Source organism: Pholcus phalangioides, unplaced genomic scaffold (assembly GCF_987345545.1).
Source record: "Pholcus phalangioides strain wild (caught in Gottingen) unplaced genomic scaffold, Ppha-v1.0 ptg000009l_1, whole genome shotgun sequence".
NCBI classification, from domain to species: domain Eukaryota; kingdom Metazoa; phylum Arthropoda; class Arachnida; order Araneae; family Pholcidae; genus Pholcus; species Pholcus phalangioides.
In genome coordinates, this window is record NW_028301602.1 from 20,559,919 (window position 1) to 20,632,007 (window position 72,089).

The 72,089-nt window shown below is 38.1% G+C and overlaps 2 protein-coding genes across 2 annotated transcripts in view; both read left to right on the forward strand.

Moving 5' to 3' along the window:
- The first annotated feature begins 12,017 nt into the window (after positions 1–12,017).
- LOC149082213 (putative RNA/DNA demethylase ALKBH6) lies at positions 12,018–22,765 on the forward strand. The gene is made up of 6 exons (XM_089236869.1): positions 12,018–12,089; positions 13,610–13,739; positions 14,652–14,698; positions 16,452–16,556; positions 21,460–21,576; positions 22,425–22,765. The coding sequence occupies exons 1-6, from the start codon at positions 12,045–12,047 to the stop codon at positions 22,698–22,700; spliced, it is 720 nt and encodes a 239-aa protein (XP_089092995.1). The 5' UTR covers positions 12,018–12,044; the 3' UTR covers positions 22,701–22,765.
- Positions 22,766–63,889: 41,124 nt separating this feature from the next.
- The window catches only part of LOC149082214 (uncharacterized), a 10,794-nt gene continuing 2,594 nt past the window's right edge, over positions 63,890–72,089 (forward strand). The window contains exons 1-3 of the mRNA XM_089235728.1: positions 63,890–64,212; positions 67,779–67,872; positions 69,067–69,185. Of these exons, the coding sequence (XP_089091854.1) occupies positions 64,056–64,212; positions 67,779–67,872; positions 69,067–69,185 (370 nt within the window). The 5' untranslated portion in view covers positions 63,890–64,055. The remainder of the gene's footprint in view (positions 64,213–67,778; positions 67,873–69,066; positions 69,186–72,089) is intronic.

Genomic DNA, 72,089 nt, shown 5'->3' on the forward strand with positions numbered 1-72,089 from the left:
GCAGGACAACTTTCTAATTGAAAGTCACAGCACAGGGGGGACCATATAAAAACTTAGATTTTTTATTTTGTAACACTATTTCCAGTCTCAAAACTGCTACAGGGTAATTTTTAACGGCTGTTGAGCATTTTTTTAAATCGGAATCATATCTCTACGATGGATGGTTAATGAGATAAAGGACACATACAGGACACCCTATATAATGCCTGCCAGCAGTTTATATCAAAATATTTTAAAAATATTTTTAGTACACGGTCGAACAGACACTTTAATACAGCTAAACGCAGAAAACTTCATAGTATTTGCAAATTTAAAAATTCGAACATGTGTTTTTTTTAAAAATTTGAGTACACCAACCCCCCCTCCCCCTTAAAAACAGTTCCTTTTCTTCAGAGCTTCATAAAGTTTGAAATGACCAGCTGATTCATGGGCTGAATAAGAGAAGCAGTATTTGACGCCGGGAACTTTACTCTGATGAAATATAATTCTTCAACCAAATTCTGTCGGAAAAACAAAATTGTGATCTCAGACTTTTGAAATATGCTTCCTTCAGATCGTTTTGCGTGTTCGTAAACCGAAACTGGTTCGCAAACCAAGGGTCCAAGGGTTGATTGTATATTTGTTGACTAACCGAGTACTATATCTTTGACCAGGAAGAACCCAACTAATTTTTGCTTTGCCTAGGGCCCAATGAAGTCAAAATCGGAAGCTGGATACGGGTGATCTGCGTTTTTGCTTACATCGAATTATTTTTCACATTATCTGTAAATCTATGTAGTACAAAAGTAAATAATGCTTTGTCGACGCAACATTAATTGATGCAGTTGAGCCTAACCGATACTTTAACAACGTTTAAAATCATCATTTAGGTTCAGCAGTTGCTATTGCAATCGCTTTTTTTGCAAATTGCAAAAATTCATATTCTTTTTAATATTTTCTAATTTGAAGATGTATTTATGAAGGTAACAGATATATAATATATAAATATGTGTTATATATTTTTATATTCAATTAATATTCTGAATTGAAAGATAGAATAGATTTAAAAGATAGAAGGTAGATATGTCAGCATGAGTAAGCATGGCCACTTTATTCCGCGCGGCCAGAAGAAGCATAATATAACCCAGGGATTCTTAACCTTTCTCAGCTGCAACCCAAAATCAACAACAGAATTTGCTTCGTGACTCATGGGATCGTTTGTTTTTCGAAATTAGTGAAACCAGTGACCCAATAAGTGAATTGATAACAGGACTGTAAATGGGGTTTTACGACTCATCTTGGAAGCTCCTGCCAATCGTGTTCGGTTCGTGATCCATAACTCAAGAATCTCTGGCTGCAAATCGATTTGAACTACCCATATCTTGGAAAGTTTTTTACCCAAGTTTGGGTTGCGGCCCATAGGTTAAGAACCCCTGATATAACTTGTGTAACAACCATCTCCTTTATTCCTCCGCAATATTTCTGACTACCAAGAGCTATATCTTAAAGTCCTGGTTGGAATGCGCCGCCAAACCTTGGTATTTTGGAAAATATAGGGTGACCATGGGCGGAGATACGGGGGGGGGGGGGCAGCGTGAGGGGGGCGGAAAAAATCGTAGTTAAATAATTTTATTAAAAACAAAATACCATAATTTAATGTTTGTAATCCGCAGATGCATATTTTATGTCCGCAGTGGCGTATAATCACACGTAAAAACAATAAAAAAATAAAATAATTTAATGTTAAAAAAATAAAAAAATATGAAATGAAATGATAAAAAATGAAATAATTTTTTTATTCGCATCAACGCGCCATCTATATGTATTAAAAATATATTTGTTAGAAATTATTTTGGAAAATATTTATTCATATTCCAACCACCGGTGAAAAAACTGCAGAAAAGATGCAGAGGTATTTAATTCGTATTAAAAAGTTTAAATGTTTTTAACGTGTAATACGCGAATTATACCCAGGAAAATACCGTTTATTTATATTTTAAGACGAAACAATAGAACTCCATATAAACGGTGAAAAATAAGGAATTATACTAAGAATCATTAACGTACGCAAAGGGGGGTTTGGGGTTCAAACCCCGCCCCTTGAGCCAAGATTATAGTGCTATTTTGCAGGAAAAAACATAACCCCCCCCCCCCCAGAAGGAAAAAAAATCTGAAACCCCCCTCGAGAAAATTCTGCGTACGTCTATGCTGGGAGCTAATTGTTTCATCAAGAATAGAAGTATAAGAAGCAATACTAGAATGCCAATCATATTTGCCTTTGCTCAATAGCTGGCTAATAACCATGGTGCCCCGCCCCCCCCCCCCCAGCGTCAAAGATGGAGTCGACTGATCTAATGTATATATGAATTGACATCATCTTGCTCTCCCCCCCCCCAGTCTTCCAAGTCTCTCTCCGTCTATGAGGGTGACCATATCAACCGTATTTTATGGAACATGGATTTTTTTAATAAGCGCTTCTGAAAATACTTCTTTTCCAATTTTATCAAACTCATTTGATTAAAAATAATTCGGTAGCATTAAGCTGATATCAAATCCATTTGAAGAATTATATTAATGACTTAAACTTTTTTTTCGAAGGTTCATGCTTTTCTTAGGAGCCGTCCCGGTTTCGTTAATACGTAAAGCTAACTGACCATTATTTTCAGTGAGAGTTTCGAAAAATTCATTTTGGCGTAAGCAAACTGCATTTCACTCAGATAATATCACACAATTTCTGCTGCCGATAAAAACATCTTACAAGGTCATTTAACACCTTATCAGGAAACTCCTCACACTTCATGCCACAATTTCGTCATGAATCTGATATGTTGCATGTCTCAAAGCTTTATCTGCATCAATGTTGCCCAAACTTTTAGATATCACGGTCTCTCTGCAGCGAAGATTAATTCATTCACAGCAGCCCCCCCCCCCATAAAATCCATTAAGGCTCCCGCATAGGGGATGGTGGCTGACGGGGCTCTAACGTAAGGGTCGAGGATGAATCCTATTAATTTCTTTTCCTTTACATTGTAAATTTAATCTTGAAGGGGCCTGTGAGAAATCTTTGCCGCTGAGACCTTGAAAGATCCCGGCTCCAGGATGTGGAGGACGTTTTGGGAAAACTCCATTTTCCAAACGACAATTTAGAATCGACTCCCTGAAGACTTGGTGTATTCACCGGCATAGCGGGCGAAAATCACTAAAATCCGGATAAAATGTCACCTTTTGTCACGAATTAGATTTTCTTCCGATTTTTAGCAGGTAAAGTAAGGGAGATGGGAAAATGTATTCCATTGAGAAATCAGCTTTACAAAATATCTGGGCTTGCCATTGCTAAAATAAGAAGTTTTAAGAAGACGAAATATCTCGTCGATGCCAATGAGCGGTTTAAGCCGCTTTTGTGGAAATGGTGTAAAAACTCCTGCAAGTTACATACATACATGAATGGATTCGTCTAATCATCGGGATACACAGGTGCATAGATAATTGCTTCTCTCAATGAACTGAATATTCTAATGTGTCAACACATTTTTTCATATTTTCGAAGTGATCTTTTTATCAAACTTTCCGACGTTGGGAAGTATAAATCAAATCAACGAAAACTGGTGCAGATTTCAGTTTTAAATTGGGTTTGATGGATGTTTTAGAGAGAGGACAAAACGAAACGTCTCCACTGTAAACAGAAGTTTTCGTATTCAAGAAAGATCAGTCCCCGCTCCCTCAAGCATCACTTCAGAGCACACAGTTTCCAGTAGAAAACGTAACCTCCTGCATGAAGATCGAAAATAATTTAGAAATCAGTGACTAAACTCAATAACTGATATTTTTTTTTAAAAAACGACAAAAATTCTAGCGAAGGATTTGAAAAATATGTTCAGCATATTAAATTGCTTCAAGCTGGTAGCGTTAATTCTTAACCTATTCCTATATTTTTTTCACATTTAGGGGACATGGAATGAATAAAAATATTTTTTATAGCATCAATTAGTATTATGTAGTTATAACTATACAGTGATACCTCGGCTAATGAAGATAATTCGTTCCGGAATCACATTCGGAAGCCGAAATCTTCGTTAGCTGAAATGAGATTTCCTATAGGTTTCAACGGGAAATCGTTTGATTCGTTCCAGTTAATGCTAAAATTTTAAGATGGGTTTTATAAAACACTCAAGACAAGTATCACCTTAAAAAAAACTGACCGCTGACTGAAACTGACCAACAGCACAATTGGATATACAGTACACTGTAATGAGAATTTATAAGTAGAATGAGACTGAAGGTCTTTAGACGATCCATTTATAATTTGATTAGTTCATTTCTGTGTTTCATCGTTTCATCATACATTCAGATGGAAATACAAGTTCTTAGAAAGTCCAGACCGTTCAGTGGATGCCAAGAGCATTGCACAGAAAGAACAGAAATATCTCCAGAGACCATTCAGAGTTTGATCTCAATAATCTTACCGTGTGCAATTAAAGCATTCAGGTCTAGGCATCTGTTTTCAATGCATTTTTTATTCATCTTTATTATACTTATTAGCTTAATGTTTTATTTTCATGAAATTGTTCAATACCGTTATCAATGAGAAGTCGATGTACATCTCGAAAGTGATCCCGAAGTGGACATAAATTAATTGAACTCGAGTGACAGTGATTTTGATGTAAACATTTTTACGTAAAATTTCATCCCACAAAGCGGCTGCGTTGGGTTAGAACGTGCATCCATATCAACAAAACTGTTCGGTTTGTTAGCCGAATTCGTATTCGTTAGCCGAGGCAGAAAAATTGCTGCAAAAAATCTTCGTTAGCCAAATGACTTGTAAGCCGAGGTATATTACTGTACTATTTTTTTTTTTTTATAAATGGTTAGCATTTGAAAGTTTTCGCTTAATCAGTCAATTAATCGATTAAAAAATGTCTGATTGGCCAGTTAAACGTTTCAATCGATTCCCCCAGCCCTAGTAAAAACTTTGAAGACCGGACACACACCCGCTTCCCATCTCAGACAGATATCGAAGCGTATGAACTGACGGCAATCCCTTTTAAAGGAAGAGCGCGATGAAAAAATATGTTGAAACATCGAAAAAAAATTGCTTCAAAAAGCCCTACGTAATTCAACACGCTCCACCGTTAGAATAAAAAGTTCGTAAAATATTTATTAACATGAAAAAATGCAGAAAGGCTTGCATGCATATTTCCATTTTCTACTTTTCATTATCATACACAACATAACGTTAACGTAGTGTATCCATTGATGAAAATACCTTTTGTTTTTCATTCATTTTGCTTGTACGCATTTATAAGATTTTTTTTTCTTTTTTTGAGATAGATCGAGTTCTGTATGGAATTTATAATATTTTCCAGGGCTGTAATGCAAATAGCACTCTCTGTATCTCTATTTCTCTCGAAAGATAACTGGTATTTCGTTTCTTAAAAAAAAAAACAGGATCTTTACAAATGCAAGAATCCTTCAAAGACATCGGTCGATACCTTTCGACATAATTCGGAATTCGACGATGTTCCAGGACGCAGGTGTTGCGAAATAAGAGCGAGGGCTCTCATTGGCTTTTCCGAAAGACATTCAACGAATCATTCTTGAAGAAAGCGTTCTTTCGTGACCCAGTTTCACGTTCAGATTCCGTGTTTGTTTTTAAATGATACGATCAAACAAAGAACAGGAAATCCGAGTAGAAAGGGAACTCCGGGGTTTGTTTTTGAATAATAAGTTTTAAAAAAAAAACATAAATCTGGAGCGTTTTGTGATCGATTAGTGTTATCAGTCGGAAAAAAACTTATTTTGTTTACCATTATTTTGTATTTGAATATAATTGATGAATGTGTGTTGCAGGTAGCTTTTCTAAGCATACATGAAATTTACATGACAGTTTTAGTTACTTCCTATATCCTCATCATGGGCATCTAATATTCTAAAATATTTGAAAATAAACGAAGAATCGTTCTGCCTGCCAATAAACTTTGTTTCGTAAATTAAAAATTGAAAAATTTAACTTTCTTTTTCTTTCTTTTCTTGCTAGAAATGCAAATAGTTGTTCATGTTAGAAATGGCAACATTTATGAACTTAAGATATTTTTGCAAGTATTGTTTCAGAAAACAAAAATTCTTAGAACACTTTTATACGAAACACTTATAATACGAATTATTATAATTCTAGAGCCATAAAATTGCTAATTATCCTCAAAATATTTTGTGTCGGTATTTGGATTAAATGAATAAATTATCTTATCTTGTGTTTATAGGTTGTCGTAAACCCACGGCAGTCTGAGTAACGATTCCTTTGTGGAAACAAGCTAAGCAATCTCTATTTCACACGCCATTATTTTAGTGATTCCTGACATTAAGGAGCACTCGGTATTAATGCATTTATATCTTTTTTTTTTAAATAGTAATCGATGAAGAAGTGGGACATTTTGGTTGGAAATTCCAGCTTGAATAGTTTCGCCTTATTAAAATAATAGCGGGTTTCCCCCCCCCCTTGGAAGAATTCCCGACAGAATCACCCTGTATACATTAACTGGAAAATTTATCTTCTTTTTTCTAAAATAGAAAACATTTTCTAACAGATACTCTTGGATAAAAAAATGTCATTTCCCAATAGATTTCGCAATTTATGGCACGTTGGTGGCACATATTTCTCTTTCTCTCTCTCCGATCTTAAAACTTGAGTAATCTAAAGATAAAAGAAAATAAATTTCTTTAGGAAAAAAAGGTAAAATAATTCATAATAACAATATTTTCATTTTATTTACTCCGGCTCTTTTTTTTCATTTTAAAAAATGGTTAAAAAACCAGTCGAATGTTTTGAATTAATCTTTGTTTAAAAATAAAAGAAAACTAAAATCTTAAAACAAATAACCTTTCAAAAAAAAGGGAAAATCAAACAAGAAAGAAATTTCGAGATTCCAAGAAAATTCCCAAATGGTTCTCTGTATACATATACGTATAGCATGTGCATAGGATTTATTTTTTTATTTCAGTTGAGTTTATTTTGCTATCACCTGTGAATTATGGCATTAAATTTACTGTTAGCATAAAAACAATTTGCATATTCATAATGAAAGTAGAAGTATAGGAAATATTTCATGAACTCCTAGCATTAAAAATTCTTTACGCGTTTGATGTACCGTGTGAGATCTAACCCTACTTCTTTTGTTATTTTGAATACAATAGCAATATATATATTCTAGTTTTATTCGGCGATATTTTCTGATTTTAATGTGCGTTAAGGAGAAACAGCTTGAAGAGGGAAAAGTTGGATAATGTTATTACCAAGATCCACGTATTTGATGTTGAGATGAATTTCTTTTATTTTGTAAAAACGCAAGAATTTTTTTAATTTTTTTTTTTTTTTTGTCTATTTTTTACGTTAAAAGCCTTTCTTCACAGACTTACAGATGCAATTGATTCGTTAATCATGTATACCAGCGGTCGCCAACTCTTCGATCGTGAAACCATTTTATTCTGATGATTTTTCTGTTAAAAAATATCGCGATAAAAATAGATTACACCTGAAGCGATCTCAGATAAGTGAAAAAGTCATTAAGTAGATCGTCAGTTGAATTGATTTGCTGACACCCCTTCCCCCTGATGCACACTATGTGCAGTTTGTGCACGTGCTGCACGCGCACGAAGTTTAACCATGATAGGGTAAGAAAGGACGTGGCTCCCACACAAGGGCGGGGTTGACATTACTCCAGCCCTTTGGCCGGGGACAATTAAAATCATTTTTTGTTTTATCATGCTATACAATCAGTATAGAAGTGCCTGTAGAAAGTCTGGCCTGAAAGCCCACCAAAGATTCCAGCCTAGGCTCCCCGGTTCCAAGGCGTAGAGACCATGGGTAAGGAATTACAGTGCATTCTGCAACTGTTGTGGTCCACGAAGATGGGACAGGTGATCTTTTGGTAGATGGAAAAATTTACTTACAATTTAATTAAAACGTATTCACTTTCACGCGGACCCTGGTTCGAGCCCTACCGTCGCCATAGTGGTGGTCGGCTGAAGTTGGTTTTCCTGTGGTTCCCAACTTCGAGGCGCGAATGCGAGCCGATCTCCCCATTAAAAAGTCCTACCACAGAGAGAAACAGACCTACAACAATACAATTATTCAATCATTACACTTCACTCATAGTTAGAGAAATTGATGGCAGATGGAAGCATTACACAGAAACTAATTTCGCGTCAAGTTCGCTTCAAATACACGCACATTCCAACATGTACCAACTCGTTAGAAGTTCCGCAAAGGAATATGAACGAAGTGCATGTGTGGTTCAGTAGTCCTCGGATTCAGGAAATTTGAAAAACGCTGAGGTAGGTGACCTTATTGATATACAAAAAGCCATAGGCCTATTCTTTTCTTATCAAATTACATAATTGATCCCAAATTGCAGTGAAACTTCGTTACAACTATACTCGATATAACGATAAACCCTCCTACACCGATATTTCTCCAATATTTTTCCAAATCTTGTTTGGAATTGCCTTAGTCTAATGCTTTTCTCCTCTCAGCATAACGATATCCTTTACATTAAATCCCTCCATAGCGATGTTTTTCAATAAATTTTGCAAGCACTGCACCAATATTTTTTTATATCTCGTTCAAAATCGTCTTCAATTCAGTTAACTTGGTCACTTGTTTTCGCTTCCTCTCGATATCTTCTAATAGAATCGATATTTTGCTGCACCTGATCACCGAAAAGTGTTGATAAAATTGCTGATCTTGCTTCTTTCTGTGTAAGACATAAAAGTACAATGCGGTAAACAACTTTACAGGGGGCATTGCATCTAAATGAATTTTATTGATCATCTGATCACTTATAATCTTTTCGCAATGGATATATAAATACTTAAAACTCAATTTCTTCTGGTACTAACAACGCTGATGATGTCTCGCAGAAACACTCGATATGGCAAACCAGGAAGCCATTTGAAGGACCACACAGATTTAGTATTTCACACAACAGCTAAGTATACACGAATTGACTCGTGATTCACCAATACACGCTAAACAGAAAGTCTCTGGCATATACGGCTTCCTCTAACATACAAGAGATCTCGCATTCAACTATTTACCTTAACTGCTCCTTAATTCGGCTTTGGCGGCGCTTTTATGAAGCTAAAAGAAAATGGGGGGGGCGGTTTTTTGTAGCCCAGGTCGATAAGATACTGGCCTAAAGTACCAAAGGATGTTTAGAGGTGTCACGAGTGCGATAACCGGTTCGTCCTTGTCACAAAACATTCCTGACACAGGGGTGCAACAAAAACAGCGACATGACCGCAGAAAAAATTGCTACTCCCGGGAATCCCCCATCGACAGGTTAGCGCACCAACCTCTCGATGAGTATGAAAAGCAAGCCTGCCGTTCGGGATCGGCAATAAATTGTATTCCCGGTCTAATTAGTCCTCGTGTGCAGAAAATGGCCGTGGTGCGACAAAAATAATCAAAGAATCGAGCAAAAGAAAATTCGAAAAAGTTCTCTACCATTCTTATCAGATTCCATAAATTTATCTAGCGCCATGATGTCGCCAAATCATTGGAGCTGTCGCCAAACTTGGCTACGAATTTTTTTGCCAAGTTTGGCGAGATTTACAGATAATACGTTAATTTCATTTTTATGTAAGATAATTACTATTTGCACATGGTAAATGATGAATAAGACTATTTCCCTAAATTTCGTAACAATATTTTGGTAGCATATGATAATAATGTTGCCTTTCGATATAACGATAATCCCTTTACAACGACATTTTTTCTTGGTTCGCAGAGTATCGAGGTTTCACTGTATTTCAAAAAATGTGCAAACAAATCTAGCCAATATCGTACTTTTGTCAGTAGTTGGACCACTTTTGGAGAGTCTTAAAAAGTATCACCTTCAATTATGCACTTATTTGTATGAATGTTTTACTCGTTACACCTACATATCTCACCTATTGAATTATGTGTCCGAAAGAAATCTATGTCTGATAGGAGGGGAGGGAGAATTTTTTTCATGCAGCACAATCTTGTACCCCTGTGGGTTATAACGTTGGACCACCCTTTCTTCTGCCTTTAAAATGCATTATAAACTCGATCTGGCACATTTTCGTCACTGCTTTTATCGTTTCTACGTATCTGCTTTAATAAAAACCCTCCAAATATTGTCGTCGTCCCCCTATTTTTCATTATTTTTACGTTTTTTATTAATCGAACAATGAAAAATGATAGAAAACAATGAAAACAAGTTTAACTAAAATTCTCTTATTAAGGAACTGTTGGTAGGTTTGATACTCATCTACCTTTAACAATTTTAAAGGTAAATCAAAAGAGCCCCCCTCCCTTATGATGAACACTCACGGCTTCATGTCATCTAGGTACATGCTATTGCGTTTATGTTTTGGTGGACTTATTTCCCTTACAATTTGATTTTCGCGATGCCAGACGATGGTCAGCAGGGTCTGGTGATGTCCAATACTTTTCTTTCTTCACCTTCCAACGACCGGTAGGAAAAGTCACAAATGGTTTCATAATACGAATAACTAATATGTTTGCCCTTTTTTTTCCGTATAACTACCTTCCAATATAACGTAAATTTTCGACGAGACGATGGGGTCGTTATAACGAGTGCAGACTGTATAAACTTTTTCTGGTTTTTACTGGCACGTCCCACAAAGTTTCAAATCCCCTAACCATTTTTTCCCAATTAGAAAGCGGAATCTGAGCGTGTTTTTTTTTTAGTGTAATGGCTGAATATTTGTTCCGTTTTAGGTCCGTTGCTCTCTTGAATTTTTAACAGGGTGATCAGCTGGCATTTGCGGTTCGAAGTTTGGGAACCACAAAAAACAAATTTCAGCTGGCCACCACCATACCGTTGGGGAGGGATGTTTAAACCCGGACCTTTTCGAGGCAAGTCCATCATTTTCACGACACTATGGCAAATTGCCCAGACAACAGTGCTAAAAAGTCTAGGTTTGCTACTCCAGCGTTGGGAGTTTCTGAACTCGAGTAATCATGTAGAGAGAAACGATGTCAGTCTCCGCTGTTCATACGAAGTACGAAAGCCTGGATAATCAAGTGGAGTTCGACATGTAGTTCGGAAAGAAAATTCGCATTCCTCTGTGGGGAATCGAACCACCAATTACCAGTGCCGTCTTAATGCATGGGCCCATCCGGGCACGGTCCTGGGGCCTCAAGAGAAAAGGGGGCCTCAGAAAAATGAGAAGCAGTTGAATTTTTTGAATGTTTGATGAGTAGGGCCTCGAAAAAATCACTGGGCCCGGGAGCCCATAATGCTCTTAAGATGGTCCTGCCAATCACTCACTGTCCGGGCGAGTGTTCTAACCATTTCAACTACAGAGGACAGACATTTTCATTCCTTAGAGCACATGTATGATTGCCGAACGGGACTGCTCATGGACAGCCTCCTAGCTCAGCTAATAGTTCTTACGACGTTAGCCCCCCAGATGTCGACATATAGAGAGAAACGATGTCACTCTCCACTGTTCGTACGAAGTATGAAAGCCTGGATAACGAAGCGGAGATTGGTGGTTCAATTCCCCACAGAGGAATGTGAATTCTCTTTCCGAACTACATCTTGATCTCCGCTTGGTTATCCAGGCTTTCGTACTCATCATGTGTTCGATATTTTTTTTTTCTTGTAAAATGCATTTTAATTCACCGCGATTTATAGTTGCACTTTATTTGCCGCCCATTGAGAATTTTTCAACAACACGACATTGGCAGTCCACCTCTCAAATGGCGCTTACTTTGGCGACAATTTCCAGTGGTCCGTAGTTTCTTATAAAAATATGGTCAGACTCAGCATAATGAACATTTTAATATAAAAGAATTTGGAAAATTGGAAACTGTGATTGAATAATATTCTAACTAGGTTTCTTCAAGGAAACAACATTAAATAAACATCAAACCATAAAAAAGAATCCATACCATTTTCTTTTGTCGGGACGCATGGTCAGCTTATAGATTCATCTCTTTTCATTTTGCATCTGTAACGGTCCTTACTTATCTGGGAATTTAATTCAGTCAAAGACGTACTAATCAAAACGAAAACATGGATTCCCATTTTGGTGAACTTGAAGGATTTCGGATAAAATCAGTAAGCCCACATTTATTTCAAACGTGGCTCCTACATCCCTTAGCGGAACCCACGAGCCAGTCCCATTATACTAATTTATCTATTCGATTTATAATGTTTGAATATGAGCAGTGGCGTGTATACACACGGCCGCAACTGGGATGGGGGGGGGGGAAGGTTGCAGGTGCCCCGGGGCTGGATGGGGGAGGGGGCCGCAAATTTCACTCTTTAACCTCTCCTTCAGCATTATTAGGGGGCACCAAAAGGCGTGCTGGCCCCGGCTGACTAAGCATCTAGTTGCGGTCCAGTGTATACAGACGGACTTATAGTGGGTTATAAACCCAGGGCGGCATGCTCATAGGCGGAGATAGACTTGGAGGTCTGGTGGGGCACGATGATGATGATGTCAACGCATATATACATTAGATCAGTCAACTTTACCTTTGACGCTGGTGGGGGGAGGGGCACCCCCCGTATCTCCACCCATGGTCAGAGGGCTCCAGAAATAGTTCCCATATGGGTAGAGATAATTTCTCGAGCCTCGCCTGTCCATGGGGTACAAAAGCACAAGTCCACATCTACCTATAGAGCGAGGGATTATGTCAGTGAGTGACCTAAGCAGGAAAGGACCAGGTCAGTGAATTACTAAATGAGTGACCCAGAGAATGACAGATCAACCAAATGAGCTATCAAAAGAGTTCCCTCTTGAGTTTGTATGCACACGAGTAACGAAGCAAGTTACTTAGGCAGCAAGAGACCAGGTCAGTAAGATATCAAACAAGTGACCTAGAGAGCACAGGATCATATCAGTGAGTGACCAAAAGAGTGATCTAGTGAGTTTGTAAGCATGTGAGTGACCAGAAACGTGACCTAGTGAACAAGGGACCAGGTCAGTGAGGGACGGAACGATGGATTTAGACAGCGTGCAAGCATGTCAACGAACCAACAGGGTGACAGAGATGTATTATTATCTCAAGTGGCCTAGTAAATTCAAGGAATGAGTAGGTTAATAAAAGTAGATTAGAATGGGGAAAAGGCAACAAAATTTGAGTAATCCAAGCATGGCCCCCATATAGGAGGGGGCTGACAGGGCCCGGGACGATTATCATCATTTTTTTGCTTTTTAAATTAGCTACAGAAGGGGCATATTAAAAGTCTGACCGAGGGGCCCACAAAAGATCCCAGCTTAGGGGCCCCGCTACAGGATGTGGGGGCCATGAATCCAGGTGCCATGACTAGGATGTTTGCAGCCCAGGGCAAACATGATTTTGTGTCTCGACATCATTAAAATTTGACAATTTTGTAACTGTTCTTTATTCCCACTTAAAACTGTTACCCCCTTAAACTTTGCCGCCCAGTACAGTTTGCTCCCCCTCTCTTGTTCCTGCCCTGTTGTAACCCACAGGTAGCAAGATATATATAAGGTAGATTCCTGGATTCCCAGGCCGAAGTCCTATGCTATCATTCTCGTGTCATGCATAGCTAACAATGCAACTAAACTAATTTATTTTATTTTTTCCCATATCTTTTATGTGATGAAGCTTCCGGATACTGCCTATTACATTCCAGATTTCATAACCAAGGAGGATGAGAGCTATCTCCTTCAACAGATCTATGCTGCCCCAAAACCTAAATGGAAAGATCTATCCAATAGACGCCTACAAAACTGGGGTAAGTTGAGTTTCAAATGGTAAATATGGCTTGTTTTTTGGTTTTTTTTGCAGGAACAAACACCAAATGGCATTACCTCTGGTGGTTCTGTAATAATTTGGCTGTTATAGTTAGGGTTGGCACTGTAGACTATAGCTGATCATCATGAAGACCCCGAAAGAAGAATATGCCGAAATGTGTGACGTACGTTGCAGAACAACCAGTGCTGTTGCAGAACAATCTGGAAGAATTTTAAGAAAAGTGTAGAAAAACGCTATTATGTATAAGTATATGCAAATTTTTACTGCAGAACATTAAGTCAGCTGAGGGCTCGTTGCAGAACAACACAAAACATTCTGCTTTGGGGATGAAGACATTGTCCCTTTATTCAAATTAACTTTCTTGCCACTACATCCTAGTTGCTGATCGTGCTACTGATGTAAATCTCAACCCTTGATTTTATGGATTTTATTAATAGACCCTAAATACTAATGTTTAATTGTTAATTGTTTAATAAATAGTTGTTAACCCTTCAAGTAAGGAGTCACACCCACTACTACTAAACCGCATGCATGCACCTCATCCATATTCCTTTGCAGAACTTTTAACAAATTAGTGCATGTTCGAATGTGTGTGTACGTGTTTTGAATCTTACATGGAGTTTGTTTCTGTGTAATTAATGCTCATTATGTGGCATGTGCTGCCATAAAGTTTTCTAAATAAGTGTAATTATTGATTAATTGTATGGTTGTAGGCTTGTTGCTCTCTGTAGCAAGACTTTTTAATGTGGAGATTGGCTCGCTTTTGCACCTTAAAGTTGGGAAGAGTCACACCCTCTAGGCACAACATGAACCCATAATTTGTGAGAACTTACAAAATACATTATAGTGTCCTCTTTTTTTTGTTTGCCTCACTATATTCTTTATATTTCAGGTGGCCTTCCTCATCCCAAAGGTATGATACAGGAGCCATTGCCAGAAGTAAGTCACATATTACTTACCTTCTCGTGTAACAATTTTTTGTTACTTGAATTTTCCTTTCTTTTTTATTTGTATTTCTCCTGTTCCTTTTTTTCGTCAATTTTATGGGGGCAGCAGATTTCTACTTTTTTTTTTTTGCTAGAGCAGGAGAGACACTCTCGAAAAAAAGTCTTCAGACTAAACTTTACTGCAGATTGATGTTGCAGACAAGAAATTCGGTTTTTTTTTTTTTAAATTTTTATATCCCTACTAACTTATGATCAAACCTTCCTTCCTTCTGGTTGCCTGAATTCCAGGAGAAAGACATTTTTACATGTTATGCAACAGCAACATTGATAAGATTAAAAAAACTATGCATGTTGAAAACATGCTTCTCCGATGTAATTGACATCTCTAAACTAAAACATGAAGTAAAGTGGAAGTAATTTTCAATTACATAGGGTCCCACAGTTGACTGACGGTTTTCGAAATGGGGTAGCAAGAAAATGGTGACGGTTATTAAAGTTGTTCTTGCGGAATATGAATGTGTGAAATCAGGAGTTTTTCAAATGTGTCATTCATGTTACAAGGAGTTATATAGTTATTGGAAATTTAAAAAAATTTAACTTTTTATATGGACACCCTGTGCCCAAAAACCTAATTATAAAGTTGTTGCCCTGTCTTGATGTGAACAAAAAAAATTTCCACCTTTTTAAGTGCAACATTCGCAGAGATATCTGCATTCTGGTTTTATATTGGTTTGCCTATTTTGTTGCCAATCAGTTGCCAAATTTTTGTTGTCCCCCCCCCCCCATGTGAGGAGGCCCCAAGACTTAGGAGGAACTGTATGTACTGTGGCGTGCGAGGAACTGTATGTATGTACATACCTTCATTTTGTCTGTTTGCAAATTATTTCATTTCCCTTAAATTTGCGAAATTGAGTGAGGTTTTTTTAATGGCTATACTAGGAGTGTTCTTTCGCCGTATTGTCCCATAAACTCGTAGTATGGTTATAATGATTTATATATTTTGATGCCTCAGAGATCAATATTAACTGGTGGACACTTGCGTCAGGCCTGATAGGCATGGTAGTTTTAAAAAGTCCATAAAAAAATCTCTATAGTAAAACTTATCATCCCAGGGTAGGTGAGCTAAATGTCACCCTGAATTGTGCATCACCTAGTCCTGATGTGAGTATCCGTATTTCATGTTATATGTTTGGATTGTTGCTTGCGCAGTCTAAATAGCTCATAATTCATCTTATGAACAAGAATTAAAAGGTTTAAACACGTTACTGTGAGAAGTATTTTCAACTGTAAACACAGATTAGTGATCACAATTTGTCATTTGAGGTTGAAATGGAATCTGCTCAAAATGATACTGATTTGTTTCTGTTAATTTATTTTTTCCTTAATTTTGTGAACATCAAAGCATTGATTTCTGTTTTTATAACCTCTGCATTCATTTACATTTAAAATAAAAAGTGATTCTCTGTGTACAGCTCAAGAAAAATTAAATAAAACTCTGAGACCCGTCGAGAGTTCTAGTGATGTTAGTGCAAATGCTCAAGGTTTGAAAAAAAACCTATGTACCGAGAGATAAATATATAGATGCTTAGAATTATATTGTAATTTCAATGTATGCTTAGTGACTGAAAATGCTGTAGAATCTTGAAAATAACTATAGAATCTCTCAAATCTCTCTTTAACTGAGTAAATTCGTTCTTTATAAACTTTAACCGACTTAATGTTTGTTATTTTTTTTTTTTTTTCAGTTTCTAGATATATGTGCTAAGAAAATAGCGAAGCTAGGTGTATTTAATGATAAGATTCCTAATCATGTCCTTGTGAATGAATACTTGCCTGGTCAAGGGATCATGGTGAGTAGAATATTATTGGCATTATATGGTAATTTTTCGAAATGGTTCACAAATTTGGACAACTTAAACTGAGTCTTTTTCTCACTTTTGGTTTGATGTTATGATAAAATCTCATGCTCTTTATTTTTGTTTTATCCTTTAATCAGTATTATTTTCTCTGAGAGAGGTTTTTTTTTTTCAGTTTTGAGCAGGTGCATGTGTGCATGTGTTCCTCCATCCCCCCCCCCAACTCCAAGAAAAACAAACACAGGAAAAACTACTGTTTTTTTTTATATATAGAGTACGTACAGGGTGGTTATAATTAAATTAAGAGTGCTCAGACTTATGTTGCACCCATTCTGATAGACGTATTCCAGTGAAATCTTACCCATATGAAAATCATGGAATCATGGTTGAGAGATAGGTCCCAACAGGTTATGGTGAACAGGGAATTTTCTGATTGGACAGATGTAAAGAGTAGAGTCCCTCAAGGAAGTGTCCTTGGGCTCGTACTTTTTCAGTTTTTATCAATGAACTCATTCAGGGTATCGACAGGATTTTCAGCAAATTCGCAGATGATATGAAGCTAATAGGAGTAGTCAGGAATTCAAATGGTAAATAGATGCTTCAGACAAACTTGAATGTGATTGCTGCATAAGCTAACGCATGGAGCATCACTTTTAGTGTTGGTAAGTGAATGGTTGCTTATTTGGGTTCAAACAACCCATGTTTCACTTACAAGTTGAATTGTATTACTATTATCCCAGATGCAACTAGGGTCACTGATGTGGGAATTCTCATTGATGAACGGCTTAGGTTTTCTAAACATTGTTTAGCAGTGGTCAAAAAATCAAATAGAATGTCAAGTTCTTAAACAGGTCTCTTCATGCTCTCCTGAAGTCGTTCTTCTTTTCCAGGGCTTAGCTTGTCCTGGACTGGAGTATGCCATGAGGTTTTGAAGACCATACCTACAGAGTGACACAGATTTTTGTTGAGGGGGGTGCAGAGAAAAGCTACACATGCTCTTGTTGGCAACCACAAGGCTTGAGCTATGAAAAAAGACTTGATATCTAGAATATGTTTACATTGGAGAAAAGCAGGTTTCAGGGGGGATATGATTGAAGTGTTTAAATTTCCAACGGAGTGGATAGGATTGACCATGAGTTATTTATACACCATCAATCAAAAGTTTTGATAAGAGGACACGGTATCATTTAGTAAGGGAAATTCCTGGTTGTGACGTCCCAGGGAGTTTTTCTCTAATAGGGTTGTTTGTAAATGAAATAGCTTACCTCCAGTGGTCGTGAATTCTAACGCAAATGACACATTCAAAAAGACATGCGATAGACATTATGGGATAAATAGAGAAGCTATTCATACTTAAATAACACAACCATAATCTTGTTTATGGGCAGTGTATCATATAGTGTTAATTATTAGTTTTTCATTCGAGATGTATGGTTTTATATTGGTTTTGCTGTATTTTGGTTATATTTGGCATCCATAGTTTTTATAGGCATCTTTTGTCAGCCACCTCTGTTGGGCTGTTTGCATTTTTAACTTGGTATATACTGTACTTTGTATGGATCACAGGGTAAGAAAACTGTAATATAAAAAAAATAGTTTGATTTTCAACTACTAGATGAAAAAGATCGTGCTTAAAGAACAAGAAACACAAATTTGAAACATAAAACTTTGTTTGTTCAATGTGCATTCAATTTGTATTAGTCACATGCTCTAAGCATGTTCAACAGTAGTACAAAGAGTATTTTGCAACAACACAGCATGCCATGTTCAGTTCAAGAACTGAACGCAAATGACACATGAATTATCTCATATAACAGAGTCTATATGCTTCATCTCTATAGACATGATCTTTCAGGAATTCCCACAACCAGAAGTCAAGAATTCTCTTCCGGAGAAAAATGGAGGCCATATATTTTGAAACTTCTCAGAAAGTCTCCAAAACGAGCACAAGACAGTTACCTTTTGGCAAATATGGGGTGTTGTATTTTTAACTTGAAGACAGTAATCTCTAAGCAGCCTTTAGGGTGGGAATGTCTTGCTACTGCAGAAGCTCTTAGTAATGGGAGGTTGTAACGGAACACCTCTCAGGACCTTGAGGAGAGTACTCCCCCAAGACTCACATTTGAACATGTTATTAGCAAATAAATGTATATTGAACAGATGCCAAGCTTTTTTTATCATGTTAACTGGCAAATTTTTATGCTTATCAGCCTCTCTATTTGCCCCACCTGTGAAGATAAAACTGTTTACTCGTGAGCTATTGTTACGTTCTTATTGTTTTCCTATTAGTGATTATGACTGCTGCCACACTTTTCGATGCCCTTTCTTCAAAGTGGCCCACCAGTTCCAATTTCTTATAAGATAGCATGACAAATGTGGTTATCAAATTGAGTTTTATGTTTACAATGTTTGTTTCTTGTTCTTTAAGTGCCACTTTTTCACCTAGTGATCAAAAACTGAACTTTTCTGTTGCAGTTTTGTTTTCTCCGTGGTCCATATTATGTATATGTTACCATTTAAATATGAAATCTGTTATTCTATATAATACCTAATTATTTCGTTAAATAACTGATTGAGTCAGTTAAAATGTGAACCTTACTTGTATTCTATACTTTAACCAGTTATTTCATATAATAATGAACTACACTTTGTTAAAAGTGTAAAAAGAAACATTTACATTTAGCTTTTAGTAGGTTAAGGTAAATATGTTTCAATAATATGCAAAATGACCAGCCAATTTGCAAACTGGTCTATTTCAGGCTTTAACCATAACATAAATAACATTTTGTATGCTTTATAAGTCAGCAAAATTGTTTATTTTACACTTTAACTGTCTACCATAAGTTATTTTATAGAAAAACTAGTTAAAGTGTGGAAATATTGTTCTATTATGTACTTTAACTAACTTGATCAGCTACACAGAGGTAGATCTCACTCCAAGATATCAAGGAAATAGATATTTTCTGGATGTTATGCCAAGGTGAACTCGAAAAAAATAAAGTCATCTGGTGTCTGCCGGGACTCAAACCTAGGCCCTCTTGTGAACAAGGCAACCATGCTATCATCTACACATCTACACCACTGGAGACACAACTCTGCCTTCCTTATTTCACGCACTGCGGTGTGAGATGTTGAAGTCTCCAGTAGTGTAGATGGTAGCATGCTTGTGTCCTGTTTGCAAGATGACCTGGGTTCGAGTCCTGGCAAAGACCAGATGACTTTTCTTTCGGAGTTCACCTCAGCATAACATCCAGAAAATATGTGTTTCCTTGATCAGTTAATTCATGAAATAACTGAATTATACAATTTAATGGTAACATATGTATGCTAAGTTTTTTCAATGACATACGTGCACCAGGATGGGCGTTACATAGGTCTGAGTAGTGTCAGTTTAATTCACAGAAAACTGTGAGTGTCAATTAAGTGTCGGTTAATTATAACCACCCTGTATATTCCTTTATTACCTTGAAGTGGACTAAGGAAAATGGAGAAAAGATGAATTGCAAACTCAATCTCTTTTCCTATGTTATCAAAATTTGAACAAAACCTCTGCCCATTGCCAGCAGATCTGACAACATAGGAGCGAGAAAATAACATGTTCAATTAAGATCTATGCTTTACAAAATCTTTGGGGTGTTGTCATTGCTGAAATAAGGAGGCTTTTAAGGAGGCAATCTATCTCTGTGTTGCCAACAAAAGAGATAAATACATTTGGTAATTCAATCATGTACTTTTGACTTAGCTTGTAATAGCCATACAGATATTCTTTGTATGCTCCAATTTTTTCTGTACATCGTGGGTGTGGTGACAAACCCGAGGAGGATTGGTTAGGGTAGATGACAATATTGTAGTTTCCCCTCTGAAATCTCTGATCAAGACACAGATTCTCGCAGACTCTCTTAACCCATTATAACTGTCAGAATTGAAATTGTGACACCTTCACACATTACCACCTATTTTCATGAAGATTTTTTTTTTTTCCGATTGCAAGCTGATAACTGCTTCCCCAACAAGAAAATTGACTTTGCCCATCGCTTTTATTTCTCTCACTATGATACGCCTGTCATAACGTGTGACTTTCTAGGAAGAGAAATACTTTTTTTTTGGATTATATACACTGAGTATATATATCTTTACAGTGCTAAAACAAGGGGGAAGAATACATGCAGTATATTTTTCTCGCTCCTTCTCTTACCTAACCTTGAACAAGAGACTACACCTACTGGCAGTTGATTGATTGAACGGGGTGGGGAGGGATGGAAAACATGTGTTTTACTGTTAAAACAACTTCAACATGTTTTTAGAAGCCAAGATATTTTGGGGTGGCTGAAATAAAGCAGATCGAATTTGACAAGATATCTTGGGATTTAAGCTAATATCTGTAATAAAATATTTTACAATTTATTAGGAGAAAAAAATATGTAGGTGAGTATACACTATATTGTCAGCTAAAAAAAATGCTGAAATGGATTTTGTTAGCTAAGATTCAGTAATTTTGATATGTAAAAATAAGGAGGGTCTCTGAATTATATTTTTCTTCCTAATGAATTGAAAAGAAAAAACCATGTCCAATATATTGTATTATAACTTTTTTTTATTATATAGTAAAATAATTCAGTTTATTTTGCATTGTAAATGCTTTTATACTGATGCACACAGACACACACACACGTTATTCAATGTCTTCTTTCACATGCATTGGTATTCCAAACCTTTTTATGTATGACCTCTAAGCCCACAAATTATGTTATCAGGAGGGTGAAAAATAAATAAAATGTATAAAAAGAAATGTTATTTAAAAAAATGTACATATAATTATTTTTTCCCCATTTCTTGTTAATGAATGAATTGCATGATTTCCAATTCATTTGACTTATTTTTATTGAAAAAATTCCAGCCCCATGAAGACGGTGCTCTTTATCATCCGGTTGTAACCACGATCAACCTCGGATCTCACACAGTTCTCGACTATTATTCCAAAATGCATGATCATCAGGAAGATGAAGAACCAGAGGTAAGTACTTCTATCGCTCACCCTGGGAATGTTTTGAATGTTAAGCATTTCTTACACTGTACAAAATGTCTAATTGGCATTTAAAATATGTGTAAAGTGTGCATTTTATAGTCCATGTAATGAAATGAAAGTGTATACAATGCCAGCATTTGATTGATCAGACCTCCATCTTTCTGTCCATGCTAATGATACAATTTTTTTAGTGTATACAGATTGATTTACACTTTGTAGTCGGGTTCTGGAGTCTTGGTGCAAAAAAAATGTGTGTGAGGTAGTATGTATATGATATAGTCAATTCATTTCTCTCTCTCACACACACGATGAGAAAGATAAGTTTCTAGAATGTCCAAACTGCTCGATTTTGTATCAAGAGTCTTTCCAAGTGTATTTTATTCTTGTTTTTTAAATGAGTTTTCTCTTAGCTTAGTCATTCATCAAATAAAACATGGCTCAGAATCTTTCTGAAAGAGAAAGTGAGGTGTATCTAAAAAGTGATTCCATAGTGAAATTAATCTAATTTCAGTCAGTGTCACTTATTGGATTAATCTAGATTGCCACAAAAATTCGGCTCACAACGTGACTGTTTTATGTTAGTTTGTACATCCATATCAACTAAAATCTTTGTTTGCCGAAAAATTTGTAAGCCAAGGCAATAATTGGCTGTAGTTTGTAACATCAATTTTTTTTACATTTTGTAAACGTCAGACATTTGACTATCATCCTCAGTCTATGCTCAGTAAACATAGAAAAATGTTGATATAAAATTTAACATAACGTCATGAGCAAATGTGTATGGTGTATTTTATGTATGGAAAGTGCATTAATTGGTTTTTTCTCTTTTTTTTTAGTGTAATAGAGATCTTGATAGTCGTTATATTGGATCCCTCCTTTTAGAGCGATGTAGTTTACTAGTGGTTCAAGACAACCTTTATAAATCCTACTTACATGGTATCAAAGAGTCCCGCATGGACAATATCACCCAAGACATTGCCAATGTTCATTTGTGTTCTGCTGAAAATGGTGCCATACTATACAGGGAAACAAGAATCTCGTTGACTATACGACACGTCCTAAAAGTTTTGAAATCAAAATTCCTAACTGGAATGAGAAACTTGAGGTTATGAAAATGATATTGTCAAAGAAATGTATATATTTGTTTTTATAAATCTTTGGAAATTTGTTTTTATCAGCTATCGTTTTTTTACTGTGTTACTATCTTGGTGTCTTCGGCTATTTTAAACATAATTTTATTACTACATTATAAAAAATTTTCAGTGTGAAATATCTTTAAATATTTGGGATAAATTTAAAATTTAATGTTGGGGGTTTAAGATTAAGAAATCCATAGAATTAAGGATGTTTACATTAAAAAATATTGATCCATAACTGGTTTGCAGTGAGGGCCACAACTGGGAAGGGGCCAGGTGGGCCTGGTATCCCGGTTACTGAACTAGAAGGAGGCATCAAATTCACCCTTCAACTGCTCCTTCTACACTGCACGACAGCACCAAAATGTGTGCTTGCCTCGGCTGGCATAAAGTATCTAGTTGCAAACATAGTAGTAATTCATTTTTTATGAGAAAATAACAATATTAAAATGACGCAAAAAATAACCCCCACCAAAAGCCATCCTTCATTACTATATGTTCAAATGATACAAACAAAATTCTCACCCATGTGGGATATGTTTTCCGTCATATAAGCCACACTAGTAACATGACCCGCAAAACTCGCAGATTTGTATGCAAAATGTGGATGCATCAAAATTTAGTTTTCTCTGCAAGATATTTCATCCAACTTCATTCTTTTTCAGGAATTACACATGAATTGCTCGTAGTAGCTTCAGTCGACGACCAGCCTTAACCCTTTGCAGTCTTATATCGAAGTTGAATCAACATCAAGAAAAAAAATGGTACTTCATTGTTATATCCGACCCTTATAATTACAGGAATACAAATAAATACAAATACAACGCCACAACAGGCAAATTGCCCAACGAGGTGGCTGACTTAAGAACATCATGGATCCCCGAGCCATTTTTTGGAGGCCCTACCTACTACTGCTACACCACAAATGCACCCCCCCCGCGGAACCCCCCAACGAACCCTCCAACGAATCAGTACATGCGGGAATGTGCGTGTACGTGTAGTGCAACCTGACGTAAAGCTTGTTTCTGTGTAATGTTTGTTATGTGTAGTGCTGCCATCTGCCACCAGTTTTTCTAACTATGAGTGAAGTGTTATGATTGAATGATTTATCGTTGTAGGACTGTTGCTCTCTGTGGCGAGACTTTTTAACGGGGACATCGGCTCGCATTTGCGCCTTGAAGTTGGGAACCACAGAAAACCAACTTCAGCCGACCACCACTGTGGGGTTCGAACCCGGATCCTCGCATCGCGAGTCCGTCACTATAACCACTCGACCACCACAGCGGCAGGAAGTCCCTAGATGCTAGCTTTTGTGTTTTTTGGATGGTGTATAAGTGCAATAGTTCATAAAACACAAAAGCTAATATCTGCAGATTTTCCTGCAATCATGATTGCAGGGAGGCGCTAGAAAGTACCAGTTGTAAAGAACCAATTAAGTACCAGAAAAACCTCTGGGCAGCAAAGGGTTAAACAAAGACTCGCCTATTTCTACCTTGCCATGTATTATATGTATTTATGCACATAAAATTCATTTATATGTCTACTCATACACATTCTTGCACTACCTCATCTACATAAACATAAAAGATTTTCCACAAATTGACTCACTCTCAAAGTCATCTTTAGTAGCCTGTGACGTCAAATCTAATTTTGAAAAAATTAAGCAATACATTACCAGATCACTTGTGTGACACGCAGCAAATTTACAGATCACTCAAGTGCCATGCAGCAAATTTAAAGATCACGCAAGTGTGATGGGGCACATTCGCAGAACACTCAACCGACCTGAGGCACTTCACCAATCACTTAAGTGATCTGTGGCGCAGTCCCGCGAAACTTTAGTAGCCTGCTCACATTTTCACTTCAATTACGTGGTCCACTGCACATTTCCAGATCACAAGTGACCTGGGATACCATTCCAAATCCCTTAAAAGACCCGCACCACAGATAAAGCTCACTTAAGCAGCCCATGACAAATTTACAGATCACTAAAGTTACCAGTGGCAAAATTGCAGGTGACCGGTGACACTATTTCAAACCAATGAAGTGGCCTACACTGTCCAAAAAGTGAACACCCTTGGCTTATATTTTCCCATGATGTATATTCCGTTTTAATTCTCACAAAAATTGCTCAATATAGGTGGCAACCAAACTGTGCGAAATGAAATTTGTATCTTTAGCACGTGCGTACTTAAAAATTATTTTCTTCAAATATCTCATGAGATATCAAATAATTTCATTCCAAATTTCAACACAATGTGTAAGTTTACGTTTTCAAAGTTTCTGCAAGTTTCGCTGAATTCGGTTGGAAACACCACTTGTTATAAGCAAACAAAGGAGCGATGAAAATTAGAATTTTTAGAAATAACATTCGTTTTTGTTGCGAAAATGCATATAAACAGATAAAATATTTTTTTTTAACTTGGGAATCATTTGCAGCTTCTTCTAATACAGAGTTGATAAAAAATCTGTTTTTATTATTTAATTCTTCGTCAGTATCCTGAATGTACTCATGACAAAATTATTACTGGAAATTGAGAACCAAAAGATTTACATGACCAAAATTTCAGAAAAATTCATCTCCAACTAATCCAGAAATTTGAAAAAATCACTGAGCTCCAAAGTGCCCACCGCCTTTTTGCTATACACAGTGTACATGATTACAGAATAAATGAAATACATAATTGCAAAATAATTGTAATACATAATATATACCAGAAATGAATGAAAAATAAGTATTTGTAAAATTGATGAAAAATAATGCCAGAATTGATGAAAGAAATTAATGTAAAAAAATAAAACAAATTTAAAACTTTGTAAGAAAATTTCAGAATCGATGAAAATTCAGAACTTATGAGAGAAAATAAAAGAATTGGCGGAAAGCTTTCAATAATTTGAGGCTCTATTTGATTAGGGCTCAGACTCGACTTTCAGAATTAATAAAAGTTCAAAGATGTAAAATGATCTCAAATAAATAAAAACATAACTTTAGAACTGATGAAAATTAGGAATTAATGAAAGAAATATTTTTCTGAAACTAATGAAAATTATTTATTAATGAAATAAATTATTCCAAAACTAATGAAAGTTAGGAATTGATAGAAAATAATTGAAAACCAATGGAAGAAATCATTTCCAATTAAAAATCTTGTACAAATTGCATTCCAAGATTCAGATTAATCCTGATTTCATGCATTCGTATGCCATATTTGCCGTGAGGGTGCTCTTCTTTTGTTTATGAGTACAGGCAATGCTCGCGACTAGAAAAAGGTTGAAGGCCTCTGGTCTAGGCTCTACTGGAAAGATGCTGGGCCCCTCCTCGTCTAGATCCGGTCTAATTATCTTTGCTTTCTCCAGGTTATTTTCAAAAAATTTCACCAATCTTATAAATTTCTTGATGGAGTCCGGTCACTCTAGGACAGTAGTTCTCAACCTTTTTCGAATCGCGGAGCCCTTTTTGGCATATAATTTCTGTGGCGGAGCCCCGTGGAACTATTTTTTTCTCATTCAGCAAAATTACTGATTTATTTTTCTCATTCCAAAGTAATTATAATTATTTTTTCAAATGACTGTTTTTATTTTAATAGTGCGCCCGCGGGGCGCACAAGGAGCCCCAACCGGTGCTCTAGGATGTTTAGCATCCATTCCTTCTCAAGAGCTTCTGAGACACTGCTATTATTTTCGTACCTAAAGTCTCTCCGCATAGAGCAGGTCAACATCAAACTCACGTAACATGAAAATTGAAGCATTTACCATCTTTACTTCGATGTATGAAAGCCAGGTGACAGCACCGGCAACAACACGAAACAAGTATAACATATATATATAAATATGTTCGGGCCATGCATATGAGTGCCGTCTTAAGGCATGGGCCCACCCTGACACGGCCCGAGGGCGTCAAGAGGAAAAGGGGGCTCACAAAAATGGGATCTGGTTGAGATTTTCGAAAATTTGCCTGGTAGGGCCTCAGAAAAATCATTTTGCCCGGGGGCCCATGATGCTCTTAAGACGGCCCTGCATGCACTCACACAATACGTTCCACACATACCGATTTGTTAGGAATTCCGCAGAAGAATATATACGAGGTGCATATACGGTCAAGTAGTAGTATTATTTTCGCGTGTGATGGATTGGGGCCCCGTATTTGAACCACTAGGTATATACCAAGTAGATACTCACTCGAATGGTTATTTGCTTCTCTTTTTTTTTTTTTCAATCCTACTTTTATTGTCGACTATTAATGGTGTGCCGCCAGGTAACACACAGGAAAACTTCAGTGAATTATGAATGAGAAAATAACAAATTACTAAAAGTGTCAAGTTAGAAACAGGGTGGTCAAAAAGTCCGTAGAAACTAAAAATTCATAAAAACCGGGAAAAATAACCGAAATAACAAACGGTTTGCAGGGTTAGCATCGCTAGTCACGGGGATTTTTTTTGAAGGAAAAAACGGCCAATAGGTGGCACTGACGTACACAAGTCAGAGAAAAGGTACGCAAATAACGAACAGAATGCCTGCGAATCGTTTATTACAGCGGTATGTGTTCCATATGATCACCACCACAGGGGATAGCACATAATGTGTATCGTGTTGTATAATGTGCGATAATGATATTCAATATATAAGATGGGATTCATTCAATCTGAATTGAAATTTGTTCAAAGTTGGCAGAGTTAAAAGTTTGAAAAGGTTTATTATCTGAATGTATAATCTTGAAGAAAATTAATTAATATGTCTTAAGATTGTCTAATTTTTAGTAGAGAGTGGCATTAGTCATCGCTTTTCTCCCACTAACGATTCTGTGGGTCGAGTCAAAGACTCAGATAGACGCGTCGTCTACGAGGCTTTCGTCGAGACGCGAAACTGGCGCCACAGGAGAAGGGGCTACTGAGATGGGTTGTAAAATCCGATTACAAATATATTTGTGACGTCACTGGTTCCAGGTGCCAGGCCTTGGGACCCAACATATTTCAAGATTATCTTAACCCATGGTGTTGCACAAGTTTTATAGAAAGTCTCTTTGTCCTAGAATAACTCGCAATCCGATCCGCGATCCTTGAGCAACATACTTCAATTAGAAATAGAATTCCTCCAACGGGGGTACGCCTCTAATGCGCCATTCATATTGCGAGGGGTTGTATAGTTATAAAAAGAATTAACTTTTTATTTGGTCACCCTCTTCTGAAAAACCCAATGAGAGAAAGTTGTTGCTCTGTCTCTCCTGAGCCCAACAAAAAAATTACACGTTTTTAGGACAATATTCGCTGAGATATTTGAATTAAAAATAGCGGAAAATGTGACAAAGAACCGCATAAAAACAGAAAAGCTCATTCTACGCTTTATATGCTGTTATTTTGCCCCATTTTCAGTGATTTTCGCATTACAAATATCTCAACGAATATTTCACTTAAAAACACGGATTTGTTTTGTTGGGTCTCGGAGAGTGAGTGCAACAACTTTTCTAATTGGGTTTGTTAGGACAGGGTGACCAAATAAAAATATACTTCTTCTAATTAGAAGTATACTTCTCTAGAATCAACGGTTCGAGATTTATTCCAGGATACTTTCACACGGGGAAGTTTTCAAATGGAGCACCGGCTCGCATTCCCCGAACACCAATAGGGTCGAATCCTCAATCCAAGGATCCAACTTAAGGGGGTTGGCGCACGCGAATTTTCCAAAAACCCACATTCTGAAAAAACAGGTAGAACAACTAAAAATATTTTCAAAATATTTTAATATAAACTGCTGGCAGGCATTATATACACATGCTAATGTTTTCCACTAAAATTCGTTTTTCTCAAAACTAAGTTTTTTGTTAGATAAGGAACATTTTCTCCAACATTCCTAATTCAAATGTCTTGAAACTTTGTATCTTCCAACTCTATATGCTGTTACATATAATACTTTAACACGACGATTTTTCATTAAAATTATTTAAAAGAAATTTATGGCACAAAATATGGGTAAGATGTTTGGTGATTTTTGAAAAAAGACGCATGTTGTTGGAGTTAAAATTCGATAAAAAAAAAAATAACCAACAACTAAAATCCTAAAAGCTCGTGTTGAAGTATTTAACACCAGTGTTGAGCGTCACAAAAGTTTCAAGGCATTTGAATGAGTGGCGTTCGAAAAAATGCTCATCTTAAAAAACACTTCGTTTTGAGAAAACCGTATGCAAATTTGCGTCACAGCGAATAAAAGGCACGGACGGCTTCCCTGTGAAGTTATTTTAGCATGCAACCGCGTTCTAACAGTTGTAACGTACGGCGCACTTTAGTAATACAGAAAAAGCTGACATGCATTTCATTTACGGAGCTTGCAAGCCGAAGGATCACAGAGGCAGCACGAATGTACGGTGAGCGTTTCCCCACGGTGGCGGTTACCCAATCCGAAAACATCTGCGCGCTCGCATCGGCAGGTGTGCTAAACGGGATCCTTTCTTGCTTCCCGGTCTGATGCAGGTCGTACAAGGACTACCAGAACAGTAGGTGTGGAAGACGAGATTTTGGAGATGGTGGCAAATCAGCCTACACGCACACGAGCTGTGGGCCGTAGCTTTGGTGTGCCACAATCCACGACATGGCGGTGCTGAAAGGCGAGAGGTTGCACCCATGCCATTTTCAACGAGTCCAAGCATTGAATGAAGATTAGGCTCGTCGCTTAGACTTCGCCCGCTAGCTCCTACAACAAAGTGCCGCTCGCCCAGATTTTGCGGTAACTGTTCTTTTCTCTGATAAATGCACTTTCGCACAAGATAGTGCATTTAATACCCACAATAGTAATGCCTGGGCGTCTGTAAATCCCCATGTGCATTAGCGACTCTTCTCCATCAATGTTTGGGCAGGAATCATCGTCGACCAATTAACGGGCCCGCATCTTCTGCCGGAACGCCTTGACGAGGGCAAATACCACACGTTTCGGCCAGACTTGCTGGCGGATGTTCCAACTGCCCTCCGGCGGCGTATGTGGTTCCAGCACGATGGAGCTCCAACCCATTTTGGGCGAGAGATACGGCACTATCTGCACGTCACTTTTCCAAACCGATGGATCGGGCGATGTGGTCATGTAGCTCGGCCACCACGATCGCTCGATCTGCCTCGTGTCTCGATTTATTTTTGTGGGGACATAGAGCTGGTGTAGAAGAGTCTGGTGTATGAGACTCCTCTCTTGACTGTGAAGAAGATTAGTCTCTTAATCACAAGACTTTCGGCTTCGGCTGCTGAGGTTCGCGATATGCCTGGAATATTCTACAGCGTTCGCAAATTCCCCCTTCGCATCACCGTTGACGGTCGCTCTTTTGAGCAATTATTGTAATTATTCATTAAAATTGCTTTTTTAACGTACACGTTATTCTTGAGTTTTCTCCTCATATCCTCGATTTTAATATGTTGCGCCCTGCAGCGCGTTTGCATTTTATTTTAAACCATGCATTCTTCGATGAAAATTGTTTTTGTGTGTACTACCACCTCTTAAAGTTTTTACCATCTTTTCTGAATCACCCCGTATTTCCCATACATATAAACTGTGTACATTATTTTGAATACTATATATGAGTATTAGATATGCTTTCACAAGATTACTATACAGCCGCAAAAATAATAATAAGACCTGTATTAATTTTATATTCTATGAAAATTTAGTTTGGTGACATACACCAAAGACACGAAGAAAAAATCCTGAAAACTCCTTTTTCTTAAAATAATAATAATTAGTGATATTTTTATTTCGAAAATAGTCATCACAAATATGTCTGATCACAGACGAAAGTATCATAGCTGAAGCATCTTAAAGCATCGAATGTCTGTATGACTGAAACGAATGACAAAAATATAAAAGAAAACAATATCCCAGTTTTCGTGACCAAATTAATATAAATAGGAATAATATGAATAAATATAGCAATTTTAATGAATAATGTATGAGTAGAATGCATTTTCAAAAAAGTAACATAAAGGGGTGAAATCTTTGATGAACATTAGACACATGAATGTACACTAAGACATTTTAAATACGAATTATCGAGATAGCTTAAGTCCAGAATATACTCTGGCATCCCAAAAGAGCTGGAACATACAAGAATGTCATATGATCCAGTATGTCGTACAGTTAATTACAGATGCTTGTACAGTTTATAGATATTCGTGTATAGCGTATCAATACACAATCGAATGCAACGACTATACTGGGCCATTTTAAACAAATAATCTATAGACAAGGAAAGGGTCCCAAGGTGACGTCTTCGAAAAGATTTCAAAACATTACCACTGATTCTACTCATCTGAATATGCACAAAAATATATAAAAAAAAATTCGACGGAATTATTATGGGTCATTCAAAAAAAATGTAAATATTAATATATTTTGAACTCCAATAGAGGCCAAGAATGAATTTAAAGATCCCGCAACCCCCTATTCCCTGCCCATTTTCCATTTCCCTGTCCGAAACTAATGGATATATTTTTCTTGAATTTTCGCAAATATTTTACTTTTTTTTTTACCATTTTTCATTTCCCTGACCAAAACTCCTGGAGAGAAGTAATGATATACTAATTTAAAATCGTAACCTTCCAGAGATGTTTTTCAAGTTTCAATTTTTGCTTGGCTTCTATCAAATATATGCATGTTCACCAAATATTCCACCAAATATCCCTCAGTTCTTCACTTTCCAGATCACTGGATATTAAACATATAATGTACTTTGCAAACACAAAATTTTGTAAAAGAAAAAAACCAAAAATTCTCATGTGTGGATAAGTAATCAACTTATCATCGCTAAATAAATGTATAAAGTGATAACTAAAAAAATCATGAAGTAAATTGATGAGTTTTTTAAATAAACATGAAGATGAGAATTTCATTCCAGGAAAAAAGAATGTCTTGGGTGTATATATATATATAGCTGATGAATATTATAATGGTAGGAAGACAATTCAATATCACAAAAGCAAATTTTAAATATCAATTTTTTTTTCACTCAAATATAAGTCGAGACCCCTTAATGTCCTCGTTAGATAAACTTGAAGAAAGGAGCGGGCTTCTTTCTACTACTATCTTACTCGTGCTGGGCAATCCGAAATTCAAAGTAATTCAAATGAATTTCGGTTCGGTTGCCCCGTCTCCATCTTCCTGTAGGGATCCTCCGAATACGTCAAAAAGTGACCGTTTCACTTTAGTGTTCGAAGAGATAAGGTTTTGCCGCTGGCACGAACACATAGACCTCTCGCTGCCGGGTTTGGCATTCCGTGACGGCGAATTTTCTTCGTCGACATCATCGATTTTACCAGTGAAAGGATTTTCAATGTTCACAACAGATGGATCCTCCGCCATCTCCACTTGTTCTGCATTTGAGATAAATCGTCCGTTTTTTAATCTCTCTGAAATATTAGCGATTGCAGATGGTCCTTCGTTACCAACGCTGTCCTTAGGAGTGCTGTGCAGTGGCTCGAACATCCTGCGAGAATGGTACTGGTAAATCGGACTATGCTCCATTTCTTGCAAAATCCGTGCGTGCTTTACGAAATCCGTGGGACTGCCAATAACTTCCGATTTCATTGAAGACTGACTCAGGTTCGGGGAATTGACTGATGACATTGAAGAATATTCATCCGAATCATCACTTCCGTAGAGCAATTCGTGTATTGTGAGCACAGAGTTTTCCAGCAAGTAAGAGGTGAATGGTTGTTTTCCGGCTGTGGAGTTTTCCGCGTGTTTCTGGACATCATTCTGGTCTCTTTCGATTTTATCTTTGTGTTTTGTCTGTACTGTTGGTTTTCTAGATGTTGGAACATCGGCAGCTTTGGTAGTTGTCCCCATACTGTTCACGATGCTACTGGAAGCATTCACTAAATTCATTTGGTGACTCTTGTCATTGGATACTTCTGCACCACTTTCTTCAGAATTGTATGAATCTTCAATCGTCTCTTGAACCTGCTTCGAACAGCAATCTGAAGTGGGCTGAGAGTGTCGGGCAGAATGGTTTGATATTTTAAATCGAGGATCAACAACAATAGTAATAGGTTGACACACGGGCGCTACACGCGCTGCAGTGTTTTGTCCAGCGTACCTTACTGAGTTCGTATTTTCAGGAAGTTTAGATTTTTCCACCTGCTTGCAAATTCCGGTGGTTAAGATCTCGGTAATTGGATTCAACGGAGACCTGGGTACTTTGAATGGGTTGGTATTTTTTTTACTTCCATTTACGGAAGCAGTTTTCGCTACCATTGGCATTGACGCGCAGACAGTCCTCGATCCAAGAGCATTATTAACATTCCCTTTTTCGGTGAATGTTGATCTACATGCTGAAGACACAGATGAGAGTCTAGGGAAAGGAATAGTTGGCAAAGACGTAGGCACGTTGGCTCGCTTACCGGAGAATACTTTCTGTGTCGGAAAAGAAAGCCGGCGATGAGGAAATCTAACATGTTCGGTCAATTTCACCGAAGGGATTCTTATGGGTACTCCAGGAACATGTTTCCTCGGTGAACGGGGAATCTGTTTAGATGTCTCGGCCTTAGTGACAGCAACAGATGAACATTCACTGCTTACGGAAGAGCGACCTTTCGGACTAGATGTGATTAAGGATTTGTGAGTCTTCGTGTCCTCGAATTCTTTAGAAAAGCGATCGCATTCCATTGCGTTTCTTTCTTTCATTTTACGTGATGTACAAATTCTTTCCCTCAACTTTTTCTGATAATTTTTTTTCTCCTCCAGCACGGACATTAGTGTAGCGATGTGCTCAGCTACTTCCTTATTTTTCTCTACGTTCTTTTTCTGTGTAGTTTTCAACTGAGAAATGAGAACTATGAAATTCTCCAAGGGGTAGTAGCCTTTTTCTTCTCTCATTCGCTGAGTCTTCTCGCACTTGATTTTGAACAGTTTAGCATTGCACTGGCTCAACTCATATTCAAGTGCTTTTCGGTAGGTTCGCGATTCGTCCAGCTCTTTCTTTGCCTTCTCCCACACGGGATAAAGCGGGTGCTTTTTATAATATGTCAATCTCTCGTTTAATTCGCGACGGTAAGTCCCGAGATCAGAATTGAATTTACGTCGATTTTCCAGTAAATCTTCATAAGCTTTACTTATTTTTTTCTGCAGATCCTCTTCACGTTGCTGGAGAACCACTCTGGTTCTCTTTCCGATCTCTATGTTTTCATCAACTTGAGCACAGAGTTTGCGAACTTCTTCAGCTTTCTCATTCAACGCACAAGTTTTTTTTTTCGTTTCCTCGATATTTTTCATTTTCTTTGCTAGTTCATCAATCAGAACCATTTTCCTATGCTTTTGAATTTCGATTTTCGTATTAAAAGTGCTGAGCACAGATTCGTAAGCCGCTTTCACTGCTACGATGTCCATTTCTACCACACGTTCTGTTTGTCCATCCATATTCTGAAAATGATAGAAGTGAATGAGAAAAAATTTTACATTTCATGTATTACATTTAATAGATACTATTAAAAACAATTTGTCAGAACGTACTGGAACGAAAATGATTGTGTACTAACACTAACTCACTGTTCATCAATTCAAGGATAATTCTTACAAACACAATATAACGTTAGGAAAGATATTTTTCAGGATGTTATGCCGATACGAACCTTTGGAAAGCAAAGTTCGTTGTCTCCTTCGATCATGGAACCCGGGCCCTCTGGCATATCGGGAAAACGCACTTGTGGTCAATGGAGGCTGCAATGTTCCCTATCAGTGCAGCACGTCATCAATCTGTGTTGTAATGAAAGGAAGGTTGTATCTTTGGTGTATAGGTAGTGCCCTTGCCTGGTAAGCAACAAGACCCAGGTTTAATTCTCGGAAGAGACTAGTTTTCCTTTTCAAAGGCTTGTATATTTTTATAGCATCCAGAGTCTCATTCAGAAATCTCTTTCCCAATACAGTCGAATCCCGTTATGACGAACGCCAAGACATCGGAGGAATCAACTCGTTAAAACGAAATTTCGTTATAAAGGAATCCCAGGTTACCTAGCACTGTTTCTATGTAAACTTATTTCGGGGGTTGGAAAAGTATTCGTTAACACGAGATTTTCGTTATAACGGTATTCGTTAAAACGGGATTCGACTGTATATCACCAGCCGAGAAAACAACATCTCTTAATATAACGTTTTTTGAAGGCTGACATTTGAGGACTTTATTTTCGAAAGGGAACACTTTTTTCCACTTTTTTTCCGAAATGCACTTTTTAACGGTTTATGAATCTTTGGAATGTGCTCTGCCAGATTCTGCAACCGGAATTATTCAAAGCGAACATTTTTGGTAGAAATTACAATATAAAGAGAGGGGTCATTCAAGTATTACGTCAGCATCGATGGGGGGGGGGGTCCCGATTTGCTGACTTTTGCTAACAAGGGGAGAGGGGGGGTTTGGATGCTTACGTCATCAACCGCCCTTTATGAAAATATGAAATATTCTTGATGGCATCTTACTCGGTGAGCCAAATACGAGAAAAATCTTTCGCTAGTTTGTGGACACCTGAACTGACATTCTCCCTAATGATAAATTCCTTACAGAGCCACTTCAGCGATCTCTAAATGTTTCACGGATCCTTCAAGTGCTCTGGAAATGTTTCACGGATCCTTCAAGTGCTCTGGAAATGTTTCACGGATCCTTCAAGTGCTCTGGAAATGTTTCACGGATCCTTCAAGTGCTCTGGAAATGTTTCCGGGCCGCTTAAGTGCTCTGGAACTGTGCCACGCATCACTCAAGTGATCCGTACTTATGACAGGAATCACTTAAGTAATCTGGGAATGTTCCGCGGGTAACTTGAGTGATGTAAAACCGCACTGGGAAGCCGCTTAAATGCTCTAAAATTGTGCCAGATGCCACTCAAGGGAGCTCTAAATATGCCACGGATCGTTTAAGTGTTCTGGAACTGTGCCGCGGGTTACTTAAGTGATCTTTGAATGTGCCACGGGCCACTTAAATGCTCTGGAATTGTGCCACGGGTCATTTAAGCGATATATAAATGTGCCGCTTAGTTTATTTTTACAAAATTTGGTTTGAGGAGGCAAGCCACATCACATATCCTTTAGGACCACATTTGGTCCGCGGGTCAAAGGTTTACCATATATGGTTTAAAGAGTGGGTCGCAATGAATTTCTTAAAAAGAAATTTTTTTTTGAGTTTTCACCTTTCAAATAGCATTGAAATTAACAGAAATCGACTATAATTACATGTAAAGGTATTTTCTTTCGACATTTTAATTTTTTTTTAATGTTCTTTTACATAAAAAAAAAATTTCGGCTGGGGGGGGGGTACACGAGCCATCTCCCTATTCCCCCTCCCGCGTACGTTTCTGAGCAGTAAGAGTACATTTCGTGGTTAGGTGAGACCTGCAATCAACAGGTGGTGTGGAAATTTCCGATTTTTCAGACTTGACCAGCTCCAATTTTAATCATTAGGTAACACACTTCCACAAATTTTCTATTGAAACAGAACATTTCCAAACTTCAATTTGGTTGTTTATCAAAAAAGCTTAAAAGCTCTTTTCATTTATGGACGCAGCTCTCCAATTATTAGTACTGTGGCTGTAAAAATAGTCTCTAATTATTGATTCCTTATGTCTCATTATCCCTTTCACCCCCTTTACTCACAAACGGAGGTGGAGGAGTTTTTTTTTTTTTTTTCGCTGCAGATTTATTTTAAGGTCAGGGAGTTCAGCCCCGACTTCAACGGTGAAACGTAATCCATGAAGTCAGGAGTGAACTCTGAACTCCCTGAGGATAAAAAAAAGAATATCTAAAGCGACAAAATTCAATAGCCCCCCCCCCCCCCTTTCATGTGTACAGAGGAACTTGGATGCATCCAGTATACGCATTCCTTTCTTTCTAGATTTATTTATTTTATTATTTTTAATTTGTAACGAATTGGTACATGCTGGAACTTTTTTAAGTATATGTGTTACCTTCAGGTATTTATGTTGTCAGACTTGTGTTTCAAGTGGTGCTGTCATCTGGCTTCTGTATTTTGAAATAAAAATAGCAGATGCCTAGATAGGTTATATAATAGGAGATATAAATGGTGGGAGCCTGCCTCTAGTATATCAATTACGGAGCCGGATGTCGTGAGCGCGGGCCTGTTACGAAATTAATAGCAGACCCATAGGCGTCTGAATGAATGAATGAACGCCAGAACTTTGCCACTGGACTTATCCCGTTGCCGAGATCTCTTCCAGCCCAGCTTCGTGGCAGAGTCTGGAACACTTTATTTAGTGTCAAAGAAAAAAAAAAAACCATACAAACTTTTTTACAACATATTTTCCCCGGACAATTGGGTACTGTCGCGATTAACAAATTTTGTGGTGATTACAGACGAGATGGGATTAGGAGAAGTTTCGGGGTTTAGTTAAGATGAATGTACACATATTAGGATGGAGGTATGTTTTAAAAGCAATTGAGCCCCCCCCCCCCCTCCCAGCCATCTCATCTGTTATCTTACACTTGCCATATTATATACACAGGATACAAAAAGAAAGCGAAAACCCATAGGCGTCTGGGGGTCCTTAGAGGTGATTTTCTATGTATGTGTGGGGGGGAAGAATCGGCATCCAAAAATTCATACATTATTACAGAATTCACAAAAATGCTGAAACATATCCTTAAAAAAAATAGACACAGATAAATGTAAATTAACAAAAAACATTGATGAAAATTTCGAATCTCTCGGGGAAAATTTAGCACTGAAAGCAAAAGTTTTTAATTGATGAAATAAACAATTACAAAACTAAGAAAAAGAATTAAGACTTAATGAAATGAACAATTATTTTTTTTTAAATTTATATAAAGAAAAAAAAATGATTGAAAAACAATTCTAGCAAACAACAAAAATTCTAAATTTATGAAAATACGGTTGTAGCTCAGATACCTTGTTTACTACAAAAATTTTATTTTTACACTTCTATTACCATAAGTGAGCCCCCCCCCCTCCAAACACGGGTGCGATCGCACTTTTCACACACCCCAACGGGTGGCTCAAATTATATTAATATTAATTACATCAATTGGTATTAATAATTGGGCTTAGTATTAATTATATTAATTAGTATTAATATAATTCAAAATATAATTTGAAGTGCGTTATAATTAAAGTGTGTATTAATAAATCAACACAGAAAAATATGACCGATACTGCTGTCCAGTGACATCTCTACACATGCGCCTCACTCTGACACGGGGCCTCAGAAAAATGATATCTGGTTGAAATTTTCGAGAATTTTTCTGATACGGCCTCAGAAAAATCACTTTGTCCGAAGACCCATGATACTCTTAACCACTTCACGTATAAGGTTTTGGCAAGAAATTCTTGGATTATCTCTGTTTAACGAATCGATGATACATATGGTAATATGGAAACCTTGTTCTAACCTAACCACGTCAGGAAAAGGCAGAAGGAAAAAAATATAAGGAAAAAAGAAAATAGATAATATAGATAAGAGTTTCTTTTAGAGTCCTCTTTCACTCTCACCCTACGTGTTCTCTTTCGCTCTTTCATGTACCGCATATTCCTCCGTATAATCCACGGATTATCTGTTAAAAACTGGTTAAACATAAAAAAAAACGGATTATCTACCGTCACAGAGAAGTTTTTTTTTTCCTTTCTTCAAATTTCGCATGCGTATTATACGCAGGAAAATACTGTATTTAGTAGAAAGATATATTACGTGGGAAAGAGGGGAAAAGTAACTTCCGTAGGTAATAGGGTTGTTGTAATAAATTTTGCGATGGTGAAGAGGAAGAAAAGAAAGCACAGAGAACTTATTTGAATTTATTTCATTGGTGTGGACGTAATATTACGCCTCTGACCGTAAAGAAGTTACGACGGCCCTGCTGCTATCTATTATTTAGAAAGCAAACGAAAACTATCAACTAGTATCAATCTTCCAAGTTCCAACCATAAGCAGACGTGCCAACTTTTGAAATCCGGAGATTCTCCCGAGGGCCCCCCCCCCCCCCTCGACACTCATAGACTCGATCAAAAAAAATAATAATAATAAAAATTTTCGAAAAAAAAAAAATTAATAAATTAAGAAAAAGTTACATTCTCCCCCCCCCCCTTCAAGGCACGTTCTGCATTGCCCCTGAGAAGAATATAATTCTATGCCAGTCTTTCCATGCAGAATAGAGAAATCACATTTATTCATAAAGTATGTGCTTCCTTTCGTAGATGCTATCAGTGATTGATAATCTTGGGTATATGAATTCTTAAAAAGCTGTATATAGCTTAAACTTTTATATTTTCTTTCTGAAGATGTTTAATCGGAAGAAACGATTTAAAAAATTCAAATTACAAAGCTGCGGACGAAAAAACGTGTTTACCGCGCGGCTGTTAATGGAATACAATAACGATTGTACAGGAATTTCGGCAACGAAGGTCATGCCCCTGATAAATGATTGGTGATAAATGCTACGAAAACAAAGTCGCGTCTTTGCCAGTTGCTTAAATGCGGTCACAAAGACTTTTTTTTACGGCTGCTCGATGAAAAGAGACTACGGCTGTCCTCTACGGGTGTTTTCCCTAACGACGACGGTAATTATTGACGCCACGACAACGTGAAATCTAATTTTCTGCCAAAATCCGGAGAAATTTTAACAAATCCGGAGAGCGGGAGGAAGGATGAAAAATCCGGAGTCTCCCGCCTAAATCGGGAGAGTTGGCAGGTCTGCATAAGTGGCAGCAGATTTCTTTGTAATTGGTGAAAGCCGTTCAATTTATATCAACTCGATTGCCGAAAGCCCTCAGCGGGTATAGAGGACAACAGTTAGTCGAGTCAAGCCTGCACATACGAGGTATAATCATTATTTTGGGCTAAGGTTTCTATGATTTTGCATATTTTTTATAGAATCTGCATATTTCGCTATTTTACGCAATAGAGCTTTTTTTCGGGATTTTCAGTAAATATTAGGGTATATCTCATGATGTTCAGAATTTAAGGCATATTTTCATTTTGGAGCATTATTTTGCATATTTCAGCATAATAATGGAGAGATTTTTCTCCCAAGCTCTCTGTTCCGTTACATTAATTTTCCGCAATTGGAGATTTTGTCAATAATTAGGCTATTTTACTTAACTTTGACATCATTTTTGGCAATATTAGTGACTATTAGCAGTTTTTTTTTGTGTGCCTTTGGCATTTTTAACAATAATTGGCGACTTTCAGTAATTTCCCGTATTTTTCTCGAGGAATTATGGTCAACTTATTTATAAAAAAAATATTTTGAGGTGTTTACCTTGTTTTTACACCATATTTTTAGTTTTTAGAACATAAATGCATTTTTTATGAAACATATTCTGTTAGTTTTTAGGTCATAAAATTCCTAGCCTCAACCACTATTAATTCCTGATTATCCATATAACAAACTCTTTCTAAAAAGCGCCAATTCGGAAAAAAACGAGCCAATACCCTATAAGTATGTGAAACCTACAAACATCGAGCTTTTCTTATATTACTAATAATAAAAGCTTGATGCCTAGAAACATATATAGTTTATAGTCTACAAACATCATATAGTAATATAAGCACGATGCCTACAAACAGATACAGATTAACGTCCTCTCCGCCTGCTGAGGGCTCTAGGAGAGGATGCCTACAAGCATGCAAAATTAAGATACTGATGTAAATACGGTCGGCCTTGACTTCGAATACTTTCTCCCGAGAGAAAACCGTACGTTCTTGATCTTGAAAAACATTTCATAATTTTCGTTCCTGCAAAAAATATTTCATGTTTACTGCCACCTATTTCTCAAAGATGGTACTAGATGTTTTATTTTCCTGTCAGATGGCAGCAAATGTTCTACAATTGATGCTATTTTCACATTCCCAGTCTGTCAATAGATGGCAATAACGACTCCGATGTTTGGAGCAAATCAAGATTACAATATAACTGAATAAAACTGAGCGAGATAAGAAATTAGTGAAGAGCCCTCACACATGGTTCCCACAAGGTTAAGGCAAGGCCTCCAACCCACGATGATTCTCACCATTTTTTTTGTTTTTAAACTTTATAAATTCACTATGGAGGGGCCTAGGAAATGTCTGGGTTGGGGCTTGCAAAGACCCCTGACCAGAGACCCTGCTTCTGAATGTATGGGGGGGGGGGTCATACCCACATAATTTGGGGTCTTCAGATTTAAGCAGCGCATGTTCAAAACATCTCGAACCCAGAAGGGGGTATAGAGGGAATCTCCATTACTTTCTCTGCCCGAGAGATTCTATTTTCTCTCTTAAGCCTCAAAGGCTTACACACTTGTTATCCTCCCCGTTCACAAAACACACCCTCGGTAATTCAACCCCCCCCCCCCCATCCGGGGTCTGATTCCTTTATCGTAGACAAGGGAATTGCCCCTTTGAAGCCCCAAAATCCACACTTAAATCACTGAATAACCATTCATCTTTGATCCTAGAGTCCTTCTTAATTCTTGGTCTGTCCATGGCATCATGTTCGTACAGGCCTTGCCTTTTTCCCCGCCCTGTTCGAGGAGCATTTATTCGTTTATGCCTCGAAACCCTAGGCTGACTCATCTGTCATCTTTGAGCGCAAGTGTGACGTCAGTATTTTCTCTATAGCAATATCACTGTTCTTTAACGATCAGGCGTCATTTGGAGCCGTAAAACCAGTATTATTATTTTTTGTTCAAATATGAAGAACGATGAGTCCTTTCTGGACGACTTAGATATTCCAGGCATATCCTGGACATTTCGCCCGTTTTTGGGGCCATGTGAGTGAACAAGTTGAGTGAGTGATCGTATAAGTGACCATATGAATTTGTGTGACCATATGAGTGAGTGGAAGAATGATTGACCAAGTGCGTGGGTGAGTGATCCTACGCTTGAACAAGTGAGTGGCCGCATGAGCAAGTGTTATTAAGAATGACCAAGTGAGTAGGCGAGTGATTGTATGAGGTGGCCAAGTGAGTGCGTAACTAACCACATGAATGAGTTATCCAATGAGTTGAGTGAAGTTTGATTGTTTGTAACAGCTGAGCAAATGAACGAGTGAGTCACTAACTCACTCATACGGTCACTCACACATATGGTCACTTGTACGGTAATTCACTCATTCGGTCGTGGGCAAAATGTCATACGAAACTTCGGGGGCAGTGCCGGACGTGAATATTCCGGATTCCGCTTTGGACACTGAGAAACTCCTTAAGGAGAAACTGTTCGAGTTTAAAAGTCCCAAAACTTGCTTGCTCCCCAGGGTTCCCGTACTTGCTAAGACGGCTCTGGGTAACGATTAACACATAAAATGATCGCATTAAACTAAACAATAACTGTCAGACGAAATGTACACAGAGCTTCCAAGGCGCAACATCCAGTTAAGAGATACGTTCCCCACCTCGAAGGGGGGAGGGCAGCAGATCAGCGCAGTTCTTAGCCCAGCCCGGGGCCCCCAGAATACATCTTTTCTTTCATTCTCGAAAATTCGGGCCCGTAATAATTTTATGAGCTTCATTTTTTTTTTCATAAGATCGGTACACCGAGTCGTCTCAGCAAGTACGAGGCCCAAAAGATTGTGGTCTACGACCGTCATATAGACAGGACAAATTGGGGGCGCGGTAGCCCGGTCGACAAGATACTCACCTAAAGTACCAAAGGATGTTTAGAGGTGTCGCGAGTACGATACTCGGTTCGTCCTTGTCAGAAAGCTTTCTTGACACAGGGGTACAACAGAAACGGCAACATTACCACAGAAGAAATTGCTACCGCAGGGAGTCCCCCATCGAGGGGTTAGCGCACCAACCTCTCGAAGAGTATAAAAAAACAAGCCTGCCGTTCGGAATCGTCAATAAATTGTAGGTCCCGGTTTAACGTGTACAGAAAATGACCACGGTGCGACAAAAATGATCTGATTAATAATAAAAATCACTTTTTTTTTTACATTACAGGAAATTTTTACATTACTGAAGCGGGGCCCCTAAGCAGCGCCGTCTTAACGCATGGGCGCACCCGGGCACGGCCCGGGGGGCCTCAAGGGAAGAAGGGCCTCACAAAAATGAGATCCGGTTGAAATTTTCCAGGATTCACCAGGTAGGGCCCCCGATAAACCACCCCCGGCCCCATGATACTCTTAAGACGGCTCTGCCCCTAGGCTGGATTTTCGGCGGGCTCCTACGTTGGACTTTTTCACGGAGCCCCCCCCCCCCCATGGTAAATTAGGAGGGGGGAGCCATGGATGGCGATAATATAAATAAACAACCATTTATTTACCTTATCTTTTGTAGAGTCCATCACGGTTTCCTTTTCGAAGAGATATATGGCACACGCGTCTGAAGCAAACGGTCACAGACAACAAAATAAAATTTCCCTCCACTGTACACTCCAAAGCGCTTGCCTCTTCAAGCGCTTTGGTACACTCTCGAACACACGAGATTTTTCGTGGCTTCGCAGCAGACGACAACACTGAGAAAAGTTTCCTTATAACTAGGCTGACCATATTTCCTCGAGAGAAATACGGAAAATCGGGATTCCAACTACGGGAAAACACGGGACATCACCAATTATTGCCAAAAATGATGCCAAAACCGAACAAAGTTGCCAAATATTGCTGAAATTACGGAAAATCACAATGGCGGGAAATGAAGCATTATTGCAAATGGCAGTGAATTAAAATGAATTCCACGATAAAAAAACGTTCACCAAGACAAATGTGGGAGATTAATATTCTTATTTATAGTTGTAATTATCATAAATTATTTTTCAACTCATAAATTATATTCAATCTTTGACTTCAATGAAGAATAAAAATTCAAGTAGGCTTCGTGTAAAATACGGGAAAAACCACAACACTTTTGACAAAAAGTCGGGACGGCCAGAAAAACATAAAAAAATATTGGGACTGTCCCGGGGAATACGGGACGTATGGTCACCATGCTTATAACTCAGTTGACGGGACGGCAATAACTTGTACAGTAAGCTGACCATATTTCATCAAGGGAAGTAAGGATTGCAAATGCGGGAAAATACGAATCATTTGGCTAATTTCTCGCCAAAAAGATTAGGAAAGTTAAAAATATGCCAATTTCGACAAAACTTGCTGCAAAATTGCATATGGGCAAAATATATACAGAGGTTAACTGCAAAATCCCTGTGAAAAGGATTTCAAGAAAGGATCGTTGATCATCAGTAGAAGGTGGGTTGACCACACATCCTGTACTAGAAAAAAGAACTTGAAAAAGTTCTCAGAATAGATTACTTCTTTTTCTTTTGTAGTCTTATTCAAATTTGCCTCCGATTTCATAATGGTGTTGTGGACGATCGATTTCAAAAAATGAATCTTCTCATAGCGGTGTTGTAGACGACTGCATATAACAAAGTAATAAACGGCGGTCTTCCTTACTCGCTTCTGAATTTATTGATAGAAAATCAAGACGCGAAAGAGCGACATGGACACAAAACAAAAACTTGACAGATTTTCAGACGCCGGGCCGGCATCACGTAGCATTTAAAAGCGTCTTTCTCAGATAAGGAAATTCGGATTACCCAACAGCCAGTGCGATGATTTTTTGCTTTTTCGAAATTTCGGAAAATGAAGCAGTTAAAGCCGAATCAAAATGTCTCAAAGCAAGTTAATAAGAAAAGCTCTAAGTTTGGAGGAAAGAAATAAAAATTCTTATATTTGTAGATGATGACCACACAGTCATCACCTCCAAAATTGCCTATGCACAAATTATTACTTATGAGGTACACAAGCCATTGATTTTTCCAGGATCTTTTAAATTGTGCTGCTTATACGACAGAGTGGCACACTTGATACGGCCCGTGACACTGTAGCTGACCATTATGTTAGCCCACGAACAGAAAGAAGTTGGCCACCTCAGATATAAACCATAAAATAAACACAACCTCAATACTACAGAACCGATAGAAAATGTTTGTTCCGTTTACCAATGTGAAACATAATAACCATATATTTTAAGAGGAGTGACACCTGTGTGCATCCAAAAATAAGAACGAAACAGTCAAGGAGCAAAAACAACCACTGCTGATCTATACGGGATTGTTATGCCAATGCCTTGATCCAGCATGCGTCATTCTAATTGGGAGGTGGTGATGATAAAGTGTAGGGGGTTTGTGTCAATACTAACATTCAACACTCGACCGATCGAATAAAGACTGGTAATCTAACAGAAAGATTCGCTCCTGAATATACCGGGTACTAAATGTGCATGTTTTGTGATGAATCAGAAAAACTGTACGGCGCGGAACCTCTCAAGCCCTCCTTAAAAAACCGGCACCTGGGACAGAAGTCGTTTTTTAATGGAAGTGAACCAATTCTGAACTCATCAGCATTTGGCCCTGTTTGAAGTAACCTCTTCCCAGAGGCTCTTCAAACATGGGTTTCCACTCAAATACAGAAAATATTAAGCTATTTTTTCCCACTGGCCGTTCTAAAAATCAAGTGCATTTGGATAGCTCTCGCGCACTCAATATTGCGATAAACCCGGTCCTCTGGAGGGTTCATACCACCAGAATGGAGATAAGGTCTATTCTAAAATAATGGGGGGCATATCTTCCCTTTTTACACTCATGTCCATAAATTAAGGATAATTGAGAATCACACGGAAATCGAAATCTAAAGTAAAACTTTCACCTGTAGAATTATCACACACATCTGGAAGAATGATATGCAAATTTCAGGAAGCCACCAGATGATGCCGATAGTACGTCACAATGATGAGAGTGTAAGAGGGGGGGGGAAGGGTATATAAGGAATGGTGGCAAAGAAGTAAAATTGTTCACAAGAGTTCTGTAAGGCGCTCAGTGCCATAAGCGAATAGTTATGACACAGAGGACGCATGTGGATGATTTTTTTTTACGTGGTAGAATTATCGGCCGCCTGGAACGTGGGCGTACTCAGATGGAAGTATCCGAGGAACTTGGAATTGCCCAAAGTGTCATCCCTAGGCTTTGGCAACGATTCCAAGATAACGGAAATGTCAGTAGACGTTACAGTACAGGTCGCCCCCGAGTTACAACGCCGAATGAAGACCGGTATTTGGCAGTAACTGCCAAAAGAAGCAGACGGAGCACAGCATCCGACCTGTCTCGTCAGCTATCTGCAGCCACGGGTACCACAGTTTCAAAGCAAACCGTGTACAGACGTTTGGGAGATATTGGTCTATATGCTCGCAGGACTGTCAGATGTGTTCCGCTCACGGCAACTCACTGTCTGCAGCGATTTGCCTGGAGTAGAGAACATGCAATGTGGACATCGTCACAGTGGGCTTGTGTGATGTTTTCCGACGAGTCCAGGTTTAGCTTGCAGTCTGATTCACGTCGGACTTTCATATGGAGAACGCCAGGTACCCGTTACCACCAAGACAACATCATTGAACGACACCGTTACGGTGGTGCAGCATTGCTCGTTTGGGGTGGAATTATACTGGGTTCCAGAACAGATCTGCATGTTCAAACCGGAACCATGAAAGCCCAAATTTATCGGGACATCATTCTGGAACAACATGTACGTTTGTTTAGGGGTGCCATGGGCGCAGAATTTGTGTTTACGGATGACAACGCCCGTCCTCACCGAGCAAACATCGTAAACGAATGCCTTGAATCTGATATAACCCGTATGGAATGGCCAGCATTCTCACCTGACTTGAATCCGATAGAGCATGTGTGGGACATGCTTGGCCGACGTGTTGCAGCCCGTCAACTACCTCCTACACGTGTACCGGAACTTCGGAGAGCATTGCTTGCTGAGTGGAGTGATCTTCCCCAAGATCAGATCGATAATTTGATTGCCATCAAATATGATGAGATATGTTACGGTAAATATGATAAATCCGGTTATTATACGTAATCACCGGGCATTTTGTCAAGTTAGATATTTTCTCTAACTTCATCACTTTTAACGGCGATTATGCATACGTTGGTAAGTACCAAACTTATTAAACCAACTTATGTTAATAAGTTGGTTATTACGTAGGTGAGCATGGCAAATCGTCCTATATCAGTGGTTCCTAATCGGGGTTTCCTGAACCCCCTACGGGTTCACGACTTTTTTACTGGGGGGGGGAGGGAGGGGGGCCAATGGCTCAATTGTAAAATTATTTAAAAAATATAAACGCATAAAGTTGGATACATTATTAATAATGTATATAAATGAATTACTTGAAAAAAAACGTTTCAATTAACGCATGCATCAGGTGTGCAAAAAATGCAATAATGCATTCACGAAAGGTAAACATGAAATTAAATGTGCGGCATATTGGTCGTTATTCCATTTTAATTGCGCCAAGGTCAAAAAAAGCTTCACTTGTGGCGGTGCTGTCGGCAAGAGTGCGTAGGTGTTGGCATTCCAATATAATAAATCTGCCTACACATCGTTTTCGTGAGCGCGCCTTTTCTTTACCTCTCTTTCGCTGTTTCTTCCGCTTAGGAATTTAAGTATATTTTTTAGTATATTATCTTATAACAGAGATGTTGAAGAGAATCGAAATTCAGTAGAACAAAAAATGTACGTAAAATAGCTGAATGATGATTGAAAACACGATACAGAAAATGCATAATATGTTACGGAAATTCAAGGCAGTAAATATACATAGATGCTGCAAATTTATAGAAATGTAGGAGAAGAGGAACCGAGAGAAGATAATACCGAAATTAGCAGGATTCATCTCAGGCTAGTATACCCTATCAACCCTACTTCCACTCCAGGAATGAATATTTCTTATAGCAGAAAATGCTTTTATTCAGGAGGACTACCGTCTCTTGTGAAGTAAATGCCTAGTGGTAACTAGATATCACATGTTGTGCAGCATTCCTTGATGTGCAACCAAAGTATAGTATATATTTGTATTATAGCGAAAATCTCGTGTTATAACAAACACTTTTTTAATCCCCCAGGTAAGTTTACATAGGAACAATGCAGAAAACAAGAAATTCCTCTATAAAACAATTCCATTGTAACTAAGTGATTTCTCCGGTCTCTTGGAATTCGTTATAACAGGATTCAACTGTATACTATAGCCATGAGATAGGGATTTAAGAGCGGGTTAAGATGTCCCAAAGTACAACATTGCATCTTGTACCTTTAAACACGTAATGTACTTTGAAACAGAGTAAAATTACAAAGACCAAAAATACAAATATCACTAAAAAATAATGTATTTTATATATCATATACCATACTATTATGTTGTATGTATATGTTTAGACAGAATAGTATTACATGAGATAAAAATAAAAATTAAACTAAAGGTTTTTACTTTTTGAAGAAGAGGAAGGTTTCTTATCATTTCTGGAAGATTTCCGTCAATGACTTTCTTGAGTGCTTCCTTTTGATCATATTTCGAATGATGAAGATATATTGCAGAGCACCATTTCCTGAACTCTCTGGATACATTATTAGATTTACCCGATAACAACACGTTGCCTGTAACTTCGAAGGGGTCTTCAAGTGACAGCTCTGTTATCTGTGAAGGCAAAACATATGTTTTGTATCATTGGCATTCACAACAGCCAGACCAGCGAAGTAAAGTCAGTAAAGTGTAAAGTGAACAAGGCAAGAATACGTGTCTTTGTCTTATCGTGTTAATCATTCTGTTCATTCAGACCGTGGTCTGAAAGAACCTTCTCACCACAAATGAACTTGTGATTCTGTGTGTGTGTGTGCATGAATGCATTAATTTCATGAAACAAAACAACGAGTTAGTGACATAAGCTATGTGTATTAAACATAACAAATATATACCTTAAAACTCTTATTTTCCTTCATATAGCTATTTTTTTTCCATTCCTATTCCTGTACGAGGACATATTACTGCAGATGTTTCTATTTTGCTTGTGAAGTCGAAGAACTCCCAGCGACTCTACAAAAGATTTTGACATAAAACTAATGTGAAGAAGAAAAAATTTTATACATTTCATCAAAAAAATTTATGTGATTGCGAAAAGAACTTACTCTTTTGATATGCTTATTATTAGAGACAAGATTATATGCACTTAAAAAGTGGCAAAATATGCTCTAAAAATATGCACTTAAAAATGCAAAATGTGCCCTTAAAATCCCAAAATATGCATTGAACACCCCAGAATATGCACTAGAAATATTGAAAAAGTCAAAAACTCCAAAAATATGCATTAAAAAAATCACCATACAAAAAAAAAGCAGATGTGTTTTTAAAATGCATCTTTTCTATTTCTTAGAGCATATGTATTTATTTACAAAAGAATTTTGACACTATTTTCTAAAAATAATTTAACTCTTTGACATATCTCTAGATTAGAAATAGTCTTACAATAAAACGGTTAATATTCGTAAAATACTTTATAAATATGTGTTAATTCACTAAATTTCACCTGCGGGAAAAAAACTCAGGTTATGAAGATATTATGAACAAAATTTATTTGAAAAATCATAAAAAAACAATTAAGTGAGCTTAATTAAACCTTCAAAAATATGCACTCATACTGAAAATTCTTTGATTTTATGCATTTATATGCATAAATGCTAAAAAAGACCAAAATATGCCAATGCATATGTGCATATGTATTTGCATATAATCCGAGCTCTACTTATACTTTGTGCTACATAGGCATGAATTGAGCAGTTCGGGGAAGAAAATAACATAAGTGATATACCATAGACTAAGGTATTTATCAGTGGACACCATGTATAAATATTTTCAGCACATCATACACATGTTCATTTGCGCAGATTATTTGAAGATATTACAGACAATTTAAATTTTTAAAACTAAAAGGAGCATCTGCAAATTTTGAAAGTTTGGAGGAAGCAAGTACAGCCCAAAAGTTCAAAAATTTCTCTTGGTATAACAATCAATTCGAACTTGCAAAATAAATTTGAGTGGAATTGTCTATACAAAAAAAAGTAAAGTACCTAACGAGTCTTTCTTCTTGCCTTTGAATTTTTCCACTTCTTTACGCAATTTTTCTTCCTCTGCTATGAAGAAAAAAGAAATCATTTGCATTTCAGAGAACAACAATTTGTATAAAAGTTATTACCCAATACACAAATGAATCAATAATGACTAATTTACTGCACACAAGGGCTAATTAGACCAGGACCTAAAGGTTATTTTGCTGACTTAGAACAGAAGTGTTCAATTTTTTATACATAAAGTCAAACACTGATTTGTCCTGAAAAATAATAATTAAATTACCATGTCAATGAAATTACTTTTATATTTACCTATAAGAGGTACTAAATCGCCAATTATTGGGATCATCCTCTTTGTTTCGAAGAAGAAAAGTATGAACAAGTTATACATGTATCCGCTTGAGTTTTTTTGAGATACGATCCCGTGGTTTTTCCCAAGGTAGCGGAGGAACACAATTAAAACTTTCACATCATCTATGGCCACCAGTTCCGCCATCATTTTCGTAACTGGAAGACCATTTCTACAAATATAACGAAAAATAAAATAAAGTAGATTAGTCTATCACCACGAAATGTCGCTACAACGATACTTGATACAAAAATTAATCCCTCTATGTTGATGTTGACTATGCTTTTTCAAGTCCTGTTTAGAAATATCTATACTCAAATGCTAAATTGCTGCCTCTCGATACAACGATAATCTCTCTAAAACTAATTTTTTTAGTCCACAGAGTAACGTTATATCAAGATTTTACTTGTATACCTATTGTTTTTCATTTACACTCAAGAACATTTTTTTCTTTTATCATCACCCAATAGGCAAATGGTTGCCAATACTGGGATTTACTACCATAAAAAAATTAAAAACTGATTCAAACTTTTGATATGGAAGAAAATATAAATTCGAATAATATAATACAATATCGAGTTAATTAGTATAATGGGAAATATTATGAAATTAACACCTAATATGTGTACATTACGTCTATTATGTGCCAAAAAGGGGGAAAGAAATGTATATGCATGTACACTGGCTTTCGCAAGACTACCTCAATTATAGACGTTAAAAAGTAGATTAATGGGTTTTGCAGTTACGGTACTATGTGGAAATATACTCATATTGTAGGCACTTTATTTTAATTTTCCTGAGTGGTTTTTTTTTACAGATAATCTAAGGTATTTAATTACAGATAATAACTAGCAAAACACAAATTTAACATGGATGCATTTTAAAATAATTAAATACCAAGAGCATGAGAATCTAATTTTTTCCCCCACTTCCTTACGGAATCATTGTTACTGATTGACTGTTTATTATTGAAGTCAGTAATTTTGATTAAATCTATATATATAAAATTGATTTTCTGTGTGTGTGTTATCTATTCAAATCTACAATTTTAGATCGATTCGTTACCAAATTTTGCACATATACCAAATGGGACCCGACTTGAATGATGGGCTACTTTAAAATTTCGTCAGAGCAGGACAAATGTTCCTTTCAGTAGTTGAAGTCTCCAACCGCTAGAATCAATAAGTACGGAATGGCTGAAATCTGCATTCAGCTTAATTTTCCAAATTAAAATGTTAGTCTTATCCCATGAGTTCAAGTAGTGTTTGTAGGTGAAATAAAAAAAATTAGGCAAATTATCTCTAGCAAATAGCTCACGGTTACTTCAATGTAGATTAATCGCATATAATTTTCTTTAGAAATTCTCTTTCTTTTAAGGGAGGTATCACTTACCTTACATTTGAATTTTCAAAAATGACTTCAAAAATACTTCATTCAATTGCAAATAAATTACGAAGCGGGCGGGTTTATTTTGAATAGATTCTAATTTGTCTATATTGGAGAGAGTATGGGGGTCCCAGATTTCACAGGCATATGAAAGTACAGGAAGGATGTAGGTTTGGGTGGAGTTTTTGAGGTTCCGGCGAAGAAAAAAAGAGTTTTTGGAGACACTTATGAAAGATATAATCAACATGGAGATTCCAACGGAGGTCGGCAGAAATAATTACACCCAAATATTTATAATTAGAAACTTCGGTTAATATAGAGTTATTGATAGTGTAAGAAAAATCGAAGGGTTCTTTTGTGAGTAATTTTCATAAAGACTGTTTTTAAAAAATTGAGGGATAATTGCCAGGACGAGTACCATTCAGAGACAATGTTGAGGTTATTTGTTATTTTAAAAAGATGCTTGGTCGGATTCGTTGTGCACTGTTTGGTAGATGACGCAATCATCTGCAAAGAGTCTGATATGGCAATTGATGGAATTAGGGAGTTCGTTATTATAAATCAAAAACAATAATGGCGAGAGGACCGAATCCTGGGGCATGCCAGACAACTTGGAGAAATGGGGGAGTTCTGGCTCTTGAAGGAGACAAATTGACTACAGTTGGTAAGGAAGGCTTCCACCCATTTAAGCAGTTGAACACATAGGCCAAAGTTTTAGAGTTTAAATAGAAGTTTATTGTGGGGCACCGTATCAAAAGCTTTAGAGAGACCCCCCAAGAAAATTATATCAGTTTGGAAGTTTTTGTCGATACTGCTTGATAAATCATGTATGAAAAGAGCTAATTGGGTAGTTACTGATAAAGATGATCGGAAGTTGCGTGATTTGAAAAAAAGTTTATTGAATCAAAATGTGAGCGGATTCCCTTGGCACCTATGTGCTCAAAAAGCTTGCAGCAAGTAGAGGTGATAGCGACGGGTCTGAAATGAAGGGGATTTGAAAGAGAACCTGATTTATATGAATAGTTAGAATTTTTAGTATTTTATTTGCAAATTAGGGGGAGCACGAGTCTCCCCTATGCCCCCCCCTCCCCCGCGTGTACGTTATTTGGATAATTTTTCTAATTGGAAGTGTGCCTCTAGGATCAACGTTTCACGAGTGAAATACCATAGGCCCCCTGTTACCTATGCACCCTGTATATAGGCTAGCTGCCCATCTTCATACACCGAGAGGGTTGAAAAAGTGAAAAATCATTATAAAGTAATAAACCTTTATAATAAAATTAAAATAAAATTAAAATCTTTTAAAAACATCAAATCATTAAATGGAGCACTGACTTCCGATGAACTCTCCAATCATGCTTTAACATATACCGTCACAAGAAACAAACAAATGTTCTTCAGACCGTTCACTTCAGACACTTTTAAAGCCAATTGCTGTCTAAATAAAAACATTTCTTAAAGGAGTAAGTTGCCTTAACCATACATTGAGCATTGTGTGTAGCCCCTAGTGGCCTGATATTGATAGTCGGGTCTAAGTTACTCCCAATAAAAACTATTACACAATTCAATGAGCTCTCGATAATCGTGCTTCAATTATTCATTTTTAGTACATTAAAAAAAATATAATTCACATTACTCAGTATTTCGCGGATGAGAATAAAATAGCCTAAATAATGAGTTTGTAGACACGCTGTAGAACAAAAAATTCAAAAGAAAAAGGAATACAGTTACTTTTTAAATATTTTGTCGAATTTCTCTTCCGGTGACTTTTCCCGTCCACAAACTTCCTTTTTCCTTCCAGCATTTTGTGACACGCCTGTCTCAACCATCTCAGCAGTTTCCTCGGATGTGTCTGAAGTTTCAGTTTTTTGAAGAACTTTTACAGCTGTCTTAGAACCTTTTTCGAGCATGGCGGTGGTACTTGTCTTGGGTGGATCTTTCACACCTTTCTCCAGCATGGCTGAGTTACTTGTCTTGGGTGGATCTTTCACACCTTTCTCCAGCATGGCTGAGTTACTTGTCTTGGGTGGATCTTTCACACCTTTCTCAAGAGGCAAACCTTTCTCCAGCATGGCTGAGGTAATATCGGTGTCGTGGGTGTGACGACAAGGAATTGCTGTTGTAATTGCCTGTAGATTACAGCTGTCCTGGGAGTTCGTAGAAGGAATCGTCATTGACAACGAAGCCGCTGTAAAGCCCGTCTGCGGAAAATATTCTGGAACAGGAGGCTGCTCTCTCTTTGTATTTCTGTTTCCCATTGAAACATTCGGACAACTGACGACATCGGAATGTGCGCCCGCTGCATAGGGATCCATGTGCCATCAAACAACACATAAATCAGGTCCTCACTCAGGGTTTCTTAAATAGAAGATCAAAAATACTGTTAGTAAATATGAGAAGTATTTACAGAATTAACAATGTATAAAAAACTAAAACAATCGGCAGAAGGAAAAGTTTCAACAAGAAAGGTATGTTGAACCAAATATGCATATGGTGTTAAGCTTCTTTCCAAAGCAAAAGATGCTTTGAAATCTTCTTTGCGCTGCGTGTGTTTTATTCTTATACTTAACCCTTTAAGTGAATTTTAAAATTATCCTGATCCGCATTATAACTGCAAACATTGCAAATCACTAACCCTTTTAGAAATTGATCCTGTTTCCAATTGGAGCTGATAAATGTTTTCCCCACCCCCAAACAAGAAAACTGTCTACGCCCGTCATATTATTTCTTCATTGTCTTACCCACCCACTTCGTCAGCCTTGGGACCATTCACTCACGTGGTCGCTCACCCACCCACTTGGTGATTCACGTGATTATGCACTCATTTGTCCAGTCCTGCCTCAATATGAAAAACCTTCAAACTAATAATTCACGAATATCTAGTTCACTGAGACTTCGTCGAGATAAGACACACATTTTTCTTCTCTATTCTTTTACACCAATCAAAGACATGGCACCTACCTGCACAGAACTTGATAAGGTGATTTCCACTATGGAGAATAAACTTACTGCCATTGACCAAATTGAGGCTAAGCTGAACACAGCATTCAGAGCGTGCATCTCGTAGTGTGCGGTCGCATATTTTTGTGCTCCGCCATTTTCTTATTTTTCAGATAACCGATCCCGCACGTGCCAAACGCCTGTTTCTCCCGCACAAATGAAGAGCGCTACGCTGAAATGCTGCTACCTCCACACGAAACTTATCAATGAGATAGAGGCCCAATGGAAAAGACTAGGGAATCTGTCCCGTGAATATGCAGAGAACAAACCAGATGATAAAATTGCTGGTCTAGTGGAAGCAATCGCACAGCTCATGTTTGGGCTTAGCAATGAGCAAATTGCTACAATCCTCGAACCTGAGGCAACCAAAAGGACATGCAAGACATTTTCTCTTTTCAGGGATACCTACCAGCTGTTCGTGGATGCCAAATCGATGGAAACTGAAGAAGCGAGAATCGGAGCTAGAACTACACTGATCGAAAGCAGTTACCTCCTAACTGTCATCGCTGATCCTAGCCGATGCGAAATCGTTAGGAAAAGGTACAAGCCAGCGAAAAAGACGGTGAATAACGAGACTGCTGCCGTAGAATCCAGTAGGCCTATCTTCTCGCCGGTGCCATTCCCGTCCTCGGGCAATTCGACGATGATTGTCGACAACGCGGCAACTTCAAGTGGACTACAGACTCCTCCCAGCGAGCCGCAGGAACCAATCGAAACGCACTCTCCTAAAGCGACAACTGAGGCTCCGCCCACAAGGACTGCTAAACCAATCGCAATAGGCGGGGCCTGTTATCATAACAGCCAATGGGGCTTGGAGACAGCTGGCCCGTGATCTTGTTGAAGTCTGCTTCGAGTTATTCGAAGCCAAAAATCCAGAACGGAAAGGTTCTAATCTTTCCTGCTAACGAGAATGATCACAGAGCAGTAACGAGATACTGCAATGAGAAGGGAATCGAATTTCATTCGTTCCAACTCGACTCTGAAAAGCCAGCGACATACGTCGTGAAGGGCCTAGACCCACTCTCCTCCAACGAGGACATTTTCATTTCTTTACAGGAAGCCGGGTATGCAGTCATCAGAGTACAGCAGATGCGCAGAAGAAGGGACGGATCTAAGCTCCCCTTATGGAAGGTAGAGCTCCCCCCGGTCCCGACGTCTGACAAGCTGCTGGAGCTGAAATCCCTGGACATGCTCCGAGTCAAAGTGGAAAATATCGCCCAAGAGGAGCCAAAAAGCACATTCAATGCTTGCGATGCTAGGCCTGGGGGCATCACTCGTCGTCCTGCTCGGCACCGATGAAGTGTGTCAAGTGCATCCTGCCACATGCGTCCAGAGACTGTACGAATGTACGCAGGGTCAATAAACCCCAGTGCATAAATTGCAAAAAGTTCCACACGGCGAACTTTAGAAATTGCGAATTTTCTCCTCATAGCAAAAATTTCAAACAGGCAGAGAAGGGAAAGCGCCCAGAATCCATCAAGGGTATCCAGAGAGCAGCGGAACCGACTCAATCGCCCAAGCCTGTAGCTGTTATTCCGGCAACAGCTGAAATGTCCACATCGTACTCGCCAGACACTAGTCTGGATGAAGCAGAAGTTGACCCAATGGACTCATTAAAACTGGCCTACCAGGATGTAATGGTCAAACTCACAGAAGAAGGGTTCTCCAGAAATGATGCCATCTTCACTACTCAAGAATGGGTGAATGCAGTCCTTCCAACCCCTGTGAAAAAGGAAGCCATGGAAAATTTTGTACGGCTGCTGAGGGAAAGACGCCAACAAAGATTGTCGAAGGAAACCATCGCCTAATTCCTGGCAACTTGTCTCCGGCCAGACCCCCCTCCTCTTTTTTCTTCCCCCTTCCTTTTGTAGCGTCCTCATTCTAAATGTCTTTTTATCTTATTTTTATTTATATTTTCTCTACCTCTTCTAGCAAAAAATCCAAAAACCCCAAAAAAATTAAAAATTTTAAAAAAGAACAAATCTCACTATCTCTCTTCTTTTTCCTTTCACCTCTGGACTTTATTTTCTCTCTATTTTGTTCCCACAGGTCAACAGCCAATCCAGAGCAGGCGAGCCCTAGGCCAATGGCGTTCTGTCACTGGACTTGGGCAATTTTTCTTTTCTCTTATAGGTGCTGTTGGACTCGGCGGCATTTTATCTGCGAAAGGTTTAATCGGCTGGAGCTTTTAACATAATTCCCAAATTTGTCCTTACACCTCATCTTACACACATTTTCACATACACTCACTCTCGCCCCCCAAGATAGGCCACCCCCCTTAGTGGCCCGCGACTAAGACCAGTAGAATGTCCATCAAAAATAGTGGCATGGGACTGGCGAATCAGGCTTAATTCAGCTCAGCACAGCATTCTATTTTGTTTCTTCTTATTTTGGCATAAAATATTCTTGATTGATACAGCATAGTGATTGGATGTTGGGCATAGAAATCGCCAATTCTGAGCTCGATCATTTCTTTTCCTCACAACGATTACACTGGCACGAGCAGGGAATTTTTTTTCCCTGAAAATTCTGAGGGAAAATAGACTACTTACTGACGTCACAAGCAGAGTGCGGAGGCCTTCTATTTCCAGGAGGTGCTGGTTGGATACCATTAGTGTAAAACTAGAATGCTTGAATTCATTGAATGATCTATCAGAAAGTGTCAAATTCATGAGCGAGAAATTTGAGGAGCTGAAACTAACCATCAGCAAATTACAAGATGAGAATAAGAAACTATGGGAGGATAATGAAATGATGTGGCGCCAAAACTAAATGCTGGAAAATAGGATTGAAGACATGGATGCCTATGCACGAAGAAATAACCTTATCCGAAATGTTCCTGATACGGAAGAGATTGTTTTGAAATTTGTGAAGAAAGTGGAAGTGACAGTGGACAAAAGCAACATTGAAACAAGTCACCGTCTTGGAAGCAGAAAAGACAAAGGCAAAAGTCGACCAATTATAGTCTGTTTTGTCAACCGTTGGCACAAAGAGCAGATACTAAGGCGAAAAAGAGGCAGTCTACAACCAAGGATTTCCAGGCCCCCAGGCTGGGTTTTTTGGGGTAAATTGTTTGTTTTCGAAGAAAATGTGTTGCTTTCAGGTTAAAATTTTATTTTGAGGTTAGTTTATGTATTCCAAAAATTGCTGCATACTCTTTTTTTATGTAAGCATTTAGGTACGAGATTTACATATTAAAATATGTTACAAGAAATAGCAAACAGAAAATCTAACCATGGACCTTAATTTAACAAATATACCTGACATGTAATATGTGATAAGCATATCCACAGAAATTACCTTACCTTATTTATAATACACAATAATTTTTCACACACGTACAAATCCTTGTATAAATAAATTAACGCCTCTGAAAAAGTAAATCAATGTATGTAAACCGAATTTTCATTCAAAATATATTTACATGTTTGCATTACTTTTTCATAAGTTTGCGGTGGCTCACCAAAGACTGGTCAACAGTCGCCAAGTGCGGAGACTGTGTGAGTCTAAGTTTGTGACTCTACAGACCGGAGTAGAATGCTGATTCAATATGTTGTGTTGTCTATGATACATAAAAAGCTAATTGTCACAAGTTTCAAACAGGTGCATCAGACTTTCATAACTAAAATATCAATGGACAAAAATAACATTATCTCGTAAGGAGAAGAAAATAACTTTGTGGGATTCTTGAATTGAACAATGGTAACGAACACCTTCAAGTGAAACAGAACAAAAAGTGTAGTTTTCCTCTGAAAATAAGACCTAACCAGAAAATATAAGCCCGACCCCGAAAATTGGCCTGTTTAAATCATCAGCCAGATGAAGGTATTCGGTAGGTCTGTTGCTATACATGACAGATTGCCTTGTATAAAGTGATATTAATATAAATAACATTATTGAGACATTTGTATTTAATGATAATTCAAGTTATTCTTTAGTTTTAGGTTCCCAAAAATTGCTGATTTACAATGGATGTTTACAAATACAACGCGAGGATAATTTGGAGAAGATTACCATATATTCAGACAGTAAATCAAGCTTGGAAGCTATCAGGGACCCTTTAACAAGACACGAAGATGCTAGAGCTATAAGAAGAATACTGAAAGAGAGGAGAAATGTAGCACTGATGTGGGTGAGAGGCCATGTGGGCGAACGTGGAAACGAGGAGGCAGATCAGTTGGCGCGGGAAGCGACGAAACTGGAGACAACGTCCCAGGAGAAGAAGATCGCTGCGGCAACGGTCAAAAGAATAATTAAGGGGCAGACAATAGTGGAATGGCAAAAGCAATGGAATGATCCAAAAACAAACGGACGGCTTATTAATAGAGTCATCCCAGAAGTCCAGTGGAAAGAAAGTTACTGGAGTAGGGAAAAGACAATCTTCTTCTCGGGCCATGGACCGTTTCCCACCAACTTCAAGCGTTTCAAAATTTCCGACAACGAGCAATGTATATGCGGAGGAGTGGGAAGTCCAATTCACTTTGCTGCGGAATGTGTCCACACCAGTCGTTTCCACTTAGTTAAGCCACGGCCGCAATTGGAGAACGAGTGGTTTAAAAAGAATGGCCAAGGATGATAAAGCACTCAGGAAAATCAAGGAACTGGTCGGCTTTCTGGAAGAGAGTATGGAGTGGCTCCATAATACGCGGACGGGAGCAGCAGATCGAGCGATGAGCCCACCTGCACCCAGGAGAAGGAGTGAGAGAATCAGAAGGCGTCAGGAGACAGAACGGGAGACGGGACGACAGGGAGAAGAAGAATGGACTGAGGAGGAAAACGAAGATCAAGAGGCAGACGATCCAGGCTCCGACTCCGACTTCCAATGAGGACGAGGCGAAGAAGGAGGAAGTCACGAATTAGTATTTAATTAAATAAGGGTGTCAGGCAGTTGAATGCATACAGTCGCTTTCGTGGCCCGGGGTATTTGGGGGGGGGGGCAACTAAATCGGTAGTAAATTGCCTATGGCGATAGACCGGAGTTGTGCTCGGTTTGAATGAATGAATGAATGCATCCCCCCCGCGGAACCCCCAACGTATCGGTACATGCGGGAATGTGCGTGTACGTGTAGTGAAACCTGACGTGAAGTTTTTTTTGTTTCTCTGTAATACTTGTCATGTGTAGTGCTGCCATCTGTTTTTCAAACTATGAGTGAACTGTTGTGATTGAATGATTTATCGTTGTAGGACTGTTGCTCTCTGTGGCGAGACTTTTTAACGGGGAGATTGGCTCGCATGTGCGCCTTGAAGTTGGGAACCACAGAAAACCAACTTCAGCCGACCACCACTGTGGGGTTCGAACCCGGATCCTCGCATCGCGAGTCCGTCACCACTCGACCACCACAGCGGCAAAGACCACCATCCTAGACCATAGTTATGTTCAAATATATGACATGGCGCTCTCCACTTAAGGGGCCGTTCAAGAATTACGTCATCATTGATGGTGGGGGGGGGGTGTTTCAGATTTGCTGACTTTTGATGACAAGGGGGGAGAGGGGTTTTGGATAATGCTTACGTCATCAACCACCCTTTATGAAAATATGAAATATTTTTAATGGCATCTAACTCGGTGAGTCAAAAACGAGGAAAACCTTTCGATAGTTTATGGGCACTTGAAGTAACATTCCCCCCTATTGATAAGTGCCCTACAGAGCCACTTTAGTGATCTCTAAATTTTTTAGCGGATCCAAGTGATCTGGAAATGTGTCCGGGCCGCTTAAGTGCCCTGGAACTATATGCCGCGGTTCACTTAAATAATCTGAGAATGTGCCGCGATTAACTTGAGTGATGCATAACCGCACTGGACACCACTTAAGTGCTCTAAAAGTATGTCACTCAAGGGATCTATAAATGTGTCACGGATCGCTTAAGTGTTCTGGAACTGTGTCCCGGGTCATTTAAGAGTGATCTGAAAATGTGTAACGGGCCGCTTAAATGTTCTGGAATTGTACCACGGGTCACTTAAGTGATCTGTAAATGTGCCGCTTAAATCATTTTTACAAAATTAGGTTTGAGGAGGGCAGGACGCATCAGATAACCCCCAAGGGCTTTTATGCGATTTATCATTATATATATGGCTTAGAGCAGTGATTCCCAACGTGGGCGATGGCATGTTCCAGGAGGGCGGTAGAAGCTACGGGTATAGCATAGGATTCTATGGGTGAAATTACGTTGGGGGGCGCTGGGAGAAAAAAAATTCTGAAGAAGGGGGCGATGGGACAAAAAAGGTTGGGAAACTATGGCTTAGAGCGTGAATGAATTTATTAAAGATAAATTTTGAGTTCATAGCCTTTTCGAATAACATTGAAGTTGACAGAAATTGATTATAACAACGTATAAAGGTATTTTCTTCCGAAATTTCAATTAAAAAAAATATTTGTTTGCATTAAAAGAATTTTGATCGTGGGGAGGGGCACGACCCCAATAATGCCCCCCCCCCCGTGTACGTCTCTGATCCCACCAGTATTCAGAGGGGCAGAGCTGATGATGAAATTTTGTTGACAAGGGGGGTGGGGGTCAAAAATGGCTAAAAATTTGCTTACATGATACTTGAACGGTCCCTAATGCAAGAGATATACACAAAACTGGATGTTGCGAAGATATTTATTATTTGAGATGTTGATTTTTTAAAGAAGGAAAAAACTCATTTCTGCCTCTACCGGGAGTCAAACTCGGGCCCCTCGATTGCCGGACGAGGCTATCGAGGGACCCGGGGAAATTAGTTTTTTTTTTTTTTTTTTGTATGTTCAAATAATTAATTGATGTGTTTACCAATACGAGCTTTGGATTAAACATAATCTTAGTTTAAACATAATGATTAGTTGATATGATAGATCTTTGTTTATGACTAAAAATTTATAAATTAGAGTTTGCGTGATTTTACTGTCCGCTAACGGGGAGTGAAATACACTAAAGGGGCCATTCAAATATTACGTAAGCAAATTTTTAGCCATTTTTGACCCCCGCCCCCTTGTCAGCCAAATTCGTCATCAGCTCTGCCCCTCTGAATCTTATCATATTCGTGGGATCAGAGACGTACACGGGGGGGGGGGCCATAGAGAGCTCGTGCCCCCCTCTCCCCCACGATCAAAAATTTATTTTTTTTAATATAAAAAAATATTTTTTTAATTGAAATTTCGGAAGAAAATACCTTTTCGTGTTATTATAATCAATTTCTGTCAACTTCAATGTTATTTGAAGACTATGAACTCAAAATTTATCTTTAATAAATTCATTGCGACCCACCCTATAAGCCATATAATTATAAATCGCATAAAGGCACTTGGCCCGCGGACCAAATGTGGCCCTGGGGATTATCTGATGCGGCCTGCCCTCTTCAAACCTAATTTTGCAAAAATGAATTAAGCGGCACATTTACAGATCGTTTGTGTCCCATGGTACAATTCCAGAACACTTAAGCGATCCGTGACATATTCATCCCTTGAGTGACATGTGACGTAGTTTTAGAGTGGCCCTCAATGCGGTTCTACATCACTCAAGTTACCCGCGGCACATTCTCAGATTATTTAAGTGATCCGCGACATATAATTACGGATCACTTGAATGATGCGTGGCACAGTTCCAGAACACTTAAGCAGCCCGGACGCATTTCCAGATCACTTGAACCCCCGAAAAATTTAGAGATCACTAAAGTGGCTCTGTAGGACACTTATCAATAGGGGGAGAATGTCACTTCAAGTGCCCACAAACTAGCGAAAGGTTCTCCTCGTTTTTGGCTCACCGAGTAAGATGTCATTAAAATATGTCATATTTTTATAAAGGGTGGTCGATAACGTAAACATTATTCAAATCCCTCCCTCCCCCCTTGTCATCAAAAGTCAGCGAATCGGAACCCCCCCCCCCCCCATCGATGATGACGTAATACTTGAACGGTCCCAAAGCCTAAGACGCCTACCAAAGCCATATTCGACGGGACCGAGGAACAGGAAAGTATCCGTTAGGGGAGATTCCACTGTATTGTACAATTCATTTACCGTTTGATGACCTCAGTGAGATACGGGAGGAACCGACTGATCTGATGTATATTTGCGTTATGGCCCCCACATCCTGAAGCAGGGCCTCCTAGGCTGGGATCTTTTACGGGCCCCTTTCTGATGAATTTATAACGTGAAAAAAACGATGAAAATCATCCAGGGCCCCAGGGCTGGAGCCTTGTCAGCCCACCCTTTGTGGGGGCCATGAGCAGGGCCGGACTGCCAGGTGTGAAGGGTGCGGCCACATCAGGTCGCTAAATATTTTGGGCACAACAGGATAAAAATACTTTGTGATTACATTTAGACTAACTTTCTAACAAAGCACAATAACTTGTAATTCTGTCCAAGACCTTAGAGGTCTATCGGACCCTCTGACCTAGGGTTTTGACCATAGCCCCCACATCCTGGAGCAGGGCCCCCAGGCTGGGATCTTTTGCGGGCCCCCGACCAGACTTTCACGGGCCTCTTTATGATAAATTTATAGCGTGAAAAAGCAAATAAATTTTGAAAATTATCCCGGGCGCCAGGGCTAGAGCCTTGTCAGCCCACGCCTTGTGGAGGCCATGATTTGCGTATATATGAATTGACATCATCGTGCCCCAGACTCACGTCTATCTCCACCTATGCCTCAGTCAGTGCCGTCTTAAAGCATGGGCCCGACCGCCTCAAGTGAACAGGGGACCTACAAAAATGAGATCTGGTTGAAATTTTCGAGAATTTGTTTGGTAGGGCCTCAGAAAAATCAATTGGCCCGGGGGGGCCATCTTAAGAATATCGTGGGCTTCCGGACGAAGTTATTTTTCTGAGGCCCTATCTGGCCAATTCTGGAAAATTTCAACTTATTCTTGTTTTTGAGGCCCCCGAGCCATGCACGGGTGGGCCCATCCGTTAACACGGCACTTGATGACCTACGCTTGGCCCACACACGGATCGGACCCGGTGCGGTAATGTATGTCGATTTTCAACAAGAGGTGTCCGTTATGAGTGTTCCATTGCATTTTTAATGAATAATAATAAAAAAAATTAACATTATAAACACATATAAAAATTCAATTTGAAAAGAAAACATTTATATATCAATAATTATAAATTAATTATTAGTAATAATGATATTAAATAATATTTACTCATTATTCTTCTTAACTTGTAATAACCATAGAGGTCTCCTCGATGGTAATAACGCGCAAGTGCGTCATTGGTTCATCACAGGAGAAAGTTTCTTTTTGTGATCCTCTGCAGACGACAGAAACATTAAAAAAAAAAAGTAGGGAGAAATAATTTTGATAGTTTTATTTCGCTCAAAAAAAAAATTTAAAAAGATAAATTTAAATCATATTACCATAATAAATTCTTATTTGTTGTGAGATATTAAAAAAAACGAAACTTTTTTGTTTTTGAGAGAAAGTCGGGATGGCCAAAATTACTTCAGGGAAATCTGGGCCGTATGGTCACGAGTGCGTTACTCCACATCCCATTCCGAATATAATCGTATTCAATGAGCTATAAGTAAACGTAATCGTATTTTCCAGAAGTTTCATCGTATCTCTACGATGAACTTGTTATTACGCGGGTGGCATCATAAATAAACAACGGCAATAGCGAGTGTTTACCAGAAATTTGCGGCATATAATTTTAAGTATTAGTTTTCGTTTGAAGTGTTTTTTTTTCCTCCCCCCTCGTGTGTGTGTATCGCGATTCACGCCGTCAGTATCAGTTTTTTTTTTTATTGTGTAAACCCAGCCCGTAATGTCACACTGGGTCGTTTTTACACTCAGGGGATGGATCGCATTTCTAGCATTCATGAACTTGGGCACCGCGGCTCGTTGCTTCATTGACGACAACTTCATTCAGTCCAAGTTTCTCGGCATCAACGACTACGTCAAAGATGGAACTTCCAAGCAAGGTATAAAGGCCCGTTTTCTTAATCGAAATCGGCAGTTTATTATTTGTTTCATTCGTTGCTATTGACATTAGAAAACTACTTATTTATTAGACTGTCTATTGAATTAAAGTTTACTTTTCTATTGAGTGTTGAATTTTTGGATTACCAAATTACTATCTTGTTAGAATTTAAAAACTTCAAAAGAGTTCTTTTTAAATCCTTGGATTGGCTTTGCAATGTAAGTTTTTTCCTCTTAATATATAGCTAAGAACAAGGGCACGGAACGATTCTTGTTATTCAACTTTTTGATTTTTCACACCATAAATTAACCATAAAGGGGACCCATGAACGATCCTAGCCTAGGGGGCCCTGGCTAAGAACTATTACAAGTTGAGTGACAGTAATTCAAGTTGGATGGAACTGAGACTGCTTCGAATTACTGAAAACTTATATTAGTAGACAGTGTGTGATATGTTTTTAAATTAGCATATAATCTTTCATGAGCATTGTAGGACTGGCATCGTGCTGGACTCTCATCCTGAGGATCCAGGTGCAAACCCTGTTGACGGCACAGTGGTGGTTGGCTGAAGTTGGTTTTCTGCGGTTTTTTTTTTTTTTGCAGCTTCGAGACGTGAATGCAAGCCAGTCTTCAATTTCAAAAAGTCTCTCTCCAGAGGGAGGCAGACCTACAGCACGATGCTGATATAACATGAAAAATTCAAGCATTTCATCTTTACTTCAGGAAATAAAATACATTGCAGCATGAACATGAAACAAGCGTAACTCTGCAACATAAATACATTAGGATCACACATATACCCAGAACATACATTTCGGCATGTACCGATTCGTTAGAAATTCCGTAGAGGAATGTGTATGAGGTGCATGTGCGGTTAAGTAGTAGTAGTGTACGATGGGCATGTGATGCATTGCCGCTGCCAGGATCATTAGAATAACCAAATAAATGATGCATTACATGCCAGCGGCGAATTAAAGCCAGTCGAGGTCCCGGGCACAAAAGAAAATATTGGGCCTCTTAAATAAGAAAAAGTGTGTTTTGATTTTTCGGGGCCCTTTAGAAGTTGGGGCTGCACACCCAGTGTGCCCACTATTAAATCCGCCTCTGCATCAAGCCCGCAATCCACCATTAGCGTTCCAGCTGCAGGACTAACTGAAAGGAAAGTCTTGCTTGCAAGTGGCCTCTTAAAGTAAAATCATATCTTTTACTACTAGAGAGTAAACCAGAGTACCCACATTGTCAGAGACCATTGCTTATGCTTTTACTTGTTCGCATCATCGGCGTAATTTTGCGACCGCTTTTGGTCATAGTCATCTTTACTTCATGAAATATGATCACTGAAATACATCTTACATTTTTTTATTTCATTCAAAGCCATTGGTTTACGTCATTGTTGAACACAACCTTGTTTTATGTTTCACACAACATTGTTTTTGTTATTTTATGCGTACTTTTACTTCCTTGACATGGCAAGAGCAAATTTTATCTTATTTTTATATGATCATTTATTTTGGCGCAGTTTGACCTAATTGGTCTTTGCACCATAAAAACCAAAATTCAATCCAGGACTGGCATTCTGGAATTTGCCAAGTTTTCTGGTTACCTGATTACGGAAATAACCCTGAAATCCTGATTTTTCTTTTCTTTTTTTTCTTCAAAATTCTACAATTTCATTTCAGAGCTAATTTATGCCGTATGTGACAGTCACCAGCCATATCCATGAATATAGGTGGCGCACCCGAGATTCGCTCTCTGGCAGTCATGTCAGTCAAGAGTAGTTCGAACAAGGAAGTTGTTGTGATGTCATCCACGCTGTGTATGTTTTGTTGTAGGCAGGATTTTTTTCCCCCATGATATAAATTTCTAGTCCCTTCATGAAACTACTAAATTTATTTTCCGCGTGGACGACATCACAACAACTTCTTCATTCGAACTACTCTTAAATACAACTGCCACGAGAGCGAATCTCTGGCGCGCCACCTATATTCACAGATATGGCTGGTCTTGACTGTCACACATATGATTTTCCTGGGCCCGATATGTTACTAATTATAACATGAAACAAATTTCTTTCGAAAAAAGTTCTGTGCAGGCGATACAACAATATATTTTTTTTCATTCCAAAAACATGACAAAGATTTAATTTAAAAATAGGTCTATATTAATTTTGCTCAGTTATTGTAATCTTTTCCCCCGAGAACAGGTTTGGGAGAAATGATGTATGAAGGTTTTAACAACTGGCTGTTGCGAAGATATATTTTGGAAAGACAGAAAATTCAGTGGCCCCTGCGGGGAATCTAACCCACGTCCTTTCACTTTCCGGGTGAATGCACTAGACTACAGAGGCACAGAATCTCTCAATCTTTCCTTGGAGCTCGTGTACACTGAAAGGGACCGTACATGGACGGCCGGACCAGACTCAGGCCAAGCTCACAACTGCTGATGCTGCCACCAGATGGCGACTTATACAAGGATGACGTCACTCTCCGCTAAGGAAAGATTGAGAGATTCTGTGCCTCTGTAGTCTAGTGGTCTAGGGCGTTCACCCGGAAAGTGAAAGGACGTGGGTTCGATTCCCCGCAGGGGCCGCTGAATTTTCTTTCTTTCCAAAATACCGTATATACTCGTGTATAAGCCGACCCCAAAAAATCCATATATTTCAGAGAAAAAAAATTCTTATATTTTCAGGAAAAATTAATAGTTTACGGAAATTTACAATAAAAAACGATTAAAACCTTTCAATCCGTTTCTTCTGAGTCTCCAAGCTCATCGTAATCAGATCCTCATCGGGGGTCCGGCATCTTCGTTTTTATCTTCATCTGGGCTGTCATCGCCATTGTCATTTTCAAAGAGGACATCATCTGCAGTTCCATCCATCGCATTGCTGATGCAACACGGTTTGAACGATCTGATGATAATTTCGATGGAAACAGAATTCCACGCCTCACGTGTCCATTGGCACACTAGGCCAATGTCAGGTTTCTTCAAGGCAACCACTTTTTTTGTAGTTTCTTTATCATCGGAACCCATCCATTCGATCCACAAATTCCTCAAATAATCTTAGAAAGACTTGTCGATGCGCACATAAGGCTTTCCAGTCGACATTAGCCCACCTGGTATCAAAGCCAATGATGTTTTCGATTTCTTTGCCTCGGATTTGACATCGGTTCCATGGGGTTTGAACATATCCCATACCAATAATGCTGGTTTCTCGAACACTGGTATAAAAATGACTACTGATTGTGGGGTCAAAATTTTCTCATCAAAAACTGACACCCGAGTATAAGCCGACCCCCCCCCCCCCCACTTGAGGAACAAATTTTTCCACAAAAAAACTCGGCTTATACACGAGTATACACGGTATATCTTCGCAACAGCCAGTTGTTAAAACCTTCGTATGGTATCGGAGAGTGACGTCATCCTTGTGAAATGATGTATGTTTTGCATATTTTCACATTCCTTCAAGCAACGCTTGACATACCCTAGGTGCCAAGCTGCCATGACGACTAAAAATTGATATTAGCTTCTCTAATTTAAATCTCATTCCTGTTTTTCATTTTTATTTCAGCTACCAGTGCAGTCATCGAACGAATCTTTGGATTCTGGTCCATCATAAATGGTATAATATTCATACACTGTGCTGTATTCATTCATGATGTAAAGTAAGTGATAAAGTTCCATCTTTTTTTCTATGTTTTGAACTTGTCTATGCATGTATGTATCTCTCGTTTAGAAAATGTTTTCATGATTTTTTTTCCTCGACTAACGAATACGGATTCAGCTAACGGACATTTTTGATATGAGTGCATGCACTAGTGTAATATAGTTGCATCGTGAGCTGAATGTTTCATGTAAAATGAAAGATTCAGCTAATAGGCTACTTTCCTACAATGCATTTTCTATGTTTTCAGCGCATGTGTTCTTTCAGTGCAAGACTCTTAGCATCAAGCTGAATAGCCTAGGAGATTATCTTTTTTATTGGCATTTAACCAAATCACAAATAGATGGGGACACTTACTAACTCGACTGGCTTGTGTCAGCACGAGCTTTAGTAGACTAAAGCTGGTGTTGGTTGTGTACATACTGTAAAATAAAAATATCTTCGGCATCTCTCATCTTCATGTATATTTTAATTTTTCAATTTTGAATCTGTTCATTTTAGCCTTCAATCAGTTTTTGTCTTTTTTTCTAGTATTCCTTGGTGTTCTAACAAACTTATCTTTAAATTTTTGGCAGAAGCTGGAACGAAGCAAACAATTTTCCATAGAAACCTATGGGAAATAATTTTTCAGCTAACAGACGCGATGGAACGAATCATCTTCGTTAGCCGAGGTATCACTAATATTAAAATACAATATATTGTCGTCAAATTTGATTGTCAGTATCATGGCAATAAAAATCCTTCAGTTACCAGTTTTTAATATATAATATTTATTTAAATAACAAATTGGATAATTAAAATTTAGTATATAATTAAAAGTAATAATAAAAAATTACCAATAATTTTATTTTCAATCAAAAACACCAATTTTATTTATAATTGTAATGAATTTTAGGAAAATTGATATTCAGCCAAAACATTAGCCGAATATTCTGTACCTGACTAAATCATTATTCATCCCATCCCTAAAAAAATATCATTGTACTAGGATTATTCTGTATGTCCCAACTTGACTCTATATAACATGTGAGCCCACAGAGATGTTTATACAAGACCCACAACACTGTTTATGTGAACCGACAACACCAGTGGTCGATCTGGTTTTCTATGTGTTGATTTTGAAAGATTGATGTGGATATTGTACCAAAATATGGTAATTGATTCAGTCATCGATTAATTTTGTTATTATTTTTAGGATTATGGGAATTGCTGCTTGTGCTTTGATAATATATGTCTTGTTCTTTGCGATCGAAATCTTCTACCATAAAGTAATATTGTTGAATGGTGCAACTTTATATCCTTTTGCAATGACAGGTATATGATTATTATTATTTGACTTTTTTACACTTTCACAAGAATTGAAATGTGCAATTAAACTTGAAGTGAAACCTTTTTATTCTTGGAATTTGAATCCTGTAATTTATTTTTTCGAGTATTTTTATGTAATTGATTGCTGCTGTTATGCCTGAAAGTGGATAAGGTTTGAAGTTACCATTTTCTTAATCTCCATTTTTTTCATTTGAGTGTGTGACAATATCACATACATCACACAAATGATGTGTACATGCAGTTATAATTAACAAAACTATATACACAGCTAATAAAAATAATATTCATGACACAGTATAGAGCAATCAAATTAGTTCTAAAAGCAGAATGAAAACCTACTTTCCTCATCCTTGAAGCTAATCAGACACTTTTTCTGTGAACAAAACGATAAATTTATTAAATTGCAAAATATACCAGAAAAATCATGGCTGTTATGATTGAAGCAAATATATATATTGTTTGCCTTTGAATTGTCATGTCAGCATACAGTTTAGGGCACGGAAACCAATGTTGATAAGATAATTGCCTGCAGTACTATATTCTAATGTATCCATAGACCCTGGCATATAAGTCCGAAATTGCCATCACTTAAAAACATAAATGTTTACCTTTTATTGTTTTTTGTCAGAAGCAGTCGTGTGGCGGTGATCAAGTCGTGATGTTGCCAGCTTACGATCAAGATCTGTAAATGAAATGACCATGAAGCCTATTAAATTGAAACAATCGGCACTCCATAATGAATTCTATTCAGCAGACGCTCACGCTTCCTTCGTAGCTGCCAGAAGATGTTGAAAGTATTCATCACCATAGACCCGTTGTCGTCTAAAATATGGAAAAGTAGATAAACTTTGCTTAATAACACTCAGAAAAATCCCCAACGAAAAGGCAAATGAAGGACATTATGAAAACTCCTTATGCATTTCGACATGTTATGGGTGTTGCCTTCAAAGGATAAACTATCACGCTGACAATGATCCCACTTGGATTGACTACCAAATCTTAACTCTCCGTTGCTCAGTGGAACGGAAAAATATTCGTCTGTTCTGGTCAAACATTGTGACCAAAATGAAGCTGAGCACCTGCATGTAGGTCTTTTATAACATCCTCATTAAATCCTTGATTTTTTTTCCAAAATTTAATTTATCTCTACTTTATCTTCTTTTTAACTTTCTCCGCAGTTTTCAATTTTCTATGAGAGTGTCTATATTTGTCGTGTGAGGTTCGTCTACATTACAGTCTATGTTTATGTAACCCTCAGCACTACGATCACGATAAGCAACTTCCATGTAACTTTGTAAGTCTTGCATATCATTTTCATTGGAAACCAAACTTTGCGCTGGTTTCTCCCCTAGAAAAGCCTGATTCTTTGAAAAACATTTGTAACAGTTTATGTAAGCAACTGCCCCACTACATATGGGGCTTATTAAAATCACAGCCAGCATCAAGTAAAGAAACAGTGGATCATATGTGATCACACTTCAACATTTTGTGGGATCTCCTTGACCTATTGTTTTGGGGAACATTCATAGTGTTTGTTAGAAATTTTCCATTAAGAACATACAATTTTCCTTTCTGTTTCCATATTAGACGGGTTCCGTTCAATACAGGTTTTTAATGTGTATTTTGGCATTGAAATCACGGGACCAAGATTTTTTTCCATTCAAGACAGTCTTCTGCTTAATACAGGTTCCGTTAAAGACAGGTTTTGCAGTGTATTATTCTTTAAACTTGGCATTAATTTTTTTTTTTATTGTATGTTGTATTTTTTGCAATTGGGTCCCAAGCAAACGCCAATTGGGAACCACTGTCCTATATCATGTAGGCTATGTGTGCGTGTAGGTTTTTGATATGTGAATTTGTGTGGGTTTATTGGCATTTCTATGGCACTTGGTCCAGATTGTGGTATCTCCCTAAAAATATGTTTATTCTACAGCGAAACGTCCCAACAATAACAACCACAAACGGAACCAAGCAAATGGGGACATTATTGGAAGGTTGCCGTTGTTGAGAGGCCCCAAAGCAGAATATGCCGAAATCTGTGATGTATGTTGCAAGGCAATCAGTGCTGCTGCAGAACAATCTAAAATAATTTTAAACAGGTGTGGAAAACATTATTATGGAAATTTTTACTGGAGAACATTTCCAGTCAGCCGAGTACTCGTTGCAGAACAATGCAAAACATTCTGCTTCGGTGGTTGAGACATTCAGTATTTCTGAAACATAGGTTAAATTTTTTGGTGGCTTGTACAATTATAACAAACTGTGGTATAATTAATTATAATAAGCTGTTTTGTAGCACATGACATTTATTTTGCATTCAAAACGCATGAATTTTTCGTAAAGAACTTTATTTGTGAGTTTTATTGTTAATTTCATTAAAAAAATTTATGAAGAAAAATGGGTGCAGCTGCGCTGTAATCCTTGTATTTTGGGACATGCATCATTCTGATTTAATTCATCCTCTGATGCAGAGTCGGCTATTTTTTGTTTTTATCTAGGGCAGTGTTTTTAATTAGCGCTTAGCCGGACACCTTCTGTCAAATACTATGGTAAGCAAGGACTTTCCAGTCTATGATATAGCTACTTGCCAAATTCTTACCCTAATTTCTGCTTTGTTCTTTCTACAGGGCTCCCACTCATCCTACTTTTTGGTAAAATGTCATACTTTTGTCCTACTTTTCCTACTTTTTTACCAAATCCTATCTACAAAATGTGTGTAATTGGTTTTAATTGAGCAGGGAATCCTCAATATATTCCCAAGTAGTACAAATGTTGTAGATTACAATTGATGATTCTGCCAAAACAGAAATTGTATCGTTTTGAAGGTTATTTGGGGGGGGGGGGGGCTGGCATACGTAGACCATTTTGGTTTATTAATTTTTCATTTAC

Bases quoted from the DNA above. Each gene is read 5' to 3' on its own strand.
- LOC149082213 (XM_089236869.1), top strand. From the start codon at position 12,045: ATGGATTCCCATTTTGGTGAACTTGAAGGATTTCGGATAAAATCA. The intron at 13,740-14,651 runs GTAAGTTGAGTT...TTTATATTTCAG, and splicing joins TAGACGCCTACAAAACTGGG to GTGGCCTTCCTCATCCCAAA. The intron at 14,699-16,451 runs GTAAGTCACATA...TTTTTTTTTCAG, and splicing joins TACAGGAGCCATTGCCAGAA to TTTCTAGATATATGTGCTAA.